The sequence below is a fragment of the Ixodes scapularis genome, unplaced genomic scaffold (assembly GCF_016920785.2).
Source record: "Ixodes scapularis isolate PalLabHiFi unplaced genomic scaffold, ASM1692078v2 PGA_scaffold3__209_contigs__length_174095766, whole genome shotgun sequence".
NCBI classification, from domain to species: Eukaryota; Metazoa; Arthropoda; class Arachnida; order Ixodida; family Ixodidae; genus Ixodes; species Ixodes scapularis.
Genome location: NW_024609868.1, coordinates 123064508 through 123136596, shown reverse-complemented (window position 1 = coordinate 123136596; position 72089 = coordinate 123064508). Strand labels below are relative to the sequence as shown.

Sequence of the window (72089 nt, the reverse complement as noted above, 5' to 3'; positions counted from 1 at the left end):
CGTTATGAAAATGTCAAAACTACAGCTGCGCTTCTTTGGACCTAACTGTACACACACCACGGTGGCGGCGGTGAACTTCGAGGATGGAAAGATGCAGTTCAGCGATCGGAGGGCACCCAGGAAAGACCGGACGGAAGAGAACACGCCGCGGAGAGCACAATGGCGAAAATGGCGGGAGGTCTACCTCGAAAATGTTCGACTCTTGTGACAGAGATTGCAAGGTGGGAGCGCTACCGCATCTTATCAGGACTTCACCTGCGCAACGCAGGATCACGGGTGAGCACCTTTCTTCACGCGATGGGAAGAGAAGCTGAGGACGTCTTCACTAACAGACGCCAGCGGCCGATCTTCCTTCATCTCATGAATACCACCTCTGAAAAAGCGATTCAACCGTCGCAAACAAGTGGCTAAACCCGGAGCGTGTACGTCATCGACCCTATTTAGTTTCATTCTCCAAGTTTTTGACAATAAAGTATTGTCAACCTTCCATTTTGTGCCGTGTTTCATTGTTGCTGGAGTTGGAACCAACTCCAACTGGTACCTGGGAGGCTATGTTCGACAAATGTTTCGTTTCTCCTAAAAAGAAACAGAAGTGACGTAAGGGATGATATTGCGTCTGATTCGCTATTGGCCTCGAGATCGACCTAGAGGTGGCGCTACGGTCGCGCTATCATCATCATCAAAGCGGGGATAGGAGAACGGCCGCCCCATAGGCTCTCCACGTTCGCGCGCGAGACGGGGTAGATTATTGCGTTTATTTTGTCGCATACTATCGGTGGGAAAACAATTCTAGCGGAAAAGGGTGCGGTAGTGTTCGATGCTTCAGTGAAGATCGAATAGTGTTGCCAGCGCGCGGCCTAAATTTATATAATCGCTTCTGTGGGTGCGTCGTCTGCTCCAGGCAGACGTTGGAAGGCATGGATCACCACGACTGATGCCTGTCTCCGGCTGAACTGGAATATTTATGTTAAATATTTGTTTCTTTTAAAATGGATGTATCGGTTCATCAACGTGGGTATTAAAAAAAAACAATTAATTCCAACCCAGATAACATAATACTGGTACTGTATGCTGTGAAATCGCAGCTTTTATGCTTTTTTTAACTTCTAGCTTTTCCAGTAATATAAATATTTATAATGAAGATAAGTTAGCGCTGTATTGGAAATTACCATACTATTGAGTTCCTCTGCCCTTTTACTGTGCCATAGTGTGGGAAAGTTTTCTGGAGTCTAAACAAATCTACTGCGTTGCGACGAGGAGATAGTATCTCTTCTAGTTAAGATCTGCGAACTGCACGGTTTGCAGGACAACTGAAACAAACTGTTCGAATATATCTTCCGTGACAGTAATAAACGAGTGTAACCGAGCAACGCAGCAATGTTCCTATTATTAAATGCTTTTTTCGGTAGTGTGGGTTCACCCGCTTCAATTTCCTGGGTGAGGGCCGCGGATGTCAAGAGGCTAATACTATAAATTTCTGGCTAAATAATCTTGTATTCCAACACAGTACACTCTACAACCCCAACAAACGACGCGCACCATGACACAGACAGCATCGGCCGCAGTGATACTCTTTTACTGATGAGGGCTAGCGACCTTCACGAGACTTTCCGATCACCCTCCGCCCTCACCTAACGTATATCGGGACTGGGCAGTTCATCGATTAACTTTCATATTATTCCAATAATGCTTTAATTGCAATTTGTTTTGCCGGTTCAACAAGGAGTCAACAAGAAGTAAAAAATGCCTGCTTTAATATTTTTGACATCTTTATTTCTTTTGTGACACAGGCTTGCACGGTAAACCACTTCAGCGTGCTTGTTATTTCACCGAGAGTGATTATACTGTTTAAATAATAACTTTAAAAAATACTTCATTTTAAAAGGTTTCCCGCGTTCCTATTTATGTAGGACTCACAACGTGAAGTTTAGAATGGGTATGCAATATGCCATTTATGACATAGTAAAACCAGTAAAAAAAATGTGTAGTTTTAACGTCTTTCACGCAATATGGCCGGCGAAATATCAACATACGGAGTTATCGATTGATTAGTCTATTAAAGGATAGCGATCAGTCGGGTTAATTTTCTAATCAAACCAAAGACCCACTCAACATTCAATGCTTTATGAAAGCCACGGTTGGTGCGAGATAACAAAAATACGTGGGACCAGTGATTGTATACAAACCAACACACTAAGATTATGGAAGTTTCCGACTTAATAATAATCGCTTTGCTGAATTTCTACGCATGAGAAACGATACAACACAACCTTTAGTGAGAAGAAACGGCAACAAAAACATAAAGCATTTAATAAGGAATGTCAAGCTCACCTGGAAACGGGCTTGCTTCGTCGAGATTCATGCTTCTGAGCGTGCGCCCGTAGCAGACGACGCACGGCGGTATCCCCGCTTTCGCGCGTTTCCAATTTTGGCCGCACGGTGGCGACACGGTTCGATCTCGAGGCGAATAGAGGCTCCAATGACGAAAGTTCCCTCTTTCGTCATTTGAGCCTCTAGCCAATCAGACGCGATATGGTCCCTTGCGTCACTTCCGTTTCTTTTTAGGAGAAACGAAACATTTGTCGAACATAGCCCCCCAGTTGTAGCTGGGACCAATTCCAGCTGGGACCAACTCCAACTGGGACCAGTTGCAACTGGGAATTGTTCCATAAACCAGTTGCAACTGGGACCAACTGGTCCCAGTTGGACGACTCCAACTGGGACCAGTTGCAACTGGGAATTGTTCCATAAACCAGTTGCAACTGGGACCAACTGGTCCCAGTTGGAAATTTTCGCCTGGGTCGATAGTGATCGTGAATAGCAAAGGTGACAGGGGGCATCCTTGAAGCACTCCTCGTCGGATAGGGAAGGCCGGGCTGATGCCGCCACAGGAGAAATTGCGAGTTTCACAGGAGGAGTAAGCACGCTCTAGTAGCTGCAAAAAATTGACCGAAAACCGTATACTTGAAGAATGTCAAGCAAATACAGGAGGTCGAATTGATCAAAGGCTTTCTGTTGGTCCAAAGACAGTACGCAACCAGGAGTCTTGTGGGACCGAATGTAGGAAATAAGGTCGCGATTACTGTATAGTGCCGAGTACATGCTTCGTTCTGGCACGCAGCACATTTGCACCGGATGGTTACGGTGTCAAGGATTGAACGTACTCGTTGAGAGGGAAGTGACATCACTAGTTTGTAGTCATTGTTTAGGAGTGATATTGGTATCCATGGTGGCTGGGTTCATTGGGTCAGAATCAGCAAACTGTAACGCCGCAAATCTATCACCATCGTCACCGACATTGTTGAATCATGCATCGACTGCACGAGCGGTGCGTGGCTCATGCTCGGGCTGCTGGGCACACCTCGGCAAACCTCACTCATGAGGGCCCTCACTCACCCTCATCTTCACAGGTGAGGTGAGGGTGAGTGAGTTCTAAACCAGGAAAATTCACGAGTGCGAGGGTGAGTGAGGGCCGTGATGGCAGCGAGTGCGTGAGGGGTGTGAGGGCCATGAGTGCGTGAAGGGCGTGAGTGTGTGTGTGGCATGAGTGCGTGAGGGGTGTGCGTGAGGCCCCCTTCAGACGGAGTAACTTTCTCAGCAATTTTGGTGTTGATGGCGGGTTGTTCCCTAGCTTTCCCTAGATCGACACGAATTGCTGAGATCGGGTCCGGCTCGAAACAAGCGAGCAACTCGGAGCAAGTTCAAGATGTTTCAAGCGGCTGCATCCAATAAGGGACGCGATATTTTCACATGATACCTTGTGCTGGTGATGATGACAACAAAAGACTTGGTTCTGGTTTGAAATTTATCGTTTCTGGAAATAAACTGTTTGAGAAATATGCATTAGTATTCTCAACAAGATTTAAATGCATAAAAACATGTTTATAGCGCGTATTTCTGTGTCTAAATAGTGCAAGAAAAATAAAATTTCATGATGATGGCAAATTGAACTCGGGCAGCTCGTGTTGCTGGTGTTGCGACGTCAGGTTTCTGGGCGAAATTGCCCCATCTGAAGCGGGCCTGAGTGGCGTGAGGGCCATGAGTGCGTGAGGGGCGCGAGGGGTATGAGTGCTTGAGGGCCGTGAGGGCGGTGAGTGCGTGAGGGGTGTGAGGGCCATGAGTGCGTGAGGGGCGTGAGGGCGGTGAGTAGCGTGAGGGCCATGAGTGCGTGAGGGGTGTGAGGGCATGAGGGACGTGAGGGCGGTGAGTGGCGTGAGGGCTGTGAGGGCCGTGAGGGCAGTGAGTGGCGTGAGGGCCATGAGTGCGTGAGGGCCGTGAGGTTCAGTGAGGGTGAGTGAAGGACTGAAGATGAGTGTGACTGTGATGATGAGGATGAGTGAGGGCCTGAAGGTGAGTGTAGCTGTGAGGGTGAGGGTGAGTGAGGGGCTTAGGTGAGTGTGGCTGTGAGGTGAGTGAGGGCGACATAAAATGCCGACCTCTGCTGCTGGGACACTCACGCTCCGGGGCTCGGACAGTAAAGGTCCATGTTTAAAGCACCCACTTCGTCTTCACTATAATATATATAAACGTTGCTCATTATTTAAACATTGCCTTTATTTACCTGGGTTAAATTTAAGTCTAAGATGTGTGAAGATGATCAAATAAGATCGTGGTATTTGTATCTTGTCTTCAAATACTTTTCTTTAAAGTGTAATCGAATTTATAATTATATATCTTGTCGGAGTATTTTGTATTTGTATTTAAATACATTTTTAAGTATTTTGTCCATCCATGAATCACATCACATCCCCCAGTTTTCAGTCGAAACAAAACTGTAGCGTTTCAAAAGGGTTGCCTTCATGTTTCTGTTCGAGGATCGTTATCGCGAAGTCCATTTTCCGGTTTTAAGGAGCCGTCTGCGAACATGCTCATGAACCTTATTCCCACTTTTTCTCTATTTGTTTAGAAGAAATGAAAATAAAAGGCGCGTTTTAAACAAAAAGAAAGGTATGTGAGTTCACTTTCCTGCAGAACACAGACACTGCCAATTAGGGCGAAAAATACAAGGATCCTAGCGGGTAACAAAGCTGAAAATACGATTATATATGAAAAATGCGACATGCGCGGGGACGATGACCAGCTGAAATGTCATGTCCATTGTATATTTGAACACGTCGGACTTTTCTCGTCAAATCGTATTCAGAGCTTCGTTATTAGTTGGGATATATTCGACTGTTCGCCGTGATTGCCTCTCTCTCTCTCTTCTTCATCGATCACCACAACTTTGCTATCACCTGCTCACCGATTTTTCGCTCGCCTCGACCGTTCTTGCAAATTTCGTGATATTTCATGGTCCACAGTCTTATCAAATGTCTACATTACCACTGGCCATAAAAGACTGGAACGCACTCTTTGACCACATTGTTTCCATAAATAACACTAACATGGTTGAAAAAACCCCGAGACTGCGGGTAAACGACACAACACTAAAAAGTCTCTATTATTATTAGAGACTTTTTAGTGTTGTGTCGTTTACCCGCAGTCTCGGGGTTTTTTCAACCATGTGCAATGTACACCAGCTCGTTTGCGCCCTTACTTTTTGTTCATTAACACTAACATATTTGCAGCTGCCCACTCCCCTCTTCCTCTCTAATACCTCATTCACACTGGCGGTTGAACCGCATTCGCGAAGCGGTTGCGAGCGCTGTTGCTTAAAGAACCAGTGCAGTCGCACGTGTATTTGATGATGAAAACGGCCGGATCCGCTTTGCGGTTGCGATGCGAATGCAAGTCTGAATGCAGCACAACCCCCTATATAGATTTCAGTGTTTTATCGTTTGTTGAAGTTGTGTGGATCGTTATTTTGTATATCTGTATGCTCGCATCATGTACCCTTTTGGGCCTCCAAGAAACATTAATGATGATCATGCTGATGGTGGTGGTGGTGGTGGTTCGTTTTCTCGTATTCTGCAGCAAAGTCAACTCACGGACTTTTTTAGAGTGGGATTTGTTATCTTCGTTTATCTTGAATCCAGTGAGTCTGGCTTGGCTACTGCGTTGGTTAACGACGGATTCAGACAGAACCCAAGAGGCACGAGAGGGCCCGTATCCATGGGGGTCATTTATCGTCACCGACAAGCAAGTCGTTTGACCTCCGCCTCGTCCTTACTCGTGAAACCAGTGGGTGATCGTAAAATCGAGTATCCGCTGGTGCTCTCTTTCGTCCCAGATTGCATCTGATAGCCCCTAAATAAACGGGACCAAGCGTTAAAACACTGCCGCCGTGCAAACCGGAAGACAGGACAAAATTTTTAACAACATGAATTCTAGCAAAGTTGCTTTGGCGTCGAAGACCCGTTCTAGATAACTTGCCTCGATCCCGTTAGACAACACACTGTAATCACCGACAGCGTAAAAAAAAAATAGTAATAATAATACAAAAAAAAAATAAACGCAAGGCGCGTATTTTATTATGCTAACCCTGCCTCCTTCGTGATCGGTTCTTTGGCCTTCTCATCGGATAATGCTGCGGTCTCACTGGCTGATAATAAGATACTCGGTATACATGCCACATCCTGCCTTCCTTATTGTAATAAATGCAGTTGAAGCATCGCAATATGTTTTCTTATGCGTAAAGGCCCCGTGTTTTTTTTTTTTGTTTTTTTTAATTAATATTGTTTCGGGTCAATTTGCGTCGCACTTTACTGCGCTAGTCGTAGTCATCGGCTACATAAAAGAACATCGGCTGGCGCTCCATTTTAACTCGCAGTTATAGAGTCAAAACTGCCCGGCATTTCAGCATTCGGTTCGCCGTGGAAATTGTGGGCTCAAAAAAATTAATAAAATACGCGACGATTTTGAAAGGAAAGCGATGTTTTACGCGAAATGAGACAAGAACATCGTGAGCGGCTGAAACCCACATCTATTAAACGCGTTGTTTTTTTAAAGCGCTCAAAACGTTAGGCACCTTAGATTCACGTGACTGTATGGTATAGACGCTTTGCAAGCAGCTGTGCATGGACGCCGCCATAACTGACCTTCAGTTTTTGTTTCCTCTTATTACGTTTATTTCACTTCATCATTACCATAGCAGGCCAGGTTATTGCCATATTAGATTCAACTGTGTCCTTTTCTAAAGCATCGGCCTTTGTACAGGATCGTCAAATACCGTTTCAGTTACTCGGCATCTCGGTGGGACAAGAGAAGGTCAGCTTTGGCGGCTGTAATTTGGCGCGTGTGCAAAGCGTCTGTAGACATACTATAATCAAAGTTTTCTCTATAGTCTTAGAAAGTAATGCTCTACGGGTAGCGCGTTACTTGAGAGAAACAAATAGCTGTTACGTAATTTTCATGTGAATAGCTTCGGCAATCAAAATTTGATGCGTTGTCGGGTTAATAAGAACATACCCCGCAAACGTCCGCCGGTTAACAAAGTACTACTAGCTCTATGTCCATCTAAGAGCTCCCATTTTTTTTAATACGCCATATATTTCTACATTAGTGCTAAGTTAAATTTTGTTTTTCCTTCACTTTGAGATAGGCTTCAGTCACCTGCCTTACACTCTTAGAAATAGGGGGTGTATAGGTGTACACCCCTTGTCCCATATGTAACTCCCCAAAACAACAACTCGACGCCCAGTTCACAGACGTCAAACCGACCATACCAAATTTCAAGAGCGGCTTGATAGTCGACCGATACAACTTATAATAGCTAATGTATGTATTAAAGGCTACAGTAAGACAATCAAGGTTTTTTTTTAACCCTGCTGCAAAACCTCGGTGTTTTTTTTTTCGTCTTTGATACGCACATAAGCTTATTTAATATGTTATATCCAACAACTATAAAGTCACTCGTAAAAGTTGGTATCGCTAGCTCGACGTCAGTAGACTGAACGTCCAAATGTAGTTTTGGGGAGTTACATATGGGACAAGGGGTGTCCCTTATACACCCCCTATTTCTAAGAGTGTAATTACTCCCTATATGCCAGCGCCGCGACATTTCAAATTACATTTCGCCTATGTTTTTCAGGCATGACTCCGCATGAGCTTATTCGCCAATATGTTAACGTTAATTTCTCTCGATACACTGCATTATGATAAAATACAACATTGACTATATCCTTATCAACTAATCAAGTTAATGTCAGAAAGCTAAAAAAAGAAAAATGAAAGCTGTTTACATCTTCCTGTAACGCCGAATTAGAGCGCAGCTCTTGAAGAGGAGGAGGGGAAGGGTACCGAGTGGAAGGTATAGACCTTTTCTGCAAGTGCGCCGCCATCTTGAATTGACGTCACTTCCACTATGGGCGAAAACATTGTTTTGCCTCTGCCACGCCAATAGGAGACACTTAGGATATAAGCGTAACCGTCACAGTTTCTCGTTTTGCCTCCCCTTTATTTTTTTACTATTTGCAGGTTCAAACGTTGGATTATTTTTTCGTCGCCCATACCGGATACGCCTATTAGGTGGATGGGGAAGAGAGTACACAGAAAAGGTCTATATCCTTCCTCCCTCCTCCTCACGTCCTTATCATGCCTGCTACTCCTCCCTCCGAGCGGCGTCGCCGTCGCCTCACGGGGGTCACGTGACCCCATGAGGTCACGTGACGATGACGTTATCAGTAACGTCACTGATGATGTCATCATCACTAGTGACGGCATCACTGACGATGACGATGCGGACGACGATGACGTCATCAGTGACGATGACGGAGACGATGCGGATGCCGTCATCAGTGACGTCACTGATGACGTCATCAGGGACGATGGCGATGCGGATGTTGTCATCAGTGACGTCATGAATCACGATGACGATGCGGATGACGTCATCAGTGACGTCATGAGTCACGACGACGATGACGTCATCAGTGACGTCACTCGTCCCATAATACAGTGCGGTTACGCCGACGGCGACGCCGCTCAAAACGGAAACGGGCGCCCAAGAGCTGTGCTCTAATATTAAAACAGTTGGTTCTAGTCGCTAATTTACAAACGCATATTACGTTGCTGACCCTGTGTTATCGTTTCACCTTATACAGCGCCCGATTAGATCAAAGCATGCTCCGGTCGTTCCCAGGGAAGTCGCACAACACAGCAAGTTCAACCACAATCCGTCGCACCAAGTCCCCTTCTCCTTCGGTGGCAGCTGCAGCTGAACCGCTCCCTCTGAGGGCTTTCAGACTGCCTCTGAACAGCACCGCTGTCTGCACGTGTTCAGCATGATATAAATCGTGCTAGATTTGACAGCAAAGCTGTTTATGGCTAGGGTTCCGTGTATTTTTCATGTGCGTCAACAATAACTCAGATCCCGAATTCCGCGCGACGCAGTGTCGTGTGTTTAGTTTCCTCCGGCTCCTCGGGGCGGCGATAGTCGTCCACGCGAATGTACACACACACACACACACACACACACATATATATATATATATATATATAAAACAGAAAGGCAAGTTATCGTTCTCCATTTTAAATTTTAGTTATCTTCTCTCATATGCTCTGCATATAGTCCGGACTCCCGAAGAGCAACGCGCCTACGAAGAGCAACGGTGGGAACGACAACGAGAATAGAAAGTTTCAGGGAACCGTTTTTGCACACCCGATACGGTACGGTACGAACTGCGCATGCGCGAGTCTTCTGTGGCAGCGCATGCGCAGTTCGTACCGGAGGTCCCACCGTACCGTATCGGAAGTGCAACAACGGTCCCCTAAAACTCCCTAATGCCAGCGGCGGCGGCGGGCGGTAAACACCACCGATGAAGATCGTGCGCAAAACGCCACGCGCATGCGGCAAACCAGACAAGACGACGAGCGTCGCGGGGCGGAGAACGCAAAGACCCAGGTACCATGTAAATAATGACCCACTGATCAAGACAAATAATGACTACCCATCAAGACAATAAATGTGTGTGCGTACCTTTCCTCACGGTGATCACCGATCAAGGCAAGAAATGTGTTCGTACCTTTGTTCAAAATGCTGTCTCACGTCTGTGTCGAGAGCTAAACAAGTTCGCTGGTCACCCACCATCACAGAGTGGAATGGCTCATGATTTTTAGATTTCACTACAAAAAAAAAAAACATTCTCATGAAAAGCATCAAATGATAGACAAACTTTAAATAAAAGCTTTTTTGGGATTCTTTTTGCGAGAAAAATATGATTTAAACTGCGTTCATTTATATCACGATTTAAATACACTTGACTTCGTTTCTCCACCTTGCAGTGTTTGGACAGCCCTTCACTTGGAGAAATATGCATTTTGGATAGAGCCTAGTGACAAAACTCTTCCAAAGTGTACAGTGCCGTTAGCGGAGCCGAAAAGAATGCCGGTTGTAACGCACGACCAAGGCGACGAAGAATTCGCAGGCGAGCGAGCGAGCACTGGCAACACTTAAATAAGAAGGCCGTATAGTGTTGAATTTTCAACGTCACCCAAAGGAAGCGGTGCACGGACTGGACAGAAGTTTAAGTTAGCTTTCGGCTAAGACTCATGTCTGCGCAACACTCATAGGGAGTGTACCAAAAATGTTGGCGCGGGCGAGAAGGGAGGCACTCGCTTGATCGAATGACGTTTTAGCGAACGCCCACGTTTCACCGAATGACACTTTAGCGAATAGTCGGACGCCGCGAAGCGGCGTTTTCGGGTGGGCCAAATGAGTTCATATTTTTGTAATGAGCCGCCGAAGACTGTCGCCGCGAAGCGGCGTAAGCGCAGCGCGGCGGATGGGTTAACGCGCGCCCCCGTTATTCGCTAAAACGTCGATTCGCTCAAATGTCGCCCATGTGATATGGACCCGGGCGAGAAACCATAGAGTAATATAGTAAACGTAAAGAGAGGACACAGGAGCGGATTCGTGGCCCAGATAGTGCGTTTAATACCCTCCGCTACGTGGCGCTTTTCTGCAATTTGGTTAAAATTAATTAAAACTCTTTCTGTGAAAAGTATTTATTTTTTAAATGGCAATGCTTTAAAATGGTTGAAAGTACTTAAAACGACTAAATAGTTTAAATCAAATACGTCACAAAAACCACGTGATGAATGGCGCCTGCCATGGCCTGCCTGCCTGCACGCCGTCGCCTCTGCATCATTCTGCATGGCCTCTGCTCGTCCCTGCGTCGTTCGTTTGTGCCGTGCGTGCCTTCCATCTGTGCTTTCTGCTGCATCATGCTCGGTCGACTTTACATCAATCAAGGTGACGCATGACCACCCGCGTGCTCGCATGCTCGGCGTGAATTCGTGGAGCCGATCGGTTCGAGCTTCTCGCGCTGTTGTTTCTGCCGGACTGTCTGGCTGCACTTGAACGTTTGTGCATATTGATTTTCGATGAGATTGTTTTAAAAAAAGAATTTAACTTAGGACCCTGCACACGACATTGTCCATGGGTTTACAGATGACGGTGTTGAACGAACCTCTAACATTGCAGATAGAGCCTTGGTTGTCATGCTGTCTGAAATTTGCAGGAGGTGCGTTTAGCCCCTCGCATACACTGTTGTGCACACTCCAACAACGTCTTCTGTTTAACTCAGTCTCTTCATTTCTCTCATTCGGGAGCTTAAGACTGTTGGCTTCACAGTAAAGGCTGTGGTCTGTGGTTAGGGGGCTTCAAACATAAGCTTGGTGTGTGTGGTGATAAGCCATTTTTTTGAAGTTGACAACGAACACGTTTTACTTTGTCTTTGATGTTCCGCACCTTCCCAAAACAACCAAGAGCAATCTCCAAGCCCACAAACTTTGCATTAAAAATGAGGTCATTGAGTGGTCTTCTATTGTTGAACTTTATTGTTCTATCCATGAAATGAGCTTGCAATTGGCTCCGAAACTTACTGAGAGACATTTTTTTAAAAACCTTTCTGTAACATGGAAGAAAAATGTGCCCCACAGGTACTGAGTGCCTCACTCTTTCTTGCAATCATATCCCTTGTTTATGCCAAGGAACTTCCTGAGGCAGCCATGGCTACAGCCTATTTCTGTGATAGGATGTGCATACTTTTTGATTGTCTAAATAGCTAAAAAATTCAAGAAGACAGGGCAGAATTTGCGTCATGCGAACCTCTCATGCGAACCATTCTGCGTCATGCGAACCATTCTGAAGGGAGAATCTGAAATACTTGATTTTCTCCACCAGTAACTCGGATGGATTTCAGCATGGCACTTCCAAAGTAGGAGGCAGCCATAAGCCATCGTTGGGTGGCAAGTTACTATAAAAAGTGTCCTCATGCTCTGGGATGAGCTTTCAAGCAGCCATGACTTTAAGTTCTTACTTACACGACGCCTGCAGCAAGACACACTTGAGAACGTTTTTGGAGCTATATACGACAAATGCTGGGCTGCAACACAAACCCAAAATATGCATCAGTTCACCTCAGGACTAAAACACCTCTGGATAAAGAAACTGTTCAAACTGTCGGACAATGAAAATATAGAGGATGACAAGGCTGACCTCCTAAAAGAGTTTCAAATATCTTCGCACCATGAAAGTTTAATTTCAGACATTGTAGAACGTCTTCCAATTGATAACTTCCCGCCACTAGAGGATATTTCTGAGCTGGCATCAGACATAAGGTCTAACATAATTGATGACTCGTCCACTTTTTTATTACGTTTGGGGCTATTTGATCAAGCTTTTGCTTGAACAGACAACTTACAGCTGTGGCTGTTCTCAGCTGCTATCGGATGAGTCTAATAACTTGACCAGGCCTCACCAGTACTGTCTTGTTCCTAAAGCATACCACGTGTCTGGAAAATTCTTTGGGAACTTAGTAGTACCATCACAGGCTGCCTTTCATTTCATTCAGCAACTAGAAAATCACTTTCTTCCTATAATAGAGAGTGTGACACATGTTCGAGGAGTGTGTGCCGCCTTGTATAGCACACTTTGAGGTCTGGGTGGTTTTAGCCCTTGCCCAGAGGAGTACCACAAAGGGTTTTTAAAATTTTGCAGAATACGCTTGTGTTGACATGTTTGATTTCTTAACCGGAATTTCGACAAAGCTCGGTTGCACTCTTCAGTGGCTAGTGAGAACGAGACAGGTTTAACTGTTAATAGTGTACAGGGTGTCACAAAAGAAAATTTACACGGTCTTTTTTACCGCAAAAATAAACTAGGCATCGCCGAACGCTCATTCTCCGCCCAAAGGTAGAGCTAGAGGTCACAACCAGATGCCAAAGTTTCAGCCCGATCCGATAACTTAATCAAAAGTTATAAGTGGTTTTCTGAAAATTTCAATGGGAAAATGGCGGCCGACGGAGTTTTCAAACACATGGTGCTCTATGGAACTAGAAACCGAAAACAGGCAAAAATGGACTCCATTTTCCCATTGAACTTTTCAGAAAATCCCTTATAACTTTTGATTAAGTTATCGGATCGGGCTGAAACTTTGGCATCTGGTTGTGACCTCTAGCTCTACCTTTGGGCGGAGAATGAGCGTTCGGCGATGCATAGTTTATTTTTGCGGTAAAAAAGACCGCGTAAATTTTCTTTTGTGACACCCTGTATTAACAGAGGCGGTTGCCAAACCAAAAACAAAAAGTGCTTATTAAGTGGGCGGTGCAGCTTGCTCTCCAAATATCTGTTTCCCCTTTTTCCAGCGAATGTGTATCACGGCTCCCTAACAAAAATATTTGTCCACTTTCTACAAAATGTCGATAGAAAATAGTGCATAGAGGCCAAAAATATTTGGAAGAAAATGTATCCACTTTTGTATCCACTGTCCATAGTTTTTTAGCCGCTTTTTTTTTAAGCCATATTTCTTTTCTGAATAATTTCGGGGAATGTTTAGGGACGTTGAATCTTGTCAGATTTCGAATAGAGTTCTCATTGTTTGGTAATGGCTGACCCGCAGTGAGTTTGAGGCTATGCAAATTGTTTTTTTTTTTTTTTATATTTGCCGGAAATCGGGAATTTGTACTATCCGGCGTGTGCTTCGCACTGTTATTATACTCTTATGACTGGTAATGATAGCGAGGTCTTATTTATTTTTGCACTTACTTCCCGTACCCGAGTCGGCGTGAAAGTGAATGTATCGTACAGCATGTACTCCCTGGAAAGGTTTTGTTAACTTGGTTCCGCTAAGAATATATTACGAAGTGTACGATATGCCGAAGTCCTTCATATTCATTTATTTTTGTGAGTATCGATCTCTTTCGTATAAAACATACAGAGCTTCTGAAGTAAATCATGTATACATGAATGTGGTCCAATAAAATGTGTTTGAACTACTTACTGTTGTTTACCCCAAAATGCTCCACCAGCCAGGAGTCAATGCGGCGATTGTGTAACTTCAATGCTTTACAATAGAAAAAGAACAAAAAATATATATACTTCTGCTTTGTGAAGTTGAAATATTGTTTGACACATTTTGCACGGACTCTCGTAAAAAATAAAGCAAAAGTGCGTCAGTATTAAAAAAAACAGCGGCTTCGGGAGTCAAGGAGCTCCCGAGAGCCGAGCGAGGCGGGGAGGAAAGAGAGAGAGAAGGATAGTGGAGAACCGGTGCAGAAACGCCAAAACCGAAACCGAAACTAACTTGACCGGAAACGGAATTAGATTATACTTAATACCGCCCGCTAGGAGCGCTATCTGTCACTGGTCTATCTTAGGGAGGCTCAAGTGAGGGTGGGCGCAACTCAAAACCTGGAGCGCGTTTGCAATTTAATGGCGGCGCCTGAGGGAGAGGATTCGAGAAAGGATATCCGCCAATGTTGCCTGCAGGAGAGCAGGCGCCCGCTCTGTTGCAACTCTGTTGCTCCATGCGCCTTTCCTCCTCTCGCCTCCCATTGCAAGCAACGAACGCCTTGGCGCAGCCTCTCTCGCTTCCTTCTCGCTCCGAGAATTGCAAACGTCGAGAGGAGAAAGCAAGGTTGCCAGACAAGCAGCAACGTTCAAGATGGCGGAATTTACCATTTTTCGCGTTAAAAAAATACTTAACCTATCGCAACAAAACTGGTGGCTATGGAAACGTAATCATTTATACATTGTGTAAATTATTCAAGCACCTTAATTGGCTCTTATGACCTGAGTTAGGAAATAAAACGATCCTTTGCCCCATAGACCCCCAGCAAAATTTAGCAATTAAATGGCGTCCATGTCCCGTGATCCCCGATCTAGCAGTTGCACCCACCCTCACTTGAGCCTCCCTAGTCTATCTGGGCCGCTGGGGCCTATGACCAATACCACCTAAAACACAAGGCCTGCGCATGACGTTTCGTTAGTAGATCCCCGACCCGCCCCAAGCGGCAAACACCCCGAAGCTTGACGAGAGTAGGGGCTCCCGGCGGAGCACGGGAGAAAAGTGATCGCAGAGTGGCGAGCTTGGAGCCTCCGCTAGCAGACGAATTCTCCGCAACGCATTCGTTTGCCTATTTCCGTGCGAGGTGACCAATGAAAAACTTTGTCCCGGGTATTCGCTGCTTTGAATGTTAAAAAAAAAATAAAAGGTGCCACCTCATAAGTGAAGGACATTTTCTTCGCGTGTGGAGGATGTTAGAGCCTTCAGGTTGCAATTTCGGGGCTCTACCGAAGAAAACACACTGTCACAACTTATGTAAGCGAGACAAAACACGAATGTATCTTCGCATTGTCTTTTGAAAAAAATGGCAATGTACCAAACTTTTAGAACGTAGCGACATTTCAACTTTACTGTTATTATCAGTCAATTTGTTTCGGTGTTGCAGCTCCCATTTCTCCTTGCTTATAACCGTTTTGTCGAATAGACGAATAGGATGAAGAAGCAAAACGCAATTTCGAACCACGTACGTTATTGCGATCTCAGTGTGCTCTGGAAGGAGTCGATTGTGCACATGCAAATTTGACGCTATTACTGAAATTAATAAAAGCGGAGTTACAAGAACAGCAGACTTCTTGCGCGTCCAAAAGAAAGAAAAAAAAAACACAAAAACAAGAACAGCGTCGTAGTGCAAAAAAACAACAACAAAAGGATTGTCAGCGCCCGGGCGACTAACGTCTTCGTCGCCTTCTACGCTAAAAGTCGGCACCCTTTGGACCGCCGTCAGCAACTCTTTCCATTTTTCAGTCCACTTTCTATTTTTATTTTTGAGGAGCAGCCTCGATGGTGTTCGACAACGCGTTCTTTCTTCCTCCTGCTTTTTTTTAAATTTTTATTGTATGTGTGTATGTGTTTGTTTACTTGACGTTCGGACCATCCTGGATTTTGTTTTGCCTTGTTTGGACCTAGTTTTTGCTTTCTTCACTTCGGCGCTTACAACCGCCAGTCCGTCTGCTACGCTGTTCCCGGACATTTTGGGGGCCGTCTGCAACTTTGTTGTTGTTCTCTTCTACTGTCGTCTGCAATGACATCCTATTTTCACCTTCGATTGAGTTTCTAATCCAAAATCTTCTTACGTGCTTTTTGGTATTTATTAAAGATATTAAAAATTGCAAGCTCGTTATACATTTATATTCGAATTTTATTTGTCTACGCCGGAACGTCTGCTATGGGTCATAATTTGATGAACAACTGACCGCCTTCGGGCATACACCAGCGCATACTTGGAGATGGCAGGCATGTCATGTGCGATGTGTTAGAAAATCCTTCTTCCGCTTCCCGAAGCCCGAATAAACGTGAGTAATTAAGTTGCTGCAACATTAAAATAAAGCTAAAACAAACCACTAAAAACAAAAAAGAGCTCTTTTTTTTTATGCTGCTGCTTTCTATTTTTTTCTGTTTCCCCCTTAGCGCCGCAATGATCGTCGTCGTTGAAAGAGTTTCTTTGCTAGGTGATTTGTATCTTTCTATCGTCTGCTAACGTTTTGTTTTATTCGCCGTTATTTGCTACTTGTTCCCCATTTCTCTTTATTTTCGCCTGAGAAGGGGACCCCATCTTTCCTTCAAAGTTTGGAAAGCGTTTGCACGGTCATTTTCTCGTTACTTTTTTGTTTTTGTCATGCTGCAGCGGCTGGTTCGCTTACTCTGTTGTTTGCACACGTTCTTATGATCACCTATTTAGGTAAGAAACTGTGACAACACAGTCTGTAACGGATCAACAGTAACCTCTTACGACGCAGTTCGAGTAGCTAAACGCCTTTCTTCCGCTTCCCAGATGCGCTCCAAACTCGTGTGATCCCCTGAGTGGCGTTTGAGACCGCTAAATAGACTGCTCTATCTTCGTTTACGCGCGCGTTGTTATTTGATTGTCATTGCAGTTGCGATCAGTGGATTCCGCTTCGCAAGCGGACTGACCGTAATGAATTGTTCAGCTGTTAGGGTGACGAAACGGGGATCGTAAAGCGTCTGCTTCCGTAGACTCCAAGTCCTCTAGAGGCGTTCGCCGCCGCGCTCCCGTAGGTTTTCGGAGGAACTACGCCGCATTTACTGGCCGCCACAGCCAAGTGCGCGACTGCTTAGCGCGAGCTCATAACGAGCTGCCACAGTTCACTTGCAACGTGCATGCGACACCATTAAGATTGCCGGTCTTAGCAATGCGAGCTCGTTCTGAGCACGACCACTGAAGCAGGCGATGGAGCAGACGATGCAGCAGACGACGGTGCTCATCCGGGCTACCTAGGGGGCGCTGAGGGGATCTACTAGTGATGACGTTTAGAGGAGGAAACGCGCAGGCCTTGTGTTCTAGGTGGTATTGCTATGACACAGAGCAGTGTCCGCTCTTTACCTTGTGTATATTACTCTATGGAGAAACTTCCTCTCTCCCCCTATCTCGCAATCTCCTAGTGTCACGTAGCAGATAAGAAGTTCTCACAAGTCATTGCATGCAGCCTTCCCTAAGATTACGAGTGAAAAAAAAAATGCTTGCATCGCAAACTATGTTTTTGCAGCATGTTATCAACCCACATTATGTGAATGTTGAGACTTCATCTTTCTTTTTGTTTAAAATTATATTTGTAAACGAGTGCATTTCTAATCTGCGCCATTCATTTTAATATAAACATACCTCCCGACACTGCTGCAAAAAGGAATTCAACCATGATTTGTAGATACAATTGCAACAGCAACTTTAACAATGCATTGGTCACGTCAACACCCCCCATGTCAGTTACTGAATGTTATTTTGCGGCACAAGTTCACTTTTTTAGATGCATGGTTTCCTTTGTTATTCACCATATCTTCACCTCTCATTTGTTACAATACCTAATATGAAAGAATAAGAAATGAAAGTAATAATCCCGGCCCTGCTGCGCTCTGCAATGACAAAATCTTGTCAGTATTTGTCAACTAAAAGCACTATTTCTATGCAAACTTGTTGACTTTTTAAAAACTGGCTACTCAAATGAGTGTCTTTTTCTAGTTTCCATCGAGTCATTGCCATTAAATCATCCAAAGCCACTCTACTCACTGAAAACAAACTCACCAGTAATACATAACATTCAGAATCCATCCCACGTCTGATAAATTGTCGCACATTTCAGTAATATGGTTATCTTTGCTTGCAGCTTGCAGCCGCCATGCTTCTCACATGACAGCCGACTTTAATTTTTCGCTCGGAAAAAAAAAAATGAAGTTGCATTTAACATTGAACATGCACTCAGGCTTACTACTTTTGCTTGCTTCCTACTCTCCTTTCTCCCCTATTTTCAGGAGTTTCTCCCCATCCGAGCAGAGGGTGGGCTGAGTCATGGTCTTTTGTCGTAATCTCTTCATTCTATCCTAACAGGCTGCGAGAGGAGGACATTATCGCCATCTTCCTCGAGGAAAACAAAGGCTGGAGTTTCAAGACTGCACCATCAGATAATCTTGCATAGCTCTGGCCACTGTAAAACGCTGAAATCAAGGACCGCAGACACAAGGCACAAGTATGCTTACAACAATCCAGTACTCACTTTTGATCTCCTGACGCATTTTCCCGCTGCTCGATAAGTGAATGCTGCCCTGAACTAAACTTGCAGCATTGGGGACAAAACACACTGCCAGCATGTGGCTCCCAGCTTTTCACAACCACCAAAGAAGCACAAGTGTGGTGCCTGGAGCGGGTCTTGGGACTGCTGCGTTTGGAATTCTATGCCTGAACTATAACTTCATTACAACGAAGTTGTGCCTAGGACACCAGACAAAAAGCATTTAACAGAAAGCTTTTTGCACGTGCATCGAAGTGCCAATATAATATCATAACAGCGAATGCGAGTGCCGCTGCTGCAGCAGTGTCCCAACTCCTGACTGCAGGATTCATAAACCGCTGAGTTGGAGAGCTAACTACGGCAGAGCAGGTCTTCGCCGCTTCCAGCTCCGCCACTCTGTGCCATTGCTAGGGTCACGGCAGGCAGGGTTGGGCAGATATACACTAAAATGTATTTGGAAATACAAATACTGGGATATGTGATGAAAACAGCTAAAATACTGATACTTAAATACATCATTACAAAAGTATTGATATGTATCAGAAGTGTGTCTGAAAAATAGAAAAGTATGTGGAAACACAAATACAGGTACTATATACATTTTGCTGGGGCAGTAATACTCACATAAATCTTGTATTACCGGCAAAATACTACTATTTTTAAAACGGAAACGAAACAACTTTTTGCTCCGTATTTTATCTTTTCCTATGGATGCAAAACAAAAGAAAAGTAAACATACGATTTCAGCTGTTACTCTCGACTACTTTAGATGTGAAGTAACTTTTTAAATAGCTCGTCGGTAGGATTGCCATTTCTCCTTTATCATAAAGCTATGGGAACTAAGCGAGTCTTCACTAGGTTGCAAATATTTTCAATTCAGAATGCAGTGCGGTCCTCTTTTAGATATATTGCATGCCTTGGAAGTAATATCACATGAACTCTAAATCTGTTTTATATCCACCGAAATATCCACAAAACATCAGCATTCTCTATACTCCATTCACCCCTAAGCTGAAAGTGTGGTGGGAGCTACGCTCTTGCCGGACCAAGCAGCTGCCTCCCTTTTCAGCACCTGACCCCACTCTGAGCATGATCACGTGGCGAAAAAAAGATGAATGACTGGTCCAACGAGCACGTAGCTTGCACAGGACTGTCAGCTTAGAGGTGAACGGAGTATAGTCCTATATCAGTACCTTTTCTGGAGTCACTTCAAGTCGCCTTGGCATGAAATCTTTTTTCTTTTCCGATTACCTGAGGGAAAAATTATATGCAAGCCCTAGTAGATGGTGCTGGAAGCACAATGAACAGTTGTAAAGCTCGTACCCACTCTGCGTTCAACGTTTTGATTCCACAAAAATAGTTGCCCAATGAAGCATCCCGGAAGACTTACGAGGGAGCCACCCATGTTGGGGCCACAATGTTCAAAACAAACCTTGGTCTGCTTGATAACAAAGCCTCAATGTCACTTTTACTGTACCTTCTACTCCTCTGAAGAAAGAAGAAAGAAAACAGTCTCTCAAGCTTTCGCTTGGGGGTCACTGATTTCTCGAATGTTGTAACGAGAAAAATTGGCCCAGGATTGTATTGTGATACAAGAAATACGCCGAGAATGTATTCCGATACTGAAACACAGATACTGATTGAAAAATTGTATCGCGATATAGAAATATAAATACTAAAAGTATTTCTAAGATGCTATCGCCATATATTTGTATCGCGATACTGCCCAACCCTGACTGCAGGCAACAGTATACAGTGCAATCCACTTATAACGATACCACATATAACGATCTTCTGCTTATAACTATCAGTTTTTACAGTCTTTAGACAAGAAACGCTCAGAGTCTAGTCCACATACAACGATAATCGGTTATAACGACTGAATTTTCGGGTTTTCTTATCATAAGTGGATTGCACTGTAACATCCGGGTCACTCGACTGGGTAGAAATCAAGAGACCACAACAGAGGATGCGGTAAACACCGGTCGGAGACGTGTTCGGGCGTCGTAGTGTGAGTGACAAGGCAGCTTCTCCAGTGGGGAATAATCTGTGTATTGTGGGCAACAGTGAGGGTGTGGGCGGTCCTAGTGTGGGTGCGTCGAAAGCTGCGAGTCCGGCCGACGTGGGGGGATTGCCTCCCCTTGTGTCCCGCCCGGGCGGCTGGGTCGCGACTGGTGCACCAGGTCTTGCACCGTCTGCACAATCAGGTCGATGGCCACTGCATACGCCACACGCAGCCGTCGGCACGTGCGACAACCATGTCGACGGCCCTACCGAGCACTGCCCCATTTCCCCACCACAAAAGAGTAGAAACACTTGCCGCGAGATGAGAGGAGAAACGCTCGCGAATGATTAAAAACCCTCGCGACATTTGCTGGTATAAATTCTGACAGCACGTCGGCATCTGAGGGCTGGTTCCGACACCTGCACTTGAGTACGACTAACTTCATTGCATCAGCTACAACTGCTTATGACAAAAGACCACACTGGTGCCATTTATCGGAACACTATCGAGAGGACTTACGTTTCGTCCTTTTGCCGTGGCCTTGAAGTACTCTTGGCAATGTTATCGACCATTATTCCTCATAGACAGTGTGTAGATTTCATGTCACAAATACTGCAAGGTCTCCAGTCTACTTATACGCAGCTGAAGGGGTGCCCAACAGATGGCACCACTGAGCCCGTGTGTTCTCTAGCTACAAGCGGTTACAACGCAGCCAGTCACACTGAAACCCAAATGTGTAAACCAGTCTTAACCGCTTGCGACAAAAGAACACACTGGCGCCATCTATCGGGCAGCCCTCAAACACTCCCGATCAGCATATAAATAGACTGAAGGTTTTCCACAGTATTTACGAGACCGAACCTACACTACCTATGAGAAATGGTCAGTTATAACATTGTCAGGTTCTCTCTAACCAACACTGAAAGAATGACGCTTAAAATATACGGAGATTGCAAGTGTTCCAAGGCTACTTACTCAATAGATGGTGCCAGCGTGCTCTCTCATCGTTAGTGGTCACGAACGATTCCAATGCAGTCACTGTCAGTCACACTCGGATGCAAATGTGTGAACCCAGGTTCTGATGCCACATCAGCAGTTTAAGCTATGCTGGGCAAAACGCCTGAGAGAAGCTACTGCGCATTAGCACCTAATTATGCAGATATGGCTAGCACCCCTACGACGAAAACATACTTGACTTTAGTTCCACTCCGTGCATGCCGTAAGGACTTCGATACTCCAGTATTAACTGCGCACCACCATCACCCATCAAATAAAGATGATTTTTCGCATATTCCCATACAGTCGTCTTGCGTTAAAAGGAACCAGAATTTTGAATGCCTTTGTGGTTCCAGTTATGTGTTTAAGAAAATCATTCCTACCACTACCAAGAATTGAACTGAAACAATTTTCCTGACACTCATGGCCACTCTTCAACCTGAGGTTAATAAAAACCCTTTTTTTTGTATGTTACTCTGCCATTCATGCTATAAGAAATTCCCATTCTTAATGCAGTCGGTGTGCTTTTAAAGGTAATGCATTTTATATATTACTTTTTTGTTGGTGTTGCTGTCATCGCCCTGTATTGCTGAAGCTTTTCCCCTCCTTATGCACTGATGTATTAACCTTTTGATGCCGAAATTATTTATTAATGACATAAAAAAACTCTTTTTGCTGGAAAGTGCTGTTAAAGGTGTCCAGCTATAGATGGGCATCTCATAGATTTAATTTTATGTCACATACGTCGTTTACTTGCCAACCCAGTGTAGGCACTGAACTTTCTGAGGCCACAGTCGATAAGTATGCCTAGTTGGATTAAATTTCATTTAGCTTAGAAATGGACAAGTGAAAGCTTGGGAACAAGGTTCACAAGTTCAGTTAGGTTTTTATTTAAACATGGTGCAGTTATTAAAAATATTAGACCAAAACCACCATTTGCTTTGAGCTCAAAATTCACTATTCACGCACGACTATGTTAGCCAACTTATTGTGACATCTCCCTAAATTTAATTCCCCCAGCAACCGTATGATTCACTGGTACTGATCATTAGTGTAGCTTTTACGGCTTTATTACAACAATTCTGTAGTCTCAAAAAAACACCCTGTATATTAACGAGGCAGAATAGGGAAACATCGGTCCCTGAAAATAGTGTCTATACATTGTGGGGCATATTAATGGGATCCATATTAACAACACATGAATGCAATTGAAATCCTACAGCCTTAATGCGCACACAGATGAACCAGGCTATGTACAGTCAGTGACCGACACAGTAGCAGACTCACCTTCGTTATCAGCACCTCGTGGGATAATCACATCAGCATACTTCTTTGTCTGAAACAAGGGTATCGAAGAACAATAGCAAATGTGTCAAAGAACCGCAAGAGAAAAAAACAGAAAGGTTAGTATGCTTTCAGAGAATGAGAGAAGTCAGTTGTGCCAAAGGGACCTCTCCCACTTTTCTCTCTCTTGTGCAAGCATGCATACAAATTCTTTCTTGGGTGCGAATATGGCCCATCCTCTTGGGTGCGAATATGGCCCATCCGAGAAGCGGCCCTACTTTGAGCCTAGAAAGTGCCTTTGCAGCAGGGAATCGGCAGCAAACTTTCTTATCTACAGTCGACTGGCTCGAATACCTCAAGTGAGGAGTTCCACCTTCAGTACTTGATCATTACAATGCTAAAACTGCCATCTGCTTTGCACAACCAGAAAAGCAGAAAAAAAAATTAAAGACATTCACAACACCCTGTAATGCCGAATTAGACCGCAGCTCCTGAGGAAGAGGAGGGAAGGGTACTGAGGGGAGGGTATACCCCTCCTCCCTCCTCATCCTCACTGCTAGCCTGGAGTCTTTCATCCACCACAGTGCATTATGGGACGTCTCCCATAATGCACTGCACAGTTACGCCGACTGCGACGCGTCACGCCAACACATTACGCCGACACGTTACGGTTAAGGCGACGCCGACGCATCACGCTGACGCGTTACGGTTACGCTGACGGCGACGCCGACGCGTTACAGTTACGCTGATGCGTTACAGTTACACCAACGCGTTACGCCGACGGCAACGCCAATGTCGACGCCACTCAAGCCGGAAACAAACGCCTAAAAACTGCGCTCTAAAAAAAAAAAATTGCGTTCAAGTGTAGTTGCGTGACCTTCGACAACAATCTCCTCCTTTATATTTCTCCCTCCTCCCTAGTGGACACGTTGCACCACTACTCTGTGCTCGTGCTTCGGTACCGAGCAGTTGTGTGCTTTATGGTTTTATTAAATATATACATGACTCTGTAGCAAAATACTGATTGGGTAGCCTTGTGACACCATATTGAATCACCTGGTAAACAAATAAATATAATTTTTTGGGAGGTGTCAGTGCCTCTTTAAAGGGCAACTCCGGTCAATATTTTTCTTAATTTGGGATCACGACTTTTTCAGCTAAAGCAGAGTCCCTGAATTATACAAGATTTTTTTTTTTTCAATACAATAGACTTTTATTAATTCAAACTCCAGGAAGTCACAGATTTTAGTTTGAATTACCAGAAGTTTGAATTATCAAAAATTCATCTAAATATGATACTAGACAACATTATGATTTGTTACATGGATAGCTACACATACAAAGCAGATTTTTGCCAGTTTCCTATACATAGGATAATTATAAGCAAGTACAGGCATAACACATTGGGAAAAGAACTGTGACGTTAAGTTTATTCATCCGGCAAAAAAGTTGTTGATTGTGGACTGTTTAGTCAGTACATGAGGTCTCAAAACAAAATTTTCAATACCAGCCAACGCAAGTAGCTCTTTACGGGACTCTTCCTTTGCAGACAGAAACTTCCGGAGCTGAGCGATGTGCTCAAAGGCCTCTGCGGCTGTGACAGTTGGTAGTGGGTCATCCTTTTCTTCATCGTCATCATCACTCTCACTGCTGCACTCTGCTAGCATTACTTCCTTATGTCCTCTAATGAGTCATCATGACAAACACACACATCGTCGTCAAGACTAGCATACTCCACCAGCTCGGCGTTCACATTATGGGCTTCAAGGCCAGAAAGCGTGATGCCAGTGAGCTGTTCCTCATCCTCGATGCCGTCTTGGTCATCATTGCTAGTCTTGAAGCACATAATGTGAACGCAGTTTTCCGCTAATGTGTGCCCGCTTGAGCCCCGTTGAGTGCGCTTCTTTCCGAGCACCGGTGCACTGCGTAGAAGCAACACTTGCGAAAACAAGCTCTGCCGGTATTGCTTCTCTGCGGTGCACCGGTGCTCGGAAAGAAGCGCAATCAACGGGGCCGCAAGAACAAAAAAGTATGAATTAAGCGAAAACGCCGTTCGAATTAAGCGGCTTATAAATACATTAAAAACATATCGGGGCAACGAAAATTTTCAGATCTGTTTGAATTAACCAGAAGTATGAAATATCTGAGTTTGAATTATTGCGAGCCTACTGTATTGTGTGTAGTTTTATAAATATCAAGGCACAAAACTTGGTTTTGGGCCTCTACGGCAAAACTGATACTATCTGCTAGAGGGATGGCAACACTGATCATCAGCCATACGGCCGCGACGTGACATCACCGTGGTGCTATGGTAAGCAGTACAACCAAACAATTGCAGCTGCACCGTGACGGGACATCATGGGTGTGCTGCGCAAGCGTTCCTTGGCTAAAAGCTAACCCGCTTGCCGCCCGCTAAAGAGCAGCTGGTCGCATCTTTAAAATCGGTTTTTGTGGAGTATGCGGCTTCGCTTTGACGCAATATTTCGGCTGTGATCATATTTAGTGCCACTAAAACAATACCAGTCATTTATTTTGATTTCATTTTCGACCACAGTTGCTTTTAAAACAAGTGCTCTTCAAATCAGAGAAAGGTGACTCTAAATAAAAGTAAACCTTGCATCGGTTACCAAAGCTAGCCGCGCTCGCTGCAGGCACAGGCTCATTGATGCACAAAAACACGGCGGTTCATTCCAACCTCACACTTTACAGTTTCGGGTGTTTTATTGGGTCAGCTCGCATCAAGTACAAAATTGCAAAAGAAACAATGTACTGTATTAACTCGCATGATGAATGCACTCGCATAATGAACGGACCCCCCACAACGGGCATCAATATTTGGGCTTTTTTTTTTTTTTCTCACGTAATGAACGCACTTTTAATTTTCGGCTCCACGAGTCTTGAACTGTGTCCAACTTAGCTGGCTAGCCACCAAGCCCGCTAATTTCCTTTTGACACAAAGCGGCCAGGCCGGGTCAAGTCAAGCCAAGCCAAGCCGCTCTAGTAATGACTGCAACTGCGTGGTTGTGGAAGTGATCAACTGTGAAACCGAGCGGCACGCACGCCTACCAAAGCTGGAGTCGAGGAATTGCCCTGCTCCGGACATGCTTCGTCCATCCAATGCATTGATGTCAACAAACACGCCGTCGTCCGAGATCTGCTTTTGGACAGTGATATTGTGAAGGTGGTTAAACCCAAGAATGGTCGTGCCGCTTTCCATGCTGAGCGGGCTTCGTAGGGCGCTTTCTCTTTGGCAAAAGGTATGCCAAAAGCGCCCTAAAAATGGTTTTCTATTTAAAAAACATGGCTAAGGTGGCACTCCCACAACCAGCCATAGGTGCACCTCCGTCAGTGGAGATGTGCCACAGTACCCTGCCATGTCACACGGGCACCTAAAAGGACATTTGAGCCAAGTGTGTAAATGCAAATATGTGTAAATTTTTCGGAAAAAAAGTGTGTTCATAATGCGAGTAAATACGGTCGTACTACTTTAAAACTACAACACCCGACTTCACTTTCACAGGAACGTGACGACAGCCCAGTGGTTCCAAACAAGAAGCGTGTTCAACTCTTCCATGATTTGCTTAATGCAGAAATCCTTCTATTCAGTTCACCAGCGGGCTCCAAAGAGTACCTTCTTTTTCAAGATATGTCGTTGCACCTCAACCGAGAAGCGAGAATACAAACCACGGTATACCAGAGACCCTGAGATCATACAGTAAGATTAATGAGCATGTGTCCACACAAAAGTTAGAGATAATCACAAAAAAATAGGGATGGGCCCTTGTGTTAGGTCTGACAACAGAAATGCCAAAGGGACACCGATAGGGTAGGCTGGAGTCACTAAATAAGCTACGCTTTCAGAGTACCGCATTCCTTTTGTTTGGCATTCTGCGGACAATACAATCGCTCTATTCAACAATGTGCTGGTTCGCTGCGGCATCATTGGACAGTGCCAGTCATGTGAGTCACTGTCATCATCATTGCGTTTTTTCAACACCACCATCTGGGGTCCAGCAATCCGCTGCCTGCTGTTGTTTTACTGTTTACTGCGCGTGCACGCTGAAGTCTGTCGCTCAGCATGCATTTTTTCCTTCTTATGTCGAGATACAGACAACACGACCTTGATTCGCAGCCGCAGCTGCGGCTACGGCAGCTAGCGCAGGCGATGACTACAGCTCGCCTTGGCTCAGCTAGTCACTCCTCCATTTGCGCATGGACCAAAGATGGCGGCGCCTGACGCGCTTCAGACGCGTAGTTTGGGAGTTTCGGTACTCTGAAAGCGTAGCTTTATTTAGTGACTCTAGGGTAGGCCTTGCCATGCATAATGAACAAACAGTATACAAGTAGTACAAGGGTCTGGCAGAAGCCGTAATTCTTAAAGCAGCCCCCCCGCTTTTGTTGGCTCTCTCACGTCAAGCTTGGGCACTCTGCACCGACGCATATGCGTAAAGCTTCACTGCTTTGTGCCAGCTTCTAGCAGAAGCGGCTGACACGGGGAGGAGCAAATGGCCAATTAAACTAAACAGCCAATTAAACTTATAACGAGATACAACGAATCGTTTCACTCTCCAAGAAAACACAACAATGGCTATCTCCAAGAAAACAAAACAATGGCTACTTCAAAGGCATTCCACATGTAAGCTTAGAAACTGCTAGAGTACACATGGCTTGCACATAACGTCACCGCACCATGCTGGAGGTCATTCTGGATAATTCCTGCTTGTTTTTACCATGAAAAACAAATTCAGTGGTTTAGTATTCATAGCAGGTGAGGAAAGAAAGCACAACTGTCCATGTTAGCTGAGTAACATTTTCTTCTTCTTCTCCCAAGCCTCAGTGCCTATACCACATCTCCCCCTCTTTATTTTTCTGTCTTTTCTTCTGTATCTATAGGTTCAGTCTCTGGACGGGCCTTACTACGCATCCTCTTCTTGTGGCTGGAAAATGGGAAGTCAACAGAACTGGGCACGCCATTTCTTGATTGCAGATGGTCTCGTCAGTGGCTTGAGTGTTCCCTACCAGTATTGCCGTCGTTTGTTGATTGCCGACGCTCTTGTCAGCTGCTTGGGCGTTCCCTACGGGCATTTCCATTGGGATCAAGCAGAACCTGCTCCGTTGCACTTCCCCTCTAGGCGTCTTTACTATGTAGGACCGGGGTGGTCCTGCAGCTCTTTTCACGAGTCAGTCGGCCTTCTGGTCAGTGATCCACACTTTCCCCTCCCTCAATTGGTTCAAAGGGTATGCTGAGTGGCTCGTGTTGAGGTTGGTTTTCTATGCGAGTTTGCTCTTTTCCTCCCATTCCTGGAGCTCTGTGTGATCGGGAGTTTTCGGCTCCAGAAGGTAGTTTGCCAGTGGAAGGGACGTACGAATGCAGGCACCCCATGAGAAGTTTTGCAGGGCTGAAACCATTCCCCAATGGCATTGCTCGCTATACCTGCAGTGCCCGATAGTCATTATCAGTTTTTTTCCAGCTGGCCTTAATTATCTTCACGCTAGCTTCGACAAACTTATTGCTCTGTGAAAATTGGGGCTGGATGTAAAATGATTAAACTTCCAGTCTCGCGTAAACTGTAAATTCGGAATTCACCAGTTGTTGAAATTGAGGTTCGTTGTCACTGTACACAATATCTGGTGCGCCACAACTTGCGAAGATAAACTTCAGGTGATTAATTACTGAGCTTGCTGACAAACAGCTCAAAGGAGCCACCTCTAGGTACATTGAGAAGTAGTCCGCAACAAGTAGATACCACTTCCTTTGCAAGTAGAAGAGATCCATCCCAACACACTGCCAAGGTCTGTTTGGAAATGTAGTAGGAACAAAAGGTTCAGGGGGATTGCTTCTCTCTTGAATGCGGCGTGTGCATCGTCTCACATACGCTTCAATTTGTGTAGACAGTCCTGGCCACCAGACAGATTCTCTCTGTCGAGCTCGACATCTGGTGGTACCTTGATGACCTTTATGCATACTCTCCAGGATCTCTTTTTGCAATGAGGCAGGAATGATGATACGGGATCCTCTAATAAGAAGTTCTTTTCCAGCGGCAATCTCGTTTCTGTGTTGCCAGTAATAAACAGATTTGGCGGCAAAAGAGCTCTTTGAGGGCCAGCCATGCATGCTGTACAGTCAAACCTCGATGTAACGAAGTCGGTAAAATTCTGAATTTACTTCGTCACATTGAAATTTTGCTACATAGAAATTCAAGGCTAACGTTTAAGAAAGTTTCCACAGATGTTTCTCAGATGCACAAAACTCACCGAGGACGCCTTTATTTTGGTTGAAAGTAGTCCGTCACCTTTTTCTAAGCCACTCTTGGCATTATTATTGGCCTTACACGACATTCGCATAGCCAGACAGCCTGCATTGCGTCTTCGTCTTGCTATGTGCTCGCAAACCGCCTCAAGACATCAATCGCGTCCACCACTTCACGGTCACTGGGCACATCCTTGCTCATCAGGCTCGATGTCGCCCCTGTCTTGCAAGTTCCCACGAACATCGCTCACTATCGCCTCGTCGGTCACCTCCTTTGTCGCAATGACAGCAGAGTCGGCGTATAGGAAGTCGTCGAGGTCGACGTTGTCAGGGCGTGGTTCCTTCGCCTTCGAGGCTCCATCGCCCAGGACAATGAGAAACGCGTGCTTTTAGTTAGGACTCGAAACGAAATACGCAGCGTGAATGAAGCTGACGGACGAAACGGTGACGGCTATAGTGTGCTCTAGTAGCCGTTCCGTACACCACACTCGCCAGTTTCAACCCGTTTCACCCTACGAGCTTTATCGGGGGCCCATTTCAGCGCATGTGCTTCCCAAAATCTCCTTTGGGACCCAAAACTTTGTGACAAATTGTCTATAAAGCTTCGTTACATCAAAATTCCGGCAAACGGGACTTCGTGACATACAGGTAAAAATACATGGTGTGCATACACTTGCAGTTAGAAAAAGTTATGCATTTCGTTACATTGGGGGTTTCGTTACATAGAAGTTTGTTACATTGAGGTTTGACTGTAGTTCCTTAGCAGCTGGCAAGTGTCATCACTTTCTTGCTTTTCTTGTATTTGCTTTAGACTGTTTAGTGATGCTGGTAGACTGGGAGTAATACCTTGTACATAGGCTGCTATTTCGCCTTCCATTTCTTTGTCCGGGACCATCTGTAGTGGGTTTCTTGACAACTTATCTGCAGCCACCAGATATTTGCCTGGAATGTGTCTAATCTCGTATGAGTACTTCATCATTCTGAGTTTCATGCACTGGAGTCTTGGTGTAATGCCCTTTAAGCGCTGTGAGGTCAATATCGGAACCAGGGGTATATGATCTCTCTCAATCGTAATTTTCATACCTGTGATGACGTCACGAAATCTCTCGCAATCCCATACTACCGTCTAAGCTTGTTATAATAGAACTTGATTTTGACCAAGATTTCAGTCTGTTGCAAGAGGAGTATGTTGTATGCAGATATGAAGTTGAGTCAATGCTATGTAGGGGAAAACCAACCAAACTTCACAAATCGGTATGTTCTATCCCAGGGGTGGCCAGGCTGACCCTGCCTAAGAGCCCCAAACAAAACCACGAAACTTCCAAGAGCCGCGGGGAGGGGGGGAACTTTTGTTTAGAGCAATAAACGAAACTCGAATTACTTTCAATCTATCTCAGTCAAAAGCAGTCCAACTGTACGTAAGGTAGCAGTAGCGCAAGACTACCAAACTGCAATCTATCTTTCGATTTAAAACGCATTCCGTTTCTCTTTCTGGGGAACTGCTCGTGTGACCGGGAGCGAGGCGGGGGAGAGTGGGGGGGGAGCTGCAAGCCACACTAACACACAAGGCACAGCATGGCCACCCCTGTTATATCCAAATGTCTGTTGTAACCAGGTCTGTTGCAATGAGCTTAGACTGTATAGCTAGCCCTTCTTTTTCTATCTGAGTGTAGCATCTTTCTGTCTTGCTCACTGTCCGCGACGCATACGCAGTGATGCAATTGGCCTAAGCCATTTTGAAGCACCTACCGTAGCAGTCAAAACAGTGTTTTGGAGCAGCAAAAGTTGCCTTTGAAGCAGCCAAAACAGTGTTTTGGAGCAGTAAACGTGGCTTTCAGAGCTGGCACAACAGTGTTTCGGAGCAGAAAAAGTGGCTATTGAAGCAGATATTCTTAGAAAAAAATAAAAATATTAGTTTTAAGTGCTGGACAAATAAGGGCACTTTTCTCGTCGCAATAAACCAATTGTGGTCAAGTTAGATCACCAGGGAAGTCTTTCAACATGTAATTGAAATGCCAATGACATGACACATTTCACAATGCTATATGAACGTGCTATAGATAAATAAGAACCAAACTACACATATTAAAATTTATTTGAAAATGACCAGCTTAGTAGTAAATATCACAGCATTAGGTTGACCGACATTCTTTTCTGTGTGTTTAGCCTGCCGGGCTGGCAAGGGTCAAAAAGTTCTTGAAGCGCTTTGTGCAACGACTGAACTAGAGATAAACAAGCGCGCTGTGCGGGTTCAGCGTGCAGACATTACCTTCTTTGCTTTAGTTCGCTTCTCTTCACCAACTTTCTTTAGCGGGAAGATTTTTCACGTACCGAAGTCGCTTTCAAAAGAAGGCCTACCGAGAGAAACCTAGGTAATCAATATTTCGGCACAGCAGTCTTTGAATTAAAGAGGGATTTTTGTAGTAGGATATGATTTAAACAAGAACAGGAATGTCGATGACCTTGCGGCGGTCCTTACGTTTCAATTTAGAAAGCACCATATTTGCAGCGACGCGGGGACGGCAACACCCGACGTCATGCGACCACGGTGACTGGTACTGGTAGGCAGGAACCAAATACAGTTTTCGCATGGCCGTTGCTTTCAGGAGCGAGTGTTTCAGCCCACAAAGTAACTTCCGCCGTGCAAAAACGTGGTTTCGTTTCACAGCATGACGACATGGCTGGTACCCGGCGCGCTTGCGTCGCAGCATCCGCGCACGCTTGCATCTATCGTTGCAAAAATTTTAAAAAGACGCGAGACGAGACCTATGAGACGACGAGAGTGCGAAACAAGAGACAACGAGAAAAACCAGGCAAGACCGGATGGACGATTAGTGCAAGGTACTTTGTGTAGGGCGGCCGCTTGCGCCACCTAGCTCACGCATGCTCAATTACAATACTCAGTTTAGTTTCGGCTTTGAAAGGCAACCGAAATTGGTCCTTTGGCGCAGGATTGGCGCAGATTACCCATAATTTGGCAAAATGTAGCAGGATGTATCAGGGTTAGCCCCTTGGCGCAGTTTGGCGCAATTGGCGCAGCAATCACATCACTGCATACGCCACAGGTCTATACTGTCCATTGTCTTGTTCCTGACGAAGTACTGCCCCAACTCCGAAAGAAGAGGCCTCGATGGACAACACAATTGGCTTCCTGGGATCGAATAAAGCTAATACTGGACTTGAGGTGAGTGCCAGTTTCAACTTTTCAAAAAATCGCTGTTGGTCTTCCCACCAGCTACAGTGATTCTTAGAGCTAAGAAGTGTGGTCAGAGGGTTTACTCTTCTGAAAGGCATGGTATGAATTTTCCAAGGTAGTTCACTATTCCCAGGAAACTCTTCAGTTCTCTGACGTTCAAAGGTGTCTTCATTTGCTTGACAGCTTCCACCTTTGCTTCGTAATGATAAATTCCTTCGTCAATAGAGTATCCCAAGAACTTGATGCGCGTGACTCCGAACTGGCATTTGTTCACGTTATACGTTATGCCTGTTTGTTGAAGACGGAATAAGACAGTTCGAAGTCATTTGTCATATTCTTGTCTGGTCGACCCGTAGACAAGAATGCCATTTATATTACGGTGCAATCCACTTATAACGATACCAGATAACAATATACCACATATAACGATCAGTTTATATAGTTTCTAGACTAGAGACAATCAGTTTCTAGTCCAGATAAAGTGATAAGTGGTTATAACGATGGCATTTTTGGGTTTTCCCATTATCATTATAAGTGGTTTGCACTGTACATACCTACTTGTCCTTCGATGTCATTTAGGACTAGACTCATCTTGCATTGGTAAAACTCTGCAGCAGGACTGATACAAAATGGCAGTCGCTTAAACTTGTGTCTTCCAAAAGGTGTAATGAATGTTGTGAGGATTTGTGATGCTTCGGCCAGCTCGAATTGGCAGAAACCTGAATTGGCGTCCATTTTTGAAAAATGTTTTGCTACACTTAGTTGTCCCAGTACATGTTCGGTGACTGGGAGGGGATGCAGTTCGGGTTCTACATACTTGTTCAGTTTCATGTAGTCCATGCAAATCCTGAACTTCCCATATGGCTTTCGTACTATCCCCATGGCAGAGCACCAGTCCTGTTGGCTCTTCAACAGCTAGCAATTACTTCTAGTCTGACCATGCTGGAGATCTCGTCTTTGATCTTGTCCATCAGGGGAAGTGGGATTCTTCTGAGAGATGCGATAAAAAGAGGTACAGTGTTGACCGCATGTAACGTATGTCGCGGGAGTCGCAAAAATCCGCACTATAAGCGGTACCGTGCTATAACAAAAACATCAATTTTTCAGGCCAAAATACATGCTATGAGAAAACTTACCTTTGTAAAAGAATTTATTTTATGTTAGATGAAAAATAAAGCTTAGTTTGAGGAAAGTCTTTATTCCACCAGACTAGTACACTTCTCTCTCAAGTGTGTCACACATTTTGAAAGAAATGAGCTACTTTTGCCTAGCGCAGCCTTTTAACGGCGTCGCGGGTTGCAGACGGACGTTGCGAGCGTTTAGGATTGCTAACCCTAATCACTTTTCTCCGGAGATGAAAACGCGTGAAAATTCGGATCCTTCATACGGTACGCGCCAGTAATACCTTGAACTTGAGCACACGCATGAAATGCGCCAAATAAGAAATCCGGACGATGTTCGAGGACACAAATGCCTAGAAATCACCACTGTTGTCGAAGTAAACAAACACGACGACACGGGCGTTTCTGCCGTCTTGAGAGCGCCGCCACGACATTGCCGCACGAGTAGGTGAATCTTCCCTTCTAGTACGTGCTGGGTTATCATAGCAACACACAACGAAAATTCACAGTCAAGGATAGCGCTTTTACGCGGAACGATGAGATGAAAGCCGTCTACGACGACGATCACAACCGACGCCATGTTTACGGATAGAAGCAGCCGGCCCGCGACCGGCATGCAACGCGCACGAACACTTCTCCTCGACCTGCGATTAGTCTGTCGTTGTGGTTGTTTCCAACGCAGTGGAGGGACGCACGCATGTGAACGACACGTGCGTGCGTCCCTCCGTCGCTATGGCAACTGAAGCCTCTCTCTTCGCTTCTCCCCGCTTGTTCGAGCCCCGTGAGTGCCGCTTGCGACTCGCGCCGTCAGCGCCGTTATCTAGTGTCGCACAGGGAAGCGTGCTCGCTGCTCCGGTCGTCGGCGCGGTCGGCGGGCTGTGCCAGAAACCGCACTATAACCGGTATTTCCCTTCGCGCGCCTGCATTTTAAGTGGTATGTAATTACATGGAGTTCTATGGGAGGCGAACCGGTGGTTTAAAAAAACAGCGTTATACCGGTCCTGCACTATAAGCGGTTACGTTGTAAGTGGTCTATACTGTACTGCATCCGGACGGAGTTTTATCATGTAAGGCACCCTCACGTGACCATGGCCATGAAAGAGAGCTGGAAACTCGGTCCTGGGGTCCACTGTCGTAAGCTGACATACGAGTACCTCGTTCATTCTCTTGACAACACATAGGATCTCACTGTCTGCTCTGGAGAGTAACGGAATATGCAACTCAGGTATCATGTAGATGCCTGTAGTCCTAGCCTTGTCACAATACTGGATTTGTGCTTTTAGCACTCCGAGGACAGTTAGTCTTTCCTTACTGGGCCCCCTCAAGGCCGGTGTAAGCGTCATCAGGGCCACATGGCCGAGAGATGTTTTGTGCAATCTCTCGGGAACAGCTGTGACGTCGGCTCCTGCGTTGATTTTAAAAATAACCGGCGTATTGTTGACTTCCACAGTCCCACCCCAAGGTTGTGCTCCTGTGGCTTGAAGAACTCTCAAGAAATATGGCTCCTCTGGTGCGTATGTGGTTACCTCTCAGACATGAGTGCTGCTCCATCAAACGCTTGTGAAGTGATCCGGCTTCTGCCATATGTTGCACTTGGCATTTCGCGCTGAACGGTTATCTTTGGAGTGCTTCTCCCTGCCGCACCAGTAGCGTAACTTGTGTGTTTTTTCCTTTTGGGGTGTCTCTCTGGAAGGGGCTGGTAACTTGAACGATTAAACTCTGTTGCCGATTTCACGTAAAGCATCATGCTGGGTTTTGACTGTTTCCTGACACTAAGGTTAGTTTTGCATCAAGTTGCATTTTCTCCGATAGTTTTCTATCCTGGACTCCTACGACGATGTGGTAACGCATGATCTTGTCGTGGAGTGCTCCGAAGTTGCAGTATTTCGCATGAGCATGCAGATCGGTGATGAAGTTTTCAGCGGGCTCGTGTTCTTCTCGTTTTCTTGTATGGAATTTGCTTCGGTCATGACATTGCACCACACAATGAAATGGGCTTCGAAAGCCTTCTTGATGGCGTCGTATTGTAGTGACCACTCGTCAGTAGTCCTAAGTGTGAGCAGAATGTCTTCTGCCTTTTTGCCCATGTAATATATCAAGGTGTTAACTTTCTCTGTTGCGGGCTTGTTGTGAAGTCCACTTATGGCTAAGAACTGCTCGAAGCGCTGTATCAATCGAGGCCAGTCTTCGGTTTTTGTAAAGTCGAAAGGTTCCGGCAGTTGACAAGCGAACACAGAGGTAGCCATATTGTGTGAAGCGGTTGCCGGTGGTTTCCTGTATATTTGCGCTTGCTTGAATAATACGCTTGGACTTCGGTGGTGGACTTCGGTCGGTGTCTATGCACACTGGAGATGCTCAGAGGGTAAGTTCATGAATGAATATTGTTAAATCCGCTGCCACCATGCAGTATTCATAGCCGGTAAGGAAAGAAAGCACCGCCATCCGTGTTAGCTGAGTAACTTTACCTTCTTCTTCACTAAGCCTCAGGGCTTAGGGGAGCATACATTTTGCACCACAAGTGGTGCAAAATGTATGCTGCTGGAGGTACAGAATCAGTAGCAAAGCCAGCACAATGGCTGCTGATGCAACGTCAGTGCGAGCCATGTAGTGTAAAATCTCAATGCGGCAAAATAAACAGTGGATTCTGGCTTTCCTCCTTGGGCACACACAGCCGTCGGCAGTAAGCATGCACCTCCAGCCACGAATGGAAGCTACTGAAGCGTGCCAGTGACCAACTCACCGGTAGGCAGAACTCTTCGAAAGAAGGCTTCACAAACGTTGTGTACTGGTGAAGGATCTTTTCCAAATCTCTCCCTCGCTCCTTCACGTCCCTGAGCACTGCGAGAAGAAAGAAAGAAACATTTGCGGTCAACGCTTCTTGAGGTGCACTCCCAACCGTGAAAAAGAAGACACAATGTGGTAGGCATGGCTCTCCCACCGTATCTGCGACTACGCTCGCTCGCACCACCTAGGTGACGAGGCCACAGCACTACCGTGCCTGGAACGCGTCTCCCACCGGTGCGTTTGGCATTCCATTCCGCCTGTGCATCCAAAGCAGTCCCCAAGCGACAACAAATGATGTCGCAAAAGCCGGCGTGCCACGTCGTTGGACGTTGCAATCCCGGCGGTCCGTTGTAGGAACGCCCGCGAAAAGAACGTACGAACGTCAGTGTCGCCGTCGTCGCAGCGTCCCAACTGCGAGGCCTCCATGGACCGCTGAGCCGGAGAGCGACCCGCACTCTTTTTGGTGGAGAGGTCGCGGCTTATGGCCAAACATCGAAGCGGCACTTGTGAGGCGGTTTCCATCGGCGGAGTACAAAACTGGAATTGGCTAGGTGCCGACAGTACACTGCGCATTCTGCGTTGAAAGATTACCTCTGGTAATGCACGGGGAACACTAACCAAAGGGCTATGGGTAGGACTCCACGTTTCCAGAGTTTACTATTTATCGTGAAATTCGGAGGGTGTGTTTCTGGGTTTATCTCTTGCCAAGATTTCTGAGTTTGTCAGAGTTTCTTTATGAAAGATTCCCAACTGACCCAAATTCGAAGTTTAATTTTGCTTTCAACCCAATTTTTAAAAATTCAATATTGAAACAAATATTATCCGGACAAAAACCTGCCCTAAATTCGTAAGAACTTGCATGTATCGAAAGATGTTTCTTCGGCTGCAATGGGCATTCACGCCCTTGCCACTGGTAATACTCAACTGTCCCGAAACAAGACTCGCAAACTAGTGTTGCTTTAATAAACGTCAATACTTTAAGATCACTGAAATCCTTGACCTAGTCTCTGCGAAGCTCAATGTTTTTCCCATCCCATTTCACCGCTTCTCCCTGCAGATGCGTGGGGTGGGGTGGCGAGATAAAACCTTCAGCTGCTCCCCTGCCTTCTATATTCTTAGCTTTCACTATTATAAAATTACAACACCTCCTTCCTCTAACAGGTCTAAACTGAAAGCTACAACAATGGCTTTAGTCATGCAAAATGACAATGACTAATAGTCCTGAACAAAACTTGACAAGATAAACGGTGAACTCCTATTTGTCGAAAGTCCAAGATTTGGAAGGAAACTGAAGACGCCTCTCCTCAGGACCACTGACCCAAGCGTTTTTGCAGAACACCGTGTTTGTTCGCTTGTCTTTTCACCGTCGCAGCATCATAATTCAGATGTGGTAGATAAATCCGAATTAACAAAAATTTTACCGTCAAGCATTTTTCGGATTTTATCGAATTTATTCGAAAGCACGAAACCTTAGATCTAGGCAGTCTATAACCAGGCTTCCTTCCTGAATGTCAAACAAAATTTCCCTCTCTAAGAAGAAAAAAACAAAAGGAGCATGCAGTATTGCGCTAAGAACGAGTGAAACAGCATTTGCTGAACGCCGAAGAGTGGCTCCATCCCAAAGCCCCGTGTCTGTAAAGGAAAGGTCCCAACAGAGCCGCAACTCACCCCTGCGTGCGAGGCGTGTGTCCGGGTCCGTGTCCACGAATAGTTTCATGTGAAACATGTCGCGCACTTCGGGGAAGTAGAAGAGCAGCAACCCCTCGACCAGCACCACGTCCACTGCGGGGGAGACCGTCGTCCACTCGTCCTTCCGCCTGCCGAGGAAACAACCGCGCTGCTTGCCTAAGCATCTCGGGAACTCCGTCTTTCGAGCTCGTGATGAGGCGCGCTCCGTTTCTTTATGAGAATCACTTCAAATTTTAGCTAGAGTTTTTTCTCGACAGCACAAAAGTCTCTTTTGGCCGCTTGTAACCACATGTTGAGAAAGTCGGGAACGTGTTGTGTCGCTTGACTCAGATAGGGTTTTAAAACAGCTAGGAGCGCGAACTGGTAAACTGTAAACCGTAAAGTGAGGAGGGGAACATTGTTCCCCTTTGGGCCTGGGGATGCAAGCAATAAGGATAAGGTCATTGATTAAGGTGAGCAAGCAGACAAAACTTGCGACAAAATATACAGACTCTTTTCAATGCATTTCGTTAAGGCAAGCCGTTTCGTGGAGCAAGCCGTTCAAGGGTTTCTGGAATCTTTGCACCGAGTTACAAATGCTGAGGATATAAAGTGATGAGTCAGTACCAGCTGCAAAATGAGGCCACAGACTGAGCAGGAGAGGTGTGAGGGGGGATAGAAAAACATTGACAGTCCCCTTGGACTTCCTCTTGGCCTGCTTTAGCCCAGGGTGCCTTAGCATTGCACAGTACACATCCTACAAGTCTGCGCAAACGAAGTATCAACAACAAAAAAAATGCTTTTTTTTTTTTTTTTTTTTAGTGGGGCCCTGCTTAATATTTTATAATGTCTCACATTTTTGGAGGGATGTTCGAGAGAAGTTTAACAGCAGCGCCAACCCATTCACTTTAAAAGCCGGCAATCAGCTGCTCGCCACAGCAAAGACCAAAATGCACAAAGCCGGCGATTCTACAGTCTTTATTAAAATGTTTGTCTCCTAAATATGCCGATAGATGGCGACCAATTACAGTACTCGTCTTTTGGTTAGTAGTTCTGACACCAAATGGTACTTCGTGTTCCTAGTTTTTACGTGCATTTAGGAGTGAAAAAAAATTCCGAGAACACCTAAGTACTTCTTATGAGTTGTAAATGCGAAAGCAATTATATCCAATTGTACGCTGCTAAGTGTTAAAGTGGACGATCACGTTTCGCTACTGCCGAAATCGCGGCTGCCGACAGTATAGATGCCTCAGGCACCACAAGGTTCCTCGGCGCCAAGAGGAGCGAGAAGGGGCAGCAGCGCTTCTCTGACAGGGAGTCCAGCGTTGCGCCTAGCAGACGGAGCGGAATTTCGCACTCCTCCTCACCCCCCCTCCCCCCCTCCCTCCCTCCCTCCCCCCAGTCCGGACACGCCTCACGCAGCAGTCGCTACCCCGTTCCTTTTGTTGGTGCATGGGCCGCAGCGCCAGAGGACAGGGCTTCTCTATGGGGTGGTGTTCCTTGGAACTATGATGCGTCGCGGCCATTTTAACTGCCGTGATTCAGTTGCTCGTTGTTTGCGGTCACAGACAATGCCAGCCACGCTCCACGGGACAGTTAGTGTACAGTGGCTTAAAGGGGGTGGTGTAACGAACGAAACCGGAGAAGCGGCACAGCACTGAAAGATGGCCGCGGGTGGAGCTGGCGCTTGCAGCACCGTCGTTCCGGCTATGGCTCCGGCTTGGCCGCTTGGTCAGCTTGGCTCCGGCCGATTCGCAGCTGTCGACTACACTGTCGTCTGCTAGATTCACATTTTTTATTCACCTTCAAACACAAATCATGTCACTGGAAGTTCACTGGAAACAAATAATTGTTTTTGATGTATTTATATTAGTTATGAAGCGTGTTAGGGTGCCTCTATCTGCTGGCCGATTGAGGCACCCAACGGAGCTGCGGGTCGAAGCGCCATCTACATCATCTTCCAAGGAGTGGCCGTTCCCGATGCATGGTGGAGGCTACGCGATAACCACACTACCCCCTTTAAGCCACTGTAGTTAGTGCTTCCGCATTAAAAGGAAGCTTGCAGAGGTTGTTTTTTAACAACTCACCCAAGCGGTGAAATCATTTATCTTTTGTTTGACAGAAAGAAAGGTGATGACGTTTGGTGATTCAGAAATCATCATGGACATTAGCAGCAGCGACAGTGACAGCATGAAAAAGGCGAGGTGTCCGAAACCGCAATTGATTCCTCGGCGGTGCCTGCACCATCAGTTTTTAATGCTCAACTGCAGTTCGCTTCTTTTCCAGTATACAGTAAACTCTCATTTGAGCTAACTTCAAGGGACCCAAGGAAATAGTTCACTTAACTGAGTGTTCACTAAACTGAATATATTCACTAGAATATGGAACAGCATAGGGCACAGCATACATTGAGTCAAAAGTGTGAAATGCAATTTATGGAGTCACGTACATCGATATATACAAAATGTATTGGCCTCGAGATCGACCTAGAGGTGGCGCTACGGTCGCGCTATCATCATCATCAAAGCGGGGATAGGAGAACGGCCGCCCCATAGGCTCTCCACGTTCGCGCGCTAGGCGGCCTAGATTCTTGCGTTTCTTTTGTCGCGTACTATCGGTGGGAAAACAATTCTAGCGGAAAAGGATGGGGTACTGTTCGTTGCTTCAGTGAAGATCGAATCGTGTTGCCAGCGTGCGTCCTAAATTCATATAATCGCTTCTGTAAGTGCGTCGTCTGCTCTAGGCAGACGTTGGAAAGCATGGATCACCACGACTGATGCCTGTCTCCGGCTGAACTGGAACATTTATGTTAAATATCTGTTTCTTTCAAAATGAATGTATCGGTTCATCAACGTGGGAATTAAAAAAAAAAACAGTAGATTCCAACCCAGATAACATAATACTGGTACTGTGGGCTGTGAAATCGCAGCTTCTATGATTTTTTTTTAACTTCTAGCTTTTGCAGTAATATAAATATTTACAATGAATATAAGTTAGCGCTGTACTGTGAATTACCATGCTATTGAGTTCCTCCTTCCTTTTACTGTGCCATAGTGTGGGCAAGTTTTTTGGAGTCTGAACAAATCTACTGCGTTGCGATGATGAAAGTGTGTCTCCTGTAGTTAAGATCTGCAAACTGCACGGTTGGCAGCACAACTGAAAAAAGCGAAACAAACTGTCCTAATATATCTGCCGTGACTGTAATAAACGAGTGTAACCGAGCAACGCAGCAATATTCCTGTTATTAAATGCTTTTCTCGGTAGTGTGGGTTCACGTGCTCCAATTTTTTCGGCGAGGGCCGCGGGTGTCAAGAGGCTAATACTATAAATTTCTGGCTATATATTTTTTATTCAAACACAGTAGACTCTGCAACCCCAACAAACGACGCGCACACGACACAAACAGCATCGGCCGCAGTGATACTCTTTTACTGATGAGGGCTAGCGACCTTCACGAGACTTTCCGATCACCCTCCGCCCTCATCTCACGTATATCGGGACTGGGCAGTCCATCGATTAACTTTCAGATTATTCAAGTAATGCTTTAATTGCAAGTTTTTTTTTTTTGCCGGTTAAAGCGAGTCTCGTGCTAGAGAAAGTCAAAAAGGAGTAAAAAAATTCCTGCTCTAATATTTTTGATGTCTTTATTTCTTTTGTGACACAGGCTTGCACGGTAAACCACTTCAACGTGCTTGTCATTTCACCGAGGGTGATTATACTGTTTAAATAATAACTTTAAAAATATTTCATTTTAAAAGGCTTCCCCTGTTCATAGTTATGTAGGACTCACAACGTGAAGTTTAGAATGGGAAGGCAATATGCCATTTATGACATAGTAAAACCAGTAAAAAAATGTGGTTTTAACGTCCTTCACGAAATATGACCGGCGAAAAATCAACATACGGATTTAGTGGTTGATTAGTCTATTAAAGGATAGCGATCAGTCGGGTTAATTTTCTAATCAAACCACAGACCCCCTCAACATTCAATGCTTTATGAAAGCCACGGTTTGTGTGAGATAACAAAATTATGTGGGACCAGCGATTGTATACAAACCAACACACTAAGATTATGGAAGCTTCCGACTTAATATTAATTGCTTTGCTGAATTGCTACGCATGGGAAACCATACAACACAACCTTTAGTAAGAAGAAACGGCAACAAAAACATAAAACATTAAATGAGGAATGTCAAGCTCGGCCTTAAACGGGCTTGCGTCGTCGAGATCCGTGCTTCTGAGTGTGCGCCCGTAGCAGACGACGCACGGCGGTATCCCCGCTTTCGCGCGTTTCCAATTTCGGCCGCACGGTGGCGACACGGTTCGATCTCGAGGCGAATAACAGTTGCATCGCTGCCTTTCTCATTTTGAAAACAAATATGTAATTTCCATTTGCACCGCTCTTAAAGGGTAACTGCAAAGAAAAAAAGTTATTTTCTTAAACAGCCTAATTTGGACAAGCATGTCTCAAAAAATAATTTTTACGCGAGAAAAAACATTTTTTTACTGCAATGACTGATTTTAGTTTGCGGTTATTTCGTTCGTTATACATCGCATGCCACAAAGTGGGTGTTCCGTGACGTTTAGCCCCGATTGGCTGCTATACTTCTCATTGGCTAAGAGTTTGATTGACAGCTTAGATCTTGGTTGTTAAACCTTTGTTCTATGTTGTAATTTCCTTTTGAGCGGCATATTTCTATGTTTAGAGAATAACCCATGTGATGAGAGTTATTACTCTCTACAAAAGGTTTACAAGACGGGCACTTCCGTTTGGATTTATGCCATAACAAACAAAATTTTTGCCATTCTTTCATGGCCGCCGAAGTCCCTGCTCCCGCTTGTCTCGCCTACCTCGACTAGTCGTTTCGCCGAAGTGATCAGTGTTTCATGCTGACCCAGGTGCTTGAGTGAGACTTCTTGAAGTGAAGTAGTGTGTGTTTAGCAGCTGTCGCAGGTGTTAATGATAGGAAGCGATGCGGGGTTTTGGCTCTCATAGTGCAGTCCTTTCGTTTTCCTCTTTGCTTGCTATAGTGTGCTTTTTTCTTTCTTTTTTTTTTTTTTTTGCTTGCGCGTGCAAATGCCGACTTTTTTGGAGATGTCAGCATCTGTAAAATGGCGCCATTGCTCTGTACACTGCTGCCAGATGAGTTATCGCGACAGCGAGCCTTCCAGCAGCCATATCGCCTTGAGAGGAATGCTATTTGGCTGGAGGCAATCAGGCGTTCCCGTAGCGACAAACATGTCCAGTCATGTTCTCTCATTTTGCTCCGGAGGCCTTCGAGATTCGCACTGGGTGCACCGAACGTCCGCGACTGAGACACAGTTGTTACGTAAAAAACCGGGCACAGCCAGGTTATTACATAACAGCTGTCCGCAGAAGCCTTCGGACGTCCGAATTCTGCGTTAGCTGACAGACTTTTTTTCTTGGCTTCCAACCCATCCTACGCAAAGTAGTTTGAATTCAATGTGTACTGTTATCGTAAATTTTGGCTTGTGATCTGTGCGGTGGACATAGCTGTTTACAACAGCAATATACACTGAGGAAAACCAATCGCGAGAATGGCGAGCCAGTTACAAGGGTTAGAAATTCAAACATTGGTCAAGCAGGCCGTCGAAAGGGCGGTTATTCCTGGACACAGACGAGGCATAGTAATTACGACTGTGGACACGCTGTCAACGATTCAAGAGGCTCGTGAATGGTCTCATTTCTCTAGGGAAAGTCCTAACAATAGCATGAAGCAGAATTCATTGAGGCGGTGCCGCATCCAGCGAAGTTCAAGGTACAAAGTGCAAGTGCCATCAGAGTGTGAGAAAATACAATCAATATTCACACTTTTGCAGCTTAAGCCGCTTTATATTTGCAAAGCTCTTCAGGTGCATTGCATTTGCATACTAGAGTGAAGCCCGGTTATATCACACTCGGGTATTTCGAATTATTGTTTATATCAAACGGTCCAAACATCGCCTTGAAAATCATATATAATACACAGGAGCGTTGTCTTTTTGCATACAACTCCCATGGCGGGGACACTCGATGTAGCGAACCAAGCCCGGCTGCACATTGCTTTTCCCAAGATCGGTGACAAGCACCATCGCTTGCGTTGCGTGGCTGGCAGACCGCCAAGCTAGCATACATGCGGGAAGACAAGCAGTGAAAGAGCAGTTGTAAAAAGGAGAGACAACAAAACCATAGAAAAAAAAAAGTGGAGGATGGCAAAAGCAAGGGGAAGGGCACGCACGCACACCTGTGCCTTTTCCCTGAACACTGCTGATGCTGCACGACTCCCTAGCCTTAAAATAAAACAAGCAAGAAAAAGGTCTTTGGCAAGCCGAGCGTACCGACAACGGTTATGCAATAGCACTTTCAATGCCTTTTCTTTGTTTACCCTTTTCTTTTGCCGTTATTGCTTTGCCCATTTTTCCTTTTAATGCAAAAGCATTGGAGGAGCTGTGCAACGATTTTAACGTTGAAAGAATTGGCATCTTCTGCTTTTGATATTGTTTACCTTGTCACAATGACAGAAAACACACCTCCTTTCATCGAAATGTTGTGATTCCGCCGCGTAATAGCAAGGCAAAACTTAGAATATTCCCTGACCTGCAGCTGCGAGCGGCGCCCATGAGAAACACGCGGCGTAATGTCAATGGGGAATCTTGTAGAAAGATAGCAAGCTGTGCGAATACCTACTCGATAAAAGGTAACTTTTCTATAAATCTTGTTTTTCCAACATGCATATAAATGCGTCAAAAACCTGGTATCATTGACAAAACTTTTATTATACGGAGTTTTAGTGGCGCCATCTATCCTAGGTCCACAAAACCGTCAGCTCTCTCTGCTACCGCGAACAGCCGCCAGAAGCCGGAGTGGGAGGTTGACAGGGCCGGACGGGTATGGCCGGACCCGGATAAGACTTTCCTCCTTTCACCATATTGTTCGCGCGGCGCCCGCCAGCACGTGGTCACACGGTCGTGAGAGGATGAGTTCTCGCTGCTCACTGATGGCTCTAAAGAGAGAACTTTTCCGGAACCCCGCGCCTACCCCATCAACGTCACTGCGCACGTGACCCAGAAGACGACGTACGAGTTGAGAGGCGGCAAAAACCTGGATCTTTTTCATTTTAGAGCGCAGCTCTTAGGGGCCCGTTTCCGGCTTGAGCGGCGTCGGCGTCGCCGTTGGCGTTGCCGTCGGCGTCGGCGTAACCGCGAGGTCACGTGACCCCCCCCCCCCCCCCCCGAGGTCACGTGACCCACCCAGGTCATGTGACACCCTTAGGTCACGTGACCCCCTGAAGTCACGCGACCCCCTTAGGTCACGTGACCCCCTTAGGTCACGTGACCCCCTGAGGTCACCTGACCCCTTGAGGTCACGTGACCCCCAGAAGTCACGTGACCGCCTTGAGGTCACGTGACCCCCTGAAGTCACGTGACTTCTGGGGATCACGTGACCCCCTAAGGTCATGTGACCCTTCAGGTCACGTGACCCCCAAAGGTCACGTGAGCCCCTGAGGTCACGTGACCCCATGAGGTCACGTGACCCCTTAGGTCATGTGACCTCAAGGAGTCACCTATCCCTCAGTACGCTTCCATCTTCCTCCTCAAAAGCTGCGCTCTAACCGGCGTTACAGGGAATTGTAAACGGCTTTCATTTTTTTTTAAATAAAAACCAGGATATCCAGACGACAAAATCTGTTTTCTGTAGTTCACTTCAGAAGTGTCAGGCATCAACTTCCACAATAATTTAAGCAAAGCCCTGAAATTGTTGCACAGCTCCTTTAACTGTTTCATGGAGCGAGCTGACGTCATCAGTTTGAAGCACGAAAACGGCACCTAGTTTCCATGATTCCATTAGAAGCAAAGTAAAGCTGATAGATTTCGCCTTCGGTTCCATTGGCTGGCATGCGTCGACGGGGCTCCCATTGGCTGCTGTGCTCGTCCGTTTCCATGACCACTCACCCCATAAAACTGCATGTCCATCAGCATGCCGTTAACACGGAGCATCCAAGGACAGCGTGCTTAGGGGAGCACACGTGCTGACCGGCGATGAAAAGTATGCAGCAGACAAAAAAGGGAGCAGACGAGCGGCTTGCATGCTTTCGCATTCACAACTCATAAGAAATGCTTAGGTGTACCTCAATCTTTTTTTTTGCCTTTCTTTTTTTGCTGCCTGAATTTAGTGAGCTTTCTTTTTCATTGCTTGCTTAACATTTTTCTATGGATCAAGAGATTTTTTTTAGGCGTCTCACTTTGCCGTTTTTTTTCTTCATCTTTTAAAGTTATTTTTGTGTTTTGTTGCTTATGCTGTCTAGAGGTCCCAGCAGGCGCAAGCGCCGTGGTGTTTGCAGTCCCCGCCAACTATGCTCTACTGAATTTAGCAGCTCTTGGATGCCCTGTTTGGTAAGCTCCCGTTTGACGCGACCTTCAGTATTAGCAGAGACGCGAGAAAATTTCAACTAGAGCTTAATTTAACATATTTTTGTATATTGAATTATTAATATATTGAATTATTTTATGAACCCTTTGAGGTTCAATATATCTGGGTTCGACTGCATTCAAGATCAATAAAAACAAGAATTATCTTCCACACAAAGCTTTGGCTCCACAGGTGGTACCAGTCAGAGAGAAATGGGGTGCAGGGAACTGCGCAGTCGAGGGCAACGACACAGCGGAAGTGAGGCGGTTAATGATCCGTTCCATAGTGCATGAAGTGGTGCCCTCCCTTATCGAAAACGAGTGGGAAGGAAGACCAATACTATGGCGTTGATGAAAGGGAGTCGGCTGGTCCCCGGAACTCCAAACGTCGCTCGTGATTATCTTGAACAGCAAAAATTGGCAGCCACGCTCCCAAGGAGGATGATCCCATCAAAAGCCCACCTCGAGTTGGTGATGAAGTCATAGACTGGAACCTGGACCACCTTCTCTTGCAGGATGTCTTTCAGGGTTGAGACCATAAGCTGGTCATCAAACGCACCTGGGAAACGAGAAACAAGGGCTGTGGTTCCCCACTTTCAAAGGACTCTAGGCATTTCCAGATCTCCTTTAACACAGTGTGTTATAGACCCTTCAAATAATCGCCTTGTGCGCGGTCTCACGTTTGTCCAGTGGGCTATAAAATGCATTCTCAGCATGCCAAGTATAGCAATGGAAGTGGCATTCAAACTTTCGTAGCAGGCTCTGTAGCAGGCAAAATGTTGGTTTGGGGCAGCCCCTGATGCTTTTGGAGCAACATCTGTTAGCATATCACTTGAAAATTAAAAAGTGACTGGTTCGTTAGATGAGTTTATATATGATATTGATAGAGAGTTCCTCTTTCATACTCGAGCATATAACTTATTACCTTTTGAGATAAGAATAGAGGGGGTGCGAAGGGAACAGACAGCTTTCTTTTTAAAAATAAGGGTCGGGTCAGAGCAAGTTCGATTAACAATAGGTGTTAAAAATGGTTGAGAAATTCGTCATAGCGCAACACTTCAGTTGGGATAAAGCCTCTCTCCCCTCCCAAGTTATACCACTCTGTGGTTTATTTAGCCTGAAAAGATAATTTCTTCAAAATGCCAACAAAAACCAGCCTATCCGCTAACACTTATATCAATAAAAATGCGGCCCCCAATTTTTGTGAACCTACCAAACCCAAGACTCTAATATGACAAACTGAAAAAATAACCACATACAAATATTATGAAAACGTATACTGCTCTATGGCAGCGTTGGAACCAGAATAAAGTCAAAGTTTGGTACTCTTTCGATCGACAGCTGCACGGGAGCTACCTCGACTACCGTATTTATTAAAAATAAAATAAACCACATTTTTTTCTTGTCTGTCTTGATGCACATATTAAGAACTAGAGATGAACGAGCTACAATCAAGACCGAAGAAGGTAGAACTGAAAGAGTACAGAGTATAATTTCCGAACCTACCGCGCTAACTTAGGTGCTCGCCCATGTCGGCCGCTACTCGTAGCATTCCGGTGCAAAGTGGCAAAGCTCGACGCGTGTACGTTGGTGAAGACACGGTACGGAGGCATGTGGCAGACACAATAATCAAGAATTCTCATCAGGACTGCAAGACCCTGGTTCTGTCTTATCACAGTAGCCACCATCATCCTATTTTGCAATGTTTTATCGAGATTGTTAGCTCCCGACATCGCTGACATTGTCTGTCCAGTTGAACCGCCAGTGCATCAACGGGCCAGTGCGGTTAACGAGCAATCTCAATACTTTGTTTTATCTTAATTTAGAGCGTATCCGACGCTATGAGCCAATGAGACCAACCGAACGGCGTCAATGTGCAACATCGTGGCATTCATCCATCTTTTTGTATATGTTCTTTCGACTAAACCAATGAAGGGCAGCGAGTGTCCATTGACTTGCACTTTTAGTATGTGTTTGTGGTTGCGTGTGTTCGAGCCTTTGTGATCTGACCTAAGATGTAACTATATAATGAGTAGAGACGCTGTGAAATATGTATTTGTACCATTTTGCTTTCCTCCTACTTTCCTAAATGGTAAAGAGTCAACCATAATCAAATTTTTATATTTTGCTCTTTTTAAGCCTATCTCAGCACAGGTGTGGCGCAATTCTTAACTTAACAAAAATAGTGCTTCGGCACAACATGTAGCAGACTTTCAATCATGGCGCAATTTGGCGCAGCACTTCCATCACTGCAGATACCTCCCTTCTGCAAAGTCATACACGATTGCAGACTGGTATGACGCTCATTCAGATCGAAACGGCGATCGAATTTAGAATTTAGAGCGCAGGGAGCAAAAGCATGAGCTTTTTCTCCCCGTGTTCCGAGATGAGGTGCATTAACGAACTCGGCCAGCGATTTCCCCACTTTTGATACATTTGAAATATATGCAAAGGATGTATCAAGCACCCACCCCAGCAAACTTCTGAACCCACCTAGCTAGCCAAGGTGCTTCTCCACATCAGCTGCTGCAAGCCGGTAAAGCTTTATACGTGCACGCCAGTGCGAAGTGGTGAAGCCCGAAGTGAGAGCGCCGTTGTGAAGCAGGCCCGACAAAAGCAGTGCAGCCTTTTTACCTCTTTTGTGACCGCGCCCATCGGCCATTGATCACCAGTGATCGATGGTTTCCCGACACCATCAAGAAATTAAAGCTAGTGCGGGGAATTATGTTCCCCAATCTCTTCGATAGCCAAAGAACTGCAGTTTCAGTTTCAACGTAGATTTAAGCTTTATCACAAGCAGGTGGGCTGTCAAAACTAGTCCTGGGAATGGTGGTTGCACTCGTCTAGCATGGCTAACTGCTTGCATCAGTCTTCGTAAGAAAGACAGCATTATTTACATAATTCAACTGTACTCCGGCATATTTTTAGATTTCAAGAGCTCTGGGGACACTTTAAATGATGATATAGCTGTCGCTTAATGGATGGTTGTTGGTAAGCATCACTATAATTTCCAATGCTGTCCCGAGCCGACGTGCATGTTTCATGTTCTCAACAAGGTGGACAAAAATGCTAAATTTGAAGGAACTGCAATCGAGGCTATGACAAAATCAAGGTAGAGCACAAAGAAAGCATTCTGCTTGGGATGCCAGGTGTTTGTATCTGTTTCACCAATATAAGCATTCCTTCATTGACAAGCAAATGTTATGGAGGCTAACTTTCTGATGAACCAAAAATAGACGTCAATTAGAGAGCACTATCTTTCAGAAGCAATAGCCGTGGGTTTATTTGTCGTTTAATTTGACACAGCTGTAGAAGTTTCTTCAATTATACGCCTTCAGCACATACTTTGTGTTTTCAAGAAATAAAATTTTTAAATCTATCTCCCACAATATATCAACTTCTGTTTCTTCCAAAAGAACAGCTAATTGGCCACATTTTGATGAGTCATTTTGCTCTATACGCAAATTAGTTAGGAAAACAAAAGCATCTGCACGGCTCCTTTGAAAATTGTTCATTTTCCCGTGGTCAGGAAAGAGTAAACCCTTCGTATACTAATTTTCTTTTCTTCACAAAATATACCAGAGACTCATTTGTATATCAAAAAGATGGTACTATGACTCATCATTGAAAATGGTAGATCACTCATCGCCTTCAAACAAAAGTTTCTGCATTTTTTCCTTAGCTAAGCTGAACCTCGATGTTGAGATCATGTGGCCATGTCACCTTTCCATGTGTCTGGAGACGTTAAATATGTTTTTAAAGCGGTAGCTGTTAGCTACCGCTTTAAAAACACAGAGAGTGACACGCAATCACTCTCTTTGCATCGTCGTGGCCCATCACACACCCTTGTATCTATAACCCCAGGGCAGTGACTAGTGGGTGCCTCGGTCGGTCCCTAGTCATCGCGGCTGGTGTCCAACAAGGGACAATTTGGGAAGGCCATGCCACCGAGCAGTTGGGCACGACTGCAGCGTCACAGTTCGGCAAACATTCGGACGTTCAAGTGTCAGATCGGGTTCAATGACTGTGGTCATCAGTCGTCCCAGGGTTCCGAAAATTGTGCATCAGATGGTGCTATTTGTCAAAGCAGATTTCATCGACCAGCAAGTATGGCAAGATGCTCCCCTTGTTGCTCTCTTTCGCTCTTGCCACCCCCCTCGCCACTACCTATTCAATGTTTTGGAAAGTTCCTCAGCGAGTCTACAAAACACAAAAAAGGTGTGGCACTGCAAAATGCTCACAGTTTCGCCCTCCCTCCCAGACATAGCCAGACCACGCAAAATTTGCTCCCTTTCCGAAGAGCAGGAATCGCAAGCACACCACACTGAGGAGAGTAGGTGGAGGGCCGTAGCGGCAAAAGAGAGAAAAGGGCGAACGACCTCAACTTTCGCGCACGAGAGGCAGCGCATAACCACCTTTCCCAAATCTCCTAAAGCACATCTCTTACAACTATTCTACTAAAAGCAAAGCTGCTAAAGCAAATATTCTAAAGCACATTTCTCGACAATGCAACAGCTGCCGCTCTCAATTGCAGCACACTCTGGATGATCCTTTGCAACCTTTCTTCCTGCAATAATGGAGCCCTCCTCGGTGACGATTGGAAACAAACAACAAGATAGCCTGAAGGGGGCGGAGCAAAAGTAGTTGCACAGCCATCTGCCTGAGAATGCAAAAAACAAGCTCCGAAACCAAATGATGAGCCAGACTCGTCTTGGGCTTTCTGGTCCGTTACAAAGGGTGAGTGACTCGTGATTAATAGTAACCAAGAAGTTAAAAATTAGAGGTTCCGTCGGACCCCTATACTGCTTTTATACCGTCCCGTCGGATCGAACGAAGCCCCACCCTACCACGTGCCCCTTCCACTTTACTGCACACAAACTCAACAAATGCCTGTCCCCATTTTTTTCGCGATTGTCTCCCAACTTTTGCGTGGATGCTTGCTCTGTATTTTGCGGTATAAATTAAATAGCGTAATACAGTAACTGATATTGTTGCGTGTGCATTGAGGGGCCTATGGAGATTTCTTGGCTCGACTGCGTTAAGGGCTGTCCGCACAGGATACGATTCGCTCCAACTTGTATTGTGCGCAACTTTTGCCAGACTGGAGTAGTGGATTTTGCCCTCTTTCCAGTCTGCTTGAAACTATTTTTGCCAGAAGAGAAAGCGACTGTCTACTTGCGTCCTTGGAAGAAGCTCATTATGTAGGACCCAGGACGCAGCCACTCCCTACCTCCGCTGGCTGTCGAACGTCCAGAAAACAAGGAAGGGAAGAAGACGATGGCAAAGCCAACGAGGAAAGTCATGCCATGTTGTACCCGGCTGCATGGTTCATGTCGTCGGTGAAATTGCACGTGTGCACCAAGTCGGACACAATTTTTTTTCTTTGCGTGGCACAAATCGTGTACTGTATCGACAACCCCCTAACAATAGTTGGTAGGTTAAACCGAGCGGAGGAGCAGCGGCGTACCGGGGTGGTCGAAGTTGAAGCGCCCCCTGTTGGCCAGCTCCCTCTCGTGGGGATGCAGCTCCCGGTAGAAGCTGTCCTGATGCAGGCAGACCAGGCGGCTCTGGCCCACGCAGCGCACCTTCTCCATGATCTTGCGGCACACCGTTGTCTGCAACACGAGCCGCTGTCACTGGGTTTCACGTTTCAAACTCAGCTGATGCTGTCTTTGTGTGGACGCCTACAGGTGACAAGGAAATGGGGAAAAAGCCAACAGGTGTTGGCTTGACCTGGCCTACCCCCGTTTCTTGGGTAGGGGCAGAAGGACAATACAAAAAGTGAAACAAAACAAGTTACATTTGCCCAACGAAAAGAACAAAAGCCGACACAAAACTAACTTGCAATTTAAAACTCCCACAGGCATTTCACTGTCATGTGCAGAAAAGATTAACTAGTGCCATCAGCATAAATTACAAAGGTATGTCTGTACCAATTTTTTCGGTACCAATCTTTCCATCCTCCAGGTGTGATGGGTGAGGAAACTCTTCACATCACTAGCGCTACTGACAGAGTTGCAGGTTACTGCTCAGCAACAATAGAGGCAAGCATCTATGTCATCAAAATATTTGTGTAATGTTGCAGTTTTGAGCTCAATGCCAATAAATGCCAGTTTCCTCTACAAGTATCAGAAGTGTAAAAAAGAAAGTGCAAAAAGTCATGTCCTCGCCATGACTGGTTGCATTGCTGCACAAAACGTCTCGCAGGGTTTTATTAAGATTTTCTTAATTCTGCACATGTTTAATGCTTTTAATTATATACTCAACCCAACAGATTGAATTTCTTTTTCTTTCTTTTTTTCTTTTTTCATCCGACATTTACAGCTGTTTAAACTTCCGTGCTGATTTTAGTCTCATAAAATAAATCATTTTCTAAAGTACCCAAGCGCCGGGAGCATGCTGCAAGTATAGCTACATGTGCTGCACGTGCTGGCATCTGCAACACTAACTCTAAAGCAAAATTCTAAAACAAATGGCACTCTGCATGTGCATTTGTCAGCACCTTCCTTTGATTATCTATTTCGAAATTTTAATTCAGATAAAGCGAGCACATGCAGATTGTGTACCTACATTTCCAGCATTCTATCTAATGCCCGAGTAATTTGGCAAATGTCTGTCGGCTACCTGAACCCACAGTATTTCTTCATTCACAGTGAATTTGCGCTGTTCTTTTTTACAACGTCCAATGACTATTGGTGGAATTGTTGTCTACTAGGATTTCGTGACCATTTAGTTTTGTTTTTTTCCTCCAAAACATCTTAAAGAGGCCCTGCAACAACTTTCTGACTGGTTTTTAATTTGCACCGAACCTGAGCGCACTGAACGTAGTAACTTAAAGAAACTTTTCGTTTCTCAAATTTTGCTTTATTTTAAAAGTTATAGGCAAATTAGAATTACAAAAACAAGCAAAAAATAACCTCCTTCATGACGTCGTAGGTCCTGGCTCGAGTGGCCGTGAACTAGAGGAGGAGTAGTGAGCTCATCGACCGCTCACGGCTGCCGCACTCCGTGTTGACGGCTCGAGAGGGCGCCACTAAAGCACGTGTTGGATAGGCTGTATGAAGCGGGCGGCCAGGGCGGCTCGCATTGTGTTTGCTGCGCGATTAAAGACTAATTCGGCATAACACTTCATTGGCCACAAACGACAGCAAACACGGGGTAAAGATCAGTTCAGAACGGGAGCCATTTTGCGCTGCCATACCGCCAAATGGGCAAACTGCCAGCCAAGCCCGCGCCGAAAGACTTCGGAACGCTCAGAACCGGTCGGGTCCTCGAGCCGGTATACGACTACAGCGCCGCCACTTACATCCGGGACCTTTCTGCGCTTGCCGTTCGTCAGAGCCTGATCCCACTAGCCCTTTCTAGTATGCGCCGTTCTTTCCACCACTTGGTGGCGGGTTTGTCGATGGGTCTTCTTGTTTCTGTACTTTATGAACTGCATTTGTTTCTTTTCTGATCTAAAATACTGAACAAAAACTACTTTCACACGTAAGTGAAACGGTTCGCGACACTTAGATTTTGCATCTCGACTTAAAAAAAAAGCTTTCAGCGGCTCTGACCAGTAGTAAGCCCAGGACCAAAGACATCATGTATTGCGTGCTTTCGGCGATGCAGGTCGCCCTCGTAGGTGGGGGAGGCTTCCGCGTCGTCCGGTTGAAGTATGATGCACCGATATTTAGTTACTCTCTTCGTGCCCGCTGGCTTGCCCGAACCCCAAGAGACGTGGAAACCGCAAAAAAGGTAGACGCTTAAATATGATTGCAGGGACCCTTTAAGAACTCCCCTGTTAAAGCTGGTGCAGACATTTAAACTTCAGTATGACCATTACAACTCCTTACTTTGCACTAAGGCACATCGCGCAAACCTCGATTGCAAGCAACCATGTCATCAGGAGAGATGTAAGGGGTCTTAAAGTAGACACTCAGACCCAAGCACAAATGTCTGAACCAGCGTGAAATGCCTTGATTATGATAGGGCCGAACTTGATGCTATCGGCCGTGGTTTGTGCACCTTACTATCTGCAGCGGTTTCTTGAACAGAGTGTTGAAGCCTCTGACATCCAACATAAACTACTCATTTTTTCGGACAAAGCACAAAATGGTGGTGTCATGACACTATCACAAATTCCATAGCTGAAGAGTCGCACGTCTACAAAGGAAAACAAAAAAACGACACCAGAAAAAGGACAATGCCGGAGACTCCGGCATCTTCCTGGAGGCCGAGGCCTTGGAGGCTGCGTCAGCCTCCACAACGACACCATCAAAGTTTCTTTAGATCAACATGATTTTCGGTGTTAGAAGGAGGTCATAAAAATTGTTTCATGAATATTATCTTTTATGTAACAAATATCTGTTACAGATGGTGTATTCCCAAATATTTTTAGTTTTGTGTCTGCACAGCATGAAACTCAAGGAAAAAGAGTACAAGAAGCCCCGGGGAATCGGTTCTCAGGTAGTGCAAAGACAGAAGCAGACACTTAATGCCGTCTGCTTGCTTCAAGGCAGAGTAAACAAACCACCCAGGGGAAGATGGCTAAAGGCTGCCTTGTCATACCATAGATGCAGTGGAAAACAGATGCACTTCCACTGCTTCAGCTGTGGACTACACCCAAAGGCAATGTTGCACCACTGAAGCTTTCAGAGGTCCCAGGAAGCATACTGAATTGCGAGCAACCTGATCAAACAATGAAACAGAAGTTAACTAGGGCCATGAAGCTTTGGATTGCTCTCATCGTTACATCCTGACTACTTCAAATTACACTGGAGAGCTTGCCTCCGGTCTAAGCCAGTAGTCTCAAACTCACTGGAGTATGAGGGCCAGATAGCCCACACTGGAAATATTGAGGGCCAACATAAGAGGGGGGGGGGGGGGTCTGCATTTGCTATGATTTCTGTGAACTCTCAGCTTTGCCAGTGACATCCTTAGATTTTATTGGTCTATATGAATACTTTGAGCCATGACCTGATGTATAACAATAATTAAAATGACACCACGCTGCCAAAGTGCTGTCATTTCTAATAGAAAAAAAGAACAAGTACACTGTTGTTTTTGTTGCTCAATTAACTCAGGAATTAACCAAGTTCAACATGTCTCTAAAGAACAATCACTTGATTTGACAGTCCTTTGCTTTTCTGACGATTTTTACGACAACACTCTGAACAAATACTTGTCTTTTAGTGGCAATAATTTTTGAAGGCGAGAATCTTGAGCTCGTAGCTTTATCTTTGGCAGTTGCTCCTGCTGATCGAGAGTTTGCAGAATTGTTGTAGATTACATAAAGCTAGGAAGCAAAAGACAAAGCGAAACCAAGGGCAAATGAACACAGATAAGTATAAACTACTATGTGAATATGTTAAAAAAGCAGAGTTACTTTTCGAGCGACAACGAATGAGCAAGAGATCACATGGCACATGTTATTTCTAGCACTCGAGAAATGGACCGGGACTCATAGCCGGTTGCCTGCGGGCCATGTCCCAGTGAGTCGCTGGCCGCATGTTTGAGACCTCTGGCCTAAGCAGTCCAAGTTGCCTGTGCATAGGCAGATGTGTTGATCATTGCTTGATCATTGAAACAAGTGATTCCTCAATGAGTTTGTCTGTTGTTCGTTAGCACACCAGGAGAAGCCAGCACCTCGTGGAGCAGAAGCGGTGTGGCGCATGCTGAGATAGGGAACACGAGAGGGTGTGCAGGCTCTTCGACCAGATGAAAAAAGTAATGAAAGAATATGGACATTGACTGGTATTCATGGTGTTAGCCAGCAATGCAAAGTACCCTCCCACGTTGCCTTGTAGACTTTATGTAACACGACATCACATGTGATCTCCATGGCAACTTGCTTCGCTGTGAGCGGCATGACGTCAGCTGCGGTAGTTCAAGAGCTGCACAGTATTTTTGCCGCCTTCAAGATACCTTGTAAGGTTGTACCCAATAATGAAACAGCCTTCGTCGCCGACAAAATTTAAACATGCTATCGCAACAATGGCGTCAAGGCAATGACCAGTGCACTGCATCACCCAGCCACTCACGGGCAAGTCGAACACATAGTTGAAGAGTTGAAACGCACTCTTGCAAAAGGAGGACAAGACACTCCTCGGAGCGTGGTAGCTCGCTTCCTGTTCAAGCAGCATACAAACCATCCACGTGGCAATTGGAAGACTCCAGCCTGGATGCTCTTTCGAACAAACTTCCCTCAGATCTGGAACGGCTGAAGCATAATGACAACGAACATCCAGCGGGTCACACAGAAAATCTGCACGAGTTATATGTTGGCCAAGCTGTATGAATACGACAGTTTCCAGGACGCTGCAGCCAGATCCAGGGTGAAATAGTCAAGCGAGCAGGACCTCGATACTGGATAATAATTACGCGACCACATCAATCACATCAGAAATCGAAGCCCGTCGCTGCAGGGTCATACAAAGTTGGTCTCGTCTTCTGTGTGGGACTCGGACATCCGAGAGGTACCCCAGTTGCACAAGACGTGTTAGCTGCCCAACGAGAGAACCCACTAATCACGCAAGATGTGGCAACTGCTCGACCAGCCATGCCACCGCTTGGAACACGCACCAGTACTTATCTTCGGAAGCCACCTCAGTGCTACGGGGCCTCTGTTCAGGTGGGGAGAGTAGGGAGCCTTCATGTGCGCTTTGCAAGGGTGATGCCACCCTTTGTAATACCACTCGCCGACAAACCAGCAGCCATTTTGTTCCTCGCTGATAATCCGTGGGGCTTATAACCCTCCCGGAAACAAGCACCTTATCTCAGAAGTTCGGAGCAGCGTTGTGGAACCCACGGAGGGAGGATTAGCATTTTCCCCCTCGGATAGGATTACCGATGGACACAAAGTCCACTTTCCGGGGCACGGAGAAACAATGAGAGAAACAAAATGGCGGTGGAAGAGGGTGTGGGAAAGGGAAACAGGCAGTTGGCATCACTCTATGCGAAGCGCACATGAAGGCACTCTAGGGGAGAGGTGTGGTGTTCATCAGCACACCACGAGAGGCTGGCACCTTGCGGAGCAGAAGCAGTGTGGGACATGCTGGAGTTGGGAACACAAGAAGAACTTGCAGGCTCTTTGACCAGACAAAATATAGCAATGGAACGGAGTGGACGATGACCGGTATTCATTACATAAGGTCTACAAGGCAACACAGGAGGGCACTTTGCATCGCTGACGAACTACACAATTTCTTTAGATCCCCAAAAACTTCACGAGAAAACACCCATAGGTGAAACCTTCCTTTTGCGTGATAAGTATTCATGGGTGCATCGGTCTCAACATCTGCTCACCAACTTCAGCAAAAAAACATCTTGTTAAAGGCTACCATAGATACACCCTTTGCTTACAAAGACAAAGTTGTGTGAAAGAAGCCGACATATGTGCCGAGGAGCTCAAGTAGGAAACCTGTGTAGAGTAACAAATTCTGTATATGTCAGTGTAAGGTTGCCTCGATCAATCGCCTAAAGGTATGATGGTAAAGCTGAGCGGCACAGACCTGAGACTATGATCGAGACATTGGAAACCAACAAGCTGATAACAAGGCTGCCGATGCACCGTCAGTGATTTCGAGAACGATGTCTTGGTTACCAAGTCATGCCATGGCAGGCATCACTTGTCAAATGGCAAAACCTATGGTCTGCACGAGCCAATTAGTTTGATAGAGCGAAGCATGTGACACTTGTTAACGGCAGGAGTGCACTCCTAGATTGCACCGTCACATGCCTCGCCTCAGTGCTCGGATTGGCTGGCTGAGGCCGTACTATTAGTCGCTTGGCGTTATGCTGAAACGGAGCATAGATGAGGGGATTAAGTACTGTCATTCGCCGCCCGACAGCGGTACCCCGAAAAAAAAAAAAAACTACACTGAAATACAGGAGATCAGCGCCTGCACCCACGATCGAAACCAACTAGAAAGCATTGGAGTGAGTGGCGCTGCCTAATGGCGAATTCGCGTGGTCAATCGTCGGCAACTTATTTTGCCGGAAAACCGGCAATAGTGTTCGCGTGGTCAGTTTCCGGCTGGCGCGCACCGTTCGGGTGGTGGTTCTCCGGCAAGCACCGGCAACTTTCCGGCGCTTTTTCCGCCCGAGCTCCGAACGGCCGGGCCAGTGGGCGCCAGACTGTATCCGGTGTCGTCACTTCCGAAATGAGAGAGAAGGTCAGTGAGAAAAAAAATGAACGAAAGAAGGAAACTGATCCGAAGTAACTTTAGCAGCCACTACGGAAGTCAATCCAAGTCGTTGGGACATGAGTGACGGCGGCGACAGGCTCTCGCTAGCGGTGTCGCGCGGGCAAGAGGCGAAATAAACTGCCACCGTCTGGCGTTTCGTGTTCGGGTGGTGAGGGTCACGTGGTGTGCCGCCGGTGCGTTTCTGGTTGCCGGTTCCGCCGGCTCGTTCTCGCCGGCGACTGACCACCCGAATTCGCCATAAGTTTGGTTATAGTTTGGTGGAGGTTATTGCCCACGTGACCGAAATTTGCGAATGAGAAGGTGAGCAGCTAACAGATCAGTTGCGGTGCCATGAACGTATGGAGTGACCACGATCGCAGCCTAACTCAGGGTAGCGCTGAAGACGAGTAGCGTGACCCACTTTTCCAGAGGCCGTGCCGCCGGCGACGCCGATGAGGAACGGTGTCTTCGTCTCGAAACCGTTCAGGTTGCAGAAAGTGGTTGTTTCGTCCGCAGACATGGTGGTCGCTCTACTCATTTACGCACGCACTCACGCACAGAACGAGTTGGGTGTTGAGCTATACTCTGCGCAGAAGCTCACAGTTCAAGATTTTCAAGCGTCTCCAAACTGCAGAGCTCTATCCAAATGGAATAATCGTACACCGTAAGTTCGGCGGGCATGCACCCAACATCGTCCGACTCTGTCCGACCTGCGCTTTCGAGTTTACGAAGTCGCTAAAAAGCCGCTCGAAAAATAGGAAACCCGAGCCAATAATATCCAATCCAAGATTAGCTACTCGTTTGCTCGTGCTTGTGTTCTGCTGTTGACGTGCCGTTGGTTTCGTGTTGAGCGGAGGTTGTGCTAGTACTTACACTGTTTTTGTGCTGTGCGTATTTTTATTTCTTTTGTGATGGCCAACGGCACCTCGTTCAAGCTGTAGTCTATTTTGTCTTCTCTTTATCACGTCCAAACGAACTGTTTGTAGCTGCGTCACCGGTGGTCTCTGAAGGTGCCAACGGCTGCTACACTACGTTTTACCTTACGTGGACACTACGAGCTACTGGAGCCAATGGAACACCGTGTGAGTGTCACGTGACTTTCAGGATGGTGCAGGGACGCGCGAGACCCGTAGTCACGTGGGACGTTCACCGCATTACAGCATGTACACCAACGCTTCGGTCCCACTTTGGACGGTCCGCAAAAATCGGTGTCTCAACGTATCGCGCTGAGATTTACTGCAGAGGTGTGGCTGGGTGGTGCACGGATGGAGCTGAAATATCAACAGTTAAACTTAAAGGGATTGTCCGGTCAAATTTTGTATTCGAGAAAACATTTAAATATCATTGTTATTGCCTCGAGACGGATCGTACGTGCAATATCTGAATTGTGTATGCCTCTCTGCGTGAGTAATTGAATTTATGCTGCTCCAATCGCATTCTAGCGTAAACGCTGCTTTCGTTGGCAGCATTGAAGCTCTGACGTCACAAAACACAAAGCGAGCATTTTTGTCTGCCTCAGCGTGCTTCGTTTTTGTTGTGCTCGACTTGTTTCGTAGTTGGGTGAGATTTTTGTTGCGCGGTTGAGTGCCACAACCACCGGGCAGCACGTGCGAGCCAAGACATGACGTTCCACACTTTTCCGCGAGATGTGCAGTGTCGAGCGAAGTGTTCGTCGCCGTGCATATGGACTAGGCTCGTCAAGATCGAGATCCCGCTTATGCAGCTATCATCTCACAGAAGAGAGCTACGAGCTGAGCTCTAAGTGGACAGAAGGCTCGTAAGCTGAGGTGTGATGCTGTGCCAACGATATTAAACTACGTCCATCCACTCCTCACCCAAATCGGATAAATCAATTTGATTATGCAGCGAAACCGAAACCAACAGCTAGGCCATCGGGAAACGATACCAAGTTGTATTTAGCACGCGTGCAGCCCGGTTCTGTTTGACCTGCGTGTAAAAATGAAAATGGTAAATCGTAGTCACTACGATTCACCAAGCTCGTCCAAGTCAAGTGACGACATGCATTTGAACGATTCGCCGTTTGTCTTCGACCCGCGGACATCGCCTCTGAGAGAAGGACCCGCAGACTTATCACCGATCCAGTGGATCCGCTGACATGTGTACCCAGATGCCGCTTCGAGTTCTTAGGTGCCGCTTCAAAGGCAAAATCTGCATCCTTTGCTTTGCAAGCGCCCCTAGTTCGATCGGTGCCCGTCGCAGTTGTGTTTGCTCGAAGCTTATGGCTGTCTGCGAGTAATTTCTTGCTAAAAGGAGTGACTTTCTTTGCACATGCTTGGGAACTGCATTAAAAGAATTGTATTTAAGTAGGGTACAGCCTAGGAGACTATATACTTCGAGACAAAATACAAGACATCCATCGACCAACGCTTGTTATTCCGACCATCCGACAAACCTTTCCGTTTTGTGACGTCACGCAGCACCTACGGATGTCAGCCATTGACACTGGCGAAATTCGGGGTGCAGTTTCGTACATAGGCTCATGAAAGGTTTAAATAATAACGGGAGATTCTATATCAAAATAAAAATGATGTTTGTCTACATGAAGGCTCCCTCAACGTAACGAGCGCAAGAACTTAAGTACTTCCGGTTTCGACCGGACAATCCCTTTAACTCGTTAAAAAAAACAAGTTTCTGGCAATCTACAGCGCCATTTCCTGCGCGACGCAGACGGTGCTCGTTGACTTCGAGACGCTGCCGACAAATGGCGTATCTATCGAAGTTGCGCGGGGCGCGTCGATTTGTTGTTGGATAAGACGATTTAGCGAAAGGTTTTCGATGCATACGCCATCTGTCGGCAGAGTCTCCATGTCAACGAACACTGTCTACATCGCCCGGAAAATGGCAACGTAGATTGCCCGAAACAGGTTCTCTTTTTTTTTCCTTCTTGAACGAGGTAAGTTTATCTTTTGATATTTTAACGTTATGTGGGCACCACCTAGCCACACCTGTGTAGTAAGTCCCAGCTCAATACTTCACGAAACTGGTTCTTGTGGACCTTACAAAGTGGTATTGAAGCGTTAGTGTACATGCTGTAGATTGGCCGTGATGGCTCATAGCGTTCGTAAGGTAAAACGTAGTATAGACTGGGGTCTCTTTAACCTGAACTATACTCTGTTTCATACTTAGTGTGCAACGCTGTCAAAGCTGCTGGCGCGGGCATGGGGTTTTATCTCTCGGATCTTTTGCACGCATTCTCGTGAAAACGAAACCATAGCTGATTCTACGCACTCGCGCCAGTAGCATTGACAGCATTGTATACTAAGTATGAAACAGAGTATAAGCATTACTGATTACGAGGCATAAAAAAGTGTGCTTCTAGCGTGTGCATGCTCCTACAAGCCACTCCATAGCGAACACCGGTCAAGTCAGCCCAGGGTGAGTGAACGACATGAAGGCACTTAAAGACCGAAGGATCGCTCGTGCCACATCTTGTAGCGGTACGGTAGGTAACAAGCACAGTCAATTAAAACTGTGAGCATTGTTGCTTGCATGAATGTTTTGCAGATTTATACTTTGGCTGCTGTGACTTGATAGGTGGCATACAGTTCGGCCGTGATGTCCACAGCTTAGCCCGTTCTGCATTTCGGTTCACGGGTAACAGAGATGCACCGAAATCCCAGATCCCCCAGCACATTGTCTAATTGCTTCGTCAAAGTGTTCACGTGGAACAATAATCATACTTGCAAGAGTGACTGTGTTCAGAGATCACTAAGATGTGTTGTTCACTACGGTAGGTGACGGGATAAGAGTAAAGTGGAAGCTCCTCTCACCTCTTTCCACTTACACAGCAAACGCTGGAGAGGAGGCAAACTCCTCTCCAGCATGTGCTCTGCTAAAATGGAAAGCGGTGGAAGGTGCTTTCACTTGACTCTTAACCTTTCACCGACTTGGTAAATTCGTAGTGGCCATGGTATCATTGTATTGACCCACATTCGCAAAAAATTCATAAAGAATATTGTGCTGACAGGTATGTTCTGACTGTAAAGTATCAGAATGGCTATGCTTGTTGTGCTCTGTGCAAGAAAAACTAGTGGTAACTGCCCACTCACAAAGAAGCATTTGACTATGTTGCGGAGACTTGCACAGAAAGATGACGGCAAGTTACAAGGTCATCCTTGCTTCGGATTAAACGTGGTAGCCATTTGCAGAAGTAACTTGGCACGCAGCGTAGGAAATATGGTCACTTGCATCTCAACGTGACATAGTCGGACGCTGTGTGTAAATATTGTTTATTGTCTGTGGCTTGACATGGATTTATGCAGCCTCTTCCGAACGCTGGTCTTTGTGGTAATTTATCATGGAACATTTCAGCAGCTAAGCCCCCTACAGCGAACAGCAAGGATATCGAGTTGTGTTTAATTTTCAAAGTGCCCGGTAATTAAGGTAGAAACTGAGAGAGAGGATGAGATGGGAGCGCGCAGGGGATGTCAGGACACCGAACTCTGATTGGAATGATTTGTGAGCAGATGCAAGGCTAGCTGCCTCTGTCTACTCACTGCTCGGAAGTGAATGAGCAACACTGGGCGCGGGCATTCAGCTTCCGGTGAGTAGAGACTAAAGGAACCTTGCAAAGGCTAAAGACACTTTTTTTTAAACAGCTTAGATAGAAAAAGGATGTCATAAAACGATAAAACAACGACGAAACAAAAATTTTAGAGCTATATTTACGGGGCTATACGAATTTGTAGTTGGCACCCGCGGGCGCCGCGGAAAAGTGGCCCTTATTTATCGCGTGGTGCTTGCGCTCTTTCGGAGGCTTCCTATGGCCTCTAAAAGTAACTTATTCATCTTTGTTTGAAGTATAACAAAACAGTAAGATTAATAAGTGACGTTTAGAGCCCAAAGGAAACTCCTGAAAAAGCGCAAGCAGACGTGATAGACCTGTGCGCCGGTCAGATAACGGCGGCGGCGCCCCGAAGCAGACGAACTTGTGCGCCGACGGCGGCGTGGAGAAACGCGTTGAAGCGGCGTCGCAACACGCTCAGCGTGCGGCGGCGGCGTGACTTTGCGGTGGCGGCGACGCAGCGCGGCGGTGCGCGGGCCTACCATGTGACCAGCGTCGGCTCCCGTGAGCGCCAACTACAAATTCGTTTTGCGCCGTAAATATAGCTCTAAATTTTTTTTCTTCGTTGTAAATTCGTTTTATAATATTCTTTTTCCATCTAACCTGTTTTTAAAAAAAAAATTGTTTTTCCTTTGCATGTGTCCTTTAATGCAGCTAGCTTTGCGTCCACCCGCTAATCATTCCAACCAATGCTGAGCGTTTTGACGTCCCCGCGCACTCTCATCTACTCCTTTCCCTCAGCTTCTACCCCAAGGAACAGAGTTGACCAAGCATTGGCCAATGGCTGGCAGTGGCCAGACAGTGGTCGGAGGCGATGACTGGCCTTTCTATGGTCATTGGCCAATGGCCATCAGCCAAGCATTGGCCAATGACTGGACACTCTTTGGCCACTGGCCACAAGACCAGCCATTGGCCATTGCTTGGCCAAAATCCGTGCTGCTTGGGACCCATCTATCAACAGAAAAATGACTTGATAAGTGCATTCCAAAACTAATATACAGGCCTGTCGTAGTTATCTAGCCGTAAATAAACAGAGTTGTGCGTCTTTCCGTCAGTAGCTTGGTCTGAGAATGACTGTTCCTGCTGCTTGATATTTTAACCAAATGTATAGATATCACTTTATGCAAGCCATTATGTTGCTGGGAGGTTGAAGTGTAGGTCAGATTTGTCTAGCCAAGCCACACAGCTGGAGCTATTCAGGGAACTTTTGACATCAATAGCGTAACCTTATTAGTGGTAATAGATTCATCCACACTTTATTTCGCTTAAGTGGGGACGAGGGTCTTTAAACAACGAAAAATGACAAAATTATTTATTTTTTTTTTAAATCACAATTTTGAAATCTTTTGCAGCACAGTACCCCTCCACAAATTAAGATTGTACAATTCCATCTCTAGCTAGTTTAAAACAAGCAAATTTCAAGTCTTCAGGAGCTGGATTTTATTAAAATGTGGGGAAAATGTTCAAAGTTTTTTGGCCTTTGGATGTTTTGGGAAGGTGTTTCAGGATGGATTTCAGGAAACTTGGTATTGTTGTTTTCTGCGATAACTGAACTGCATCCTAAAGCTTAATGATGGGCGCTATACTCAATGGATCAAATTAATAGGCTGCAGCTTAAAGTAATTATCATCCCATCTATTTCCCGTCTGCTGATGTGATTTATTTGTTATGAATGCTCTATAAATATGCAATCACCTTTAGATTGTATGGTGAACCCTTGTAAATCACTTTATGTAGTTTAACGACCTATAAGATATGACCTAATCAGTATTATATACTTTGCTATATCTTTTGTTTTGAGAAAACATATGGTAAATTTGATTGCAAATTTAAAAGCAGCATTAAGAATTGCATCTTTACTTTGTATTTGAGTGAGATGTTAATGAATAAGAACATTTAAAAACCCTCATCCTACCCTAAGAGTAGCCCCTTGTTCATAACATTTTAATTCATTTACGAGCAATTCATGATCAGTTTGTGTAGGCCACTGTTCCTTGTCCATTCAACTTCTGATCTTTGCAGGTGCACCAGCATCATCTCAGAGAGAATGGTGAATGGCATGTCGGCTTCTTGGAAAGTGTGCCAGGCTGCAGCCAAGCCAACCTTTAGAGTGTTCTTGTTTACATGATTGCAACAGCAGCGAATCAAATGCACCACTGCCTCAACCCACCCGATGGCGTGCAACTGATCTTCACTGTTCGATCATAGCTAGCTGATCCAACTAATCTGATTTGTTATCACCATGTCTAAGAAGGAAAGCGAGTGTGGAGTTGTGTTGGTGCCTCATACATATTGTTGTTGCTAGACAGTACAGACAACGCTGTATTTGAGCTAAACTATTTTCTTTTCTTCATTAACAATTTTTTTTTGCATTTTGTTTTATAATGTGTGACTTTTCCCCGGTGGCGTGATATCTTAAATTACAGGCTTACAATGGACTTTCTTTTTTTTTTCTTTCAGGGAAAAAATGCATTCTGGGCTAATTTTTGGTTGCAAAGAAAAATGAAAACCGTATTTGAGGCAAATTTTAGTTATGAATATTTTGGCTCCAAAAGCACTAAGGACAAATTAGTGATTTAGGAAATCGTCACAAATTGTGCATTTCGGTATTTTTCCAGGCTCGGATCTCTCTCGCACGACAAGGAAACATTGTTTGTAGATGGCTTTTTGCAAGCCATGAGTGGATCCTCGTGGAAATAAAAAATGTATTTAATTTTTAAGGTTTTTTTGTTTTTGTATTTTTTTAATTCAGAACCTACTTTGACGATAATTTACCTAAATGGTGCTTGGGTGGCTTGCAGGGGCCCATATGCGTGGGCGTCTGCTAGCCAGCCGCCCAGAAGAAACAAAAATTAAATGGGAAAACAATGGGAATGATGAGATGAACAAACCTTGTGTTACATTCAACGTTATGCCATACAAGTTAAATATATGTTAAGTCGAAGCTTAAGCATGTACCTTTTTAATAAGTACAACGTCGTTATTGTCATTTTAGTGAAAAATAACCAAATATGAAAGGAGTCTAAAAGTGCAAATTTCAACGTTAGTTTTCCAAAAAGGTAATCTCGTTTTTTTTGTTTTTTTTTCTTTTCTGTTGGTTTGTCCGTGTGAAGAGCCCTTGGTGTGGTCTAAAATTTGAATAGAAATTCGATGTCATTGATAGTTCTGGCATATGATGCAGTATGTTTGAAATATATATGTAGCTCTTTTTTCAAGTGCAAAGCTGGGTAACCGCCATTTTTTTATACCTGATCCTTAATTGCTTGTATTCGTTGTAGGGCTGTAGTGCACAAAGCTGCGTTAAACGTTTCCTTATACGAAAAATAAATGAGCCTGGTGAAACACCCGATATGCAACCACTGACGATCGCCCAAATAACAGAATCTGTCTTCGGTCCTTCAGGAGTGAAAACAACTCAGTAACTATAAAAAAGTTCCCGCTAATTTGGTTTTCAGTTTGGTTGTAGTCAAGAATTCGCGCAGCATATCTAAATATACATTCTTTCTTTTTTTTAGATATTGAATTGCCCATTTATTTTTGCAGTTTGAAATGAAATAGTCCTTATAAATGTATGATTGCATAAACGCATATACTTCATTTACTACTTGAATAACAGAGGCAATATATGATGCATTGATGGTAGAGCATTTTTTTCTTGCATTAATGATGAACATGCAATACTTCAAAACAATATGGGGGCTTATCGAAATGTTATATTTATTCAATCGCGATGTGCACCAAACTCACTCATGGTAATAATCTTGAATTTCTCGGAGACGCTGAGCGTGACGCATGTCATGCACACTGGCAATATGTGCAAGGATGGATGTTTTTAAATTCAATTTAAATGTAACACAACGTGTTGCTCCATCGCCGCTGTGTCGTACATACGTCGTGCCTTCCGTGTTCATTCCTGTGCAGAAACATACCGTGCGGCTCACAGAGTGCGCAGCTTATGAAAAATGCGGCGCATTTTTCATAAGCCCAAGCGATTTAAATTATATTTTATATTATATTTTTTTAATTGGAAAAGTTCATGGATAAATACCGAGATTCACTGATATTATCCCACGAAAATCTGGAATGAACGCCCACCCGTTGTGAAGGAATAAATTGCGAAAACTATTGTGTGAGGGTGCCGTCTGTGGGGACGCGTCAGCAAGCGTTTATCAGAACTGAGCGATGAGGACACCTATGGCTCTCATGACACTGGGACTGATCGTGGTGGCGCCGGGCGATGATGGCGTGCGCGGCGGATGGACGCTGAACCATCTTTAAAACAAAACTGTGTTGCTTGTATGTTTATACAGCCTTCATGCTATAGTAGTCCTCAACGGGTGACCGGTCTCTTAGCTTTAGATGAGAAATTTAGCCAGTGCGGTACAACCGCTAACCTGACGTTTTTAACGTGCATCACGCAGTAGTGATTACACGAGCGCGTGCCGGTTCGAAACTCTTCCAGATCAAAATAGACAGGGGGTGGGGATCCAACCCAGGAGGTTCTGCAGTGCTTTGGCATGATGGCAAGCTTTGGCTCCACGTTCCGAGTCCGAGCTGTGCGTTAGCGCACTCGGCCACCGATTCACCTCTTTCCGGTGCATGATATGCTTATATACAGATGGCAAGATAAACAGTGTCCTCTATATACAACATATTCCCCTCCTTAGAAAAGAAAAACGTGATAGTTAGGTACACAGCTAAGAAATGCAGTAACCACATTGTTAGTATTTACAAAACAGCATGGAACATCTACATTAACTGTTTGCTATCAACTCAGTACGTAGTCTTCATATCATGTCGTATTACACCTGAGACTGCGGTGGAAGAAATCGGAAGAACTTTCAGTAGAAGGAACAGACACAGAGAACGTCTCAAGTCTCAGGTGTAATACGACATGATTAGCTACCACCAGCTCGCTTTGAGACGTTCTCTGTGTCTGTTCCTTCTACTGAAAGTTCTTCCGATTTCTTCCACCGCAGTCTCAGGTGTAATACGACATGATTAGCTACCACCAGCTCGCCTGCACTCTCACCGTCTTTTCACTAAGTCTTCATATCTTTGCGACATTATTCTCGTCCGCTGGGCTCGACTGTGTGGCGATGGGCGACCTCTAATGTGATCTCAAGGACGGCAAGGATTTGGCGTCGTCCTAGAGGACGACGCTAAATTTAGCGTGGAGTTTCTCCGCTAAATTTAACGGTAAAATTGACGTCATGACCTATGCACGAATTCAATTTCAGCGATAAATTTAGCGTTGTGCAAAGATAAATGCTATCTCATTCATAGAAAATCACCCTTGTGGTTTCTACAAATTTGCCTCGACAATTCATTTTCTGCCCTGTAACTTTAATTCCTCAACTCTACTTTTTCTCTTTTTTTTTTTTGCATTAAAGTTTATGGGTTACGTTTACGAAATTGCGAATTTCTGCTTGACAAAAGATCGTAATGTTCCCGATGACTATAGTCCTGGTTATCATAAAACGAATATCAATTAGAGTTTTGATATTTCCTTGAAAACGTTTTATTCCACGAAATGTCCCAGAGATTTGGCCATGGGTTGCGGTGAACTCAAGTTCTGTAGTGCGATCAACATGCGGGAACCCGTTGTTACCAACCCGCATGTTGCGAAAACCGATAGTGCGGATCATGATAACGGTAAACTCGGGTTCCAGGGTACTTTTCCCAAGAAGTACGCTTGGGCGCACGCGAAGGAGCATATAATAATACTTCCTTTCATACTCCATGTACAAGGCAGCTGGCAGGAGCCTAGCTGAGTCTGAATTTATCATTAGATTGGCGCGCACCTGTTCAGTAACTTTGGCAGCGTGCAGCCAAAAACTTGTGTCACGTCATGATCAGGGCCTAAATCCGTGCGGTGATTACGCGGAGAGATAGCTACAGTATGCATCTAAAGTTACTGTACATTAAAACATTTTTCATTGCGCCTTTTATTATTTAAAGAAACCGCCCTCTAATTTCGGGCGGCAGCCTGCGCCACCTAACCGAGGGCGGCAGTACTAAAGGGCTTGCACGCCGTATGCCTCTGACGCTCTCGTCTAGGGGGCGTGAGATGGCCGTTCGCGTCATTCACGCGCACTGTTATTGCTTACCGATTATTATTAATTGCTAGCACGCACCCCCGTTTGCGGCCATAGAGAAAATTGGCAATGAAGAGAGGGTAACATTGAGCCAACCTCCGGCGCATGTAAAGGATGTGAACCTTGTGAAGGTTCGCATATTTCATTCATTATTAGACTAAATTTATTAACAGACTGTTGCGAGTATCTCAAAATTTTTAACAGTTTTATAAACCGATCATCTCGTCTCAAACAATGGTCTAACCGTATAAAAGGGTAAATAAGAAATCGGGAATTCGAGCAGCTCTTTGGTTCGCATATTCTTATTTGCTAAGTTGAGATCGCGGAAATAATAATTTTCACTTGGTATCGTCGGATGTATGAGAGGTAAAAGGGAAATCCCGCTAATGTGGCTAGATAATAATCCCAGCTCGTTCTTTTTTTTTTTTTTTTTTTCCCCGCTGGGAGCGTGGCAGCTGAAAGTGAATCCTGTCGTACAAGGGACTGTGCGGGCGCTGGTTCGGAATTTTGACCCTTCAGATGATTAGCCAAGAAAAAGAAACGGTTTATAAAAAAAAAAAAAAAATGGTGGTGGTGGGGGGGGGGGGGGGGGGGGGGGACGTGATTTTTGCAGTAGTTATTCACAGAAGTGTTTCTGCCGCATCGCAGTTATAGGTCCTTTTTTCGTCGAGGCTGCGGAGAAGCTTCGATGTTTGGGAATGAGGTGTCTTTTCTGGAACGAATAAAGCATGATTTTGCTGTTTTGTGGCAAAATAATGCGTTTCTCTGCAGTTCTATTTGCTTGATATCCTTACACATTTGTCAGTTTCGGGCCGAACGCAAAGAGTCGGTGGTTCTGTGTGCACCAGAATGCTTGGCATTTGGTCTCGTTCTCTTACCTAGCTGCTATCTAAAGTGTTGTTTTCTGTGAAGTGAATGTTATATTAGCAAATTGTGTAGCCATCGTGCGTATAGCCCTTTAGGCTGGGAGTTTTTTTTTTTTTTTAAATTGGTGCGTAATTGGTTTTGTAATGGATCACATTAATTTAGTTTGAAGTTATTTGGTACAAAAAATCTTTACTCAAGAAAAGTGATATTGTATGCATAGGCTTCCGACTTGAGTAGGTCGACCTCTCATAAAATCGATACCTACAACTTTCCTGACATGCATGAATAAAAAAAAAAATAGCTTTAAATATAATTCTTTGACATTATAATATTGCAACATGTTGAGTTGTATTGCCTACGTTAAAACTGTATTTTTTCCTCATAATTTACTGCTGGTTTGTCGGACATAACTTACTTATGTGACGTAAGGAATGCATATTCTAAAATGGCAAAAGTTTTGAAGTCAAAGGTGTGTAGTAGAAAAGCTTCTTTTCTAACATTTTGGTTTTATGAAGGTTCAAGAAGCCTTTGTTTGAATTGTAATGCCCGATTAATTCTATAACGAGGTGAAAGTGTTGAGAGGACCCTGTCAACTCTCCTAGCTGAGGTCGTTGTATGGAAATGTGAAGGCCCGTTCACACACTTGCAACCGACTATGACCGATTTAGACAAGACCGGTTTTTAAGACTTTCCACGACTTACGACGGGGCCGGTCGTAAGCCGTCACAAGAGGTTTAAAGCCCGATCTTGTCGCAGTCGGCCGTCGTCGAACACAAGTGTGTGAACGGGCCTTAAGGATTAAAAATTGAGAGAAACGTTCTGTTGGATCCTTTATCTTCTACTGCAATGTCTGCTTGTCTGGAGTCCAGGCCCTCATCTTTCTCCATGATATTTACACGCCGTCAATAAGACGGTTATTTTTTGCTCAATTGAAGTCCTGAGGAATAACTACCATGCGCTTTGTCATGTCTCCGCAACAGATTTGTCCGAGACACACCCGAACGACGTAGAACAGACCACGACAACAGCGAGCGCTCCCTCCGAAATGACAGCACGGGCGTGCAGCGGCAACGAGAGCTCCCCTCGGAAAGACTGCACGGGCGTGCAGCGGCAGAAGACGGCCGAAAAGCGGCACAAGCACCAGTGCCGCTTCTGCATTTACTCCAGCCCTAGTGCACGGACCATCATCCAACACGAAAGGACTCACACGGGAGAGAAGCCCTTCTGCTGTCGTTTCTGCCAGAGAGCATTCGCGTTGAAGAGGGACGCGGTGGTTCACGAAAGGATTCACACGGGCGAAAAGCCGTACAAGTGCAGCACATGTGGGAATAGGTTTGCGCATAAATCAACCTTGAAGGATCACTTGTTGATTCACACGGGAGAGCGGCCGTACAGGTGCGACACCTGTGGAAGAGAATTTAGGCACAAAAACTCTTTAACTGGACACCAGAAAAGAAAATGCACTCAGTGATATATATATATATACCGCAATGCCCATTGAGAATGCTCGCATTGTTTTAAGGCCCGCCGTGTTCACACCTTTCAAGGGACATGGACGTGTTTATCTGAGGCCCGAAGGATTTGTGTGAAACTAGATATTTGCAGTAGTTTGAATCTTGATTGATTTTAAAAGTTTGTGGCACAAGAGCCAGATTCGTTTTGCTGTCTTACTTTGAAAGAAGGGGAAAATCTGATTTTATTTTGTGGCTTACCTTGCATTAGAGTCTGGCAATAGTCACAAACTATATTATATTGCGTCTGAAACACTGATCTCTATTGTATTGGGCTGGATCGCGGATCGAGGCCTGTCTTGCTGTGATCGATTGGCACCACCGGCAGCCATCACTTGGCACCACCAAATGCATGGGAATCTATGGGAAAAACGCGAAAAGCGCCGTTTCCCTGTTTTAGA

At 45.4% G+C, this 72089-nt stretch overlaps 1 protein-coding gene across 1 annotated transcript; it reads right to left on the bottom strand.

Moving 5' to 3' along the window:
* Positions 1-20776: 20776 nt before the first annotated feature.
* LOC8029167 (uridine-cytidine kinase 2-B) lies at positions 20777-59370 on the bottom strand. Its single transcript, XM_002403463.3, has 7 exons — positions 59049-59370; positions 51925-52072; positions 46920-47016; positions 38050-38198; positions 36338-36435; positions 23034-23082; positions 20777-20963 (listed from the first exon to the last, which is right to left on the bottom strand). The coding sequence occupies exons 1-7, from the start codon at positions 59163-59165 to the stop codon at positions 20830-20832; spliced, it is 792 nt and encodes a 263-aa protein (XP_002403507.2). The 5' UTR covers positions 59166-59370; the 3' UTR covers positions 20777-20829.
* Positions 59371-72089: the final 12719 nt, after the last annotated feature.

What these genes read in the sequence shown, in the direction of transcription:
- LOC8029167 (XM_002403463.3), bottom strand. Translation starts at nt 59,165, where the DNA reads ATGAGTAGAGCGACCACCATGTCTGCGGACGAAACAACCACTTTCTGC. An exon ending in CTTCAACTTCGACCACCCCG is followed by an intron (nt 47,017 to 51,924) that starts GTACGCCGCTGC and finishes CTCGTTTCCCAG; the next exon opens with GTGCGTTTGATGACCAGCTT. An exon ending in ACGAGGTGCTGATAACGAAG is followed by an intron (nt 20,964 to 23,033) that starts GTGAGTCTGCTA and finishes TGGCGTATGCAG; the next exon opens with TGGCCATCGACCTGATTGTG.